The sequence below is a fragment of the Lithobates pipiens genome, unplaced genomic scaffold, assembly GCF_037356315.1.
Source record: "Lithobates pipiens isolate NorthernLeopardFrog02 unplaced genomic scaffold, aLitPip1_a1.2 Scaffold_23, whole genome shotgun sequence".
In the NCBI taxonomy this organism is placed as follows: domain Eukaryota; kingdom Metazoa; phylum Chordata; class Amphibia; order Anura; family Ranidae; genus Lithobates; species Lithobates pipiens.
Window position 1 is genome coordinate 5222033 of NW_027507785.1, and position 72089 is coordinate 5294121.

Below are 72089 nucleotides of genomic sequence, written 5' to 3' on the forward strand. Positions count from 1 at the left end.
TTTAATTTTTATTTTATTTTTTTATTGTTCATTTTACTTTATTTATTTTAGTTTGACATTTTTTTTCCCAAAAATATATTTTTGATCACTTTTATTCCTATTACAAGAAATGTAAACATCCCTTGTAATAAGAATATGGGGTGACAGGTCCTCTTTACAGTGAAATCTGGGGGGTCAATATGACCCCACATCTCACCTCTAGGCTGGGAAGCCTGAAATAAAAAATAAAAAAAAGATTCTGGCTTTGATCGTACTGGCGAGTTGGTAGAAGCACCGGAGGGCGGTGAGGGGTGGGGGGCGTCTATGGCTGGGTATTTCAGGGTATCACCGAGTATGGCTGGGTATCTCTGAGTATGGCTGGGTATGGCAATTTATGGCAGGGTATTACAGAGTATTGGCGGGGTATTGGCGGGGTACTACAGAGTAATAGCAGGGTACTGCAGAGTATTGGGGGTACTGCAGAGTAATGGCGGGTACTGCAGAGTATTGGGGGGTACTGCAGAGTAATGGGGGTTACTGCAGAGTAATGGGGGGTACTGCAGAGTAATGGCAGGGTACTGCACTGCAGAGTAATGGCGGGGTACTGCACTGCAGAGTAATGGCGGGGTACTGCAGAGTAATGGCGGGGTACTGCAGAGTAATGGCAGGGTACTGCACTGCAGAGTAATGGCGGGGAACTGCACTGCAGAGTAATGGCGGGGTACTGCAGAGTAATGGCGGGGTACTGCAGAGTAATGGCAGGGTACTGCACTGCAGAGTAATGGCAGGGTACTGCACTGCAGAGTAATGGCGGGGTACTGCACTGCAGAGTAATGGCGGGGTACTGCAGAGTAATGGCGGGGTACTGCAGAGTAATGGCAGGCTACTGCACTGCAGAGTAATGGCAGGGTACTGCACTGCAGAGTAATGGCGGGGTACTGCACTGCAGAGTAATGGCGGGGTACTGCAGAGTAATGGCGGGGTACTGCAGTATAATGGCAGGGTACTGCACTGCAGAGTAATGGCAGGGTACTGCACTGCAGAGTAATGGCGGGGTACTGCACTGCAGAGTAATGGCGGGGTACTGCAGAGTAATGGCGGGGTACTGCAGAGTAATGGCAGGGTACTGCAGAGTATGCACTGGTATTGCAGAGTATTGGCAGGGAATTGAGGGGTTAAATTCGGTGAGCAGCGATGTGGGCACTGCAGATGCAGCCCACATCGCTGCTGACACCGATCTCTTTCCCCTCCGCTGTACCGATCGGTACAGAAAGGGGAGGGAGGAACAGGCGTCATAACATGACGCCGGTTTGTTTCCAAGTGATCACTCCGTCATTTGACGGAGCAATCACGTGGTAAACGGCCGCTGTGGATGCTCTCGAGTGCGCACACCTCGGGGCACGCGAGAGCAGAATTCTGGGAGGCCGTTAATTAACGGCCTCCCAGAGTTAAACAACCGCCCTGAAGCCGTTAATCGGCAATGGGCAGTTGTTAAGTGGTTAAAGCTAGATCACTAGCTATATAGGTGAGGTGAATATAGTGGTGTATACTGCGGTCAGGGCACAGACAACAACCACTACACAGCAGCAAGATAGGAAATCAGCCAAAAACGATTGGTGTGTACTGTGTTGAAGGTACACAGAACACCCACTGCTTCAGATGCAAAGTAACACACTACAGGAGGCCGCCTTAAAGGCGGCCTTATATAGTGTGGGGCGTGCACTACACAGCCTGAGCTATGATTGGCCACAGGCAGGATGCCTGTGGCCAATCATGGCTCTCCTCGCTGCCGGCGCTGCGATTGGCCAAGCATGCGGGGTCACAGTGCATGCTTGGCCAATCATCGGGCAGCAATGCACTGCGCCAACGCAGTGCATTGTGGTCCGCGCGCGCGTCACTCGAATTTTGACGCGAACGGCCAAAACGTTCGGAATTCGCCGAACGCACGAACAGCCAATGTTCGAGTCGAACGTACGTTCGACTCGAACACGAAGCTCATCCCTAGTTCCAGCACCCATCGCCAGTGTCTGATTTACATGGTGCAGGAATACCTAGGGGCAAGGTCAGACTTGGACACCTTTCCCACCGAAAATCCTCTGGCTTACTGGGTCTTGAGGATGGATCACTGGCCAGAGCTTGCACAGTATGCAATTGAGCTACTGGCCTGTCCTGCATCCAGCGTTCTTTCGGAACGCACCTTCAGTGCTGCTGGTGGCTTTGTTACCGATCACAGGGTGCGCCTGTCCACCGAATCAGTTGATCGACTGACCTTCATCAAGATGAATCAGTCTTGGATCACCCACAGCTACCAAGCACCTGAAACTGATGTAACCGAATATTTTTTTTTGAAATACCACATCCCTTCAAGACTGCCTATGCTGATGCTGAGTGACTGTTCTGTTATGTTGATTGTCTATCCTCTTCCTCCTCCGCTGATATGTTGGAAGAACATTTCTGGTTCTGGTTGATGCCAGCAGCCCAATTTTTCTGCCCCTGTTTAACAGGGGCGTTTAAGTACAATTTTTGATGCAATGCTTTGCAGCAGGGCTAATTCCTGCAATCAAACAAGAGTATATGGGAGAGGTTGCAGTGTGGTGGCACCAGCAACAGTGCCTAAGGCCCAATTTTTCTGCCCCTGTTTAACAGGGGCGTTTAATTACAATTTTTGATGCAATGCTTTGCAGCAGGGCTAATTCCTGCATTAAAACTAGAGTATATGGCAGAGGTTGCAGTGTGGTGGCACCAGCACCAGTGCCTAACGCCCAATTTTTCTGCCCCTGTTTAACAGGGGCGTTTAAAGAGGAGCTGCACAAAAAAAAAAAATATTAAAAGCCAGCAGCTACTAATATTGCAGCTGCTGACTTTTAATAATATCACACTTACCTGTCCCAGGTTCCAGCGATGTCGGCGGCAGATGACGAGCGATCGCTCGTCTCGCTGCAGCCACCGCCGCCATCCTCTGTCAGGGAATCGGGAAGTGAAGCAAGAGGGCTTCACTGCCCGGTTCCCTACTGCGCATGCGCGAGTCGCGCTGCGCTGGTTCCCCGCTGTGTCTCTGGGAACTGTGTGTTTCCCAGAACACAACGGGGGGGGGGGCGGAGCCATGCGGCGATGGGCGGAGCCATGCGGCGGTCTGGCCGGAAGTGGGTGCAGTTACCTGGATTATCCAGGTAACTGCACCCCCCTCCCCCCCGAAAGGTGCCGATTGTGGCACCGGAGGGGGGGAGGGATAATACTAGCGGAACTTCCCCTTTAGGGTGAAGAACCGCTTTAAGTACAATTTTTGATGCAATGCTTTGCAGCAGGGCTAATTCCTGCAATAAAACTAGAGTATATGGAAGAGGTTGCAGTGTGGTGGCAACAGCAGCAGTGCCTAAGGCCAATTTTTTCTGCCCCTGTTTAACAGGGACATGTAATTACAATTCTTGATATAATATTTCACAGGAGGGCCCCTTCCTGTGCCCACCCAGAGTAACGGTGAGGACTTATAGTGTTGTGGCACCAGCACCACAACCACCAAAGGTCAATTTTTCTACCACTGTTCAACAATGGCATGTAATTACAATTCTTGATATAATCGTTCACAGCAGGGCACTCCAGCGCCCACCAAGAGTCACTTTGAGGGCTTACAATGTTGTGGCAAAACCAACACCTTGTTCCGCCATTTCTGCAGAGCATATAGGGCAGGCCCCTACTTTCAAACATCCAACTTACAAACATCTCCTACTTGCAAACGGAAGGAGACAACAGCAAGTGAGATGAAAAAAGATGGACGACAAAACAAATTATACAGGGGTGATAACCCTTCCCTATGTTTTCCAAAAAGCTTAAAAATAGTTTTTTTGACTGGAGCTACACTTTAAAAATGTACCAGTTGAAAATTACAAACAGATTCAACTTAACACAACAAACCTACACAGTCCCTGTCTTGTTTGCACCGCCTGTATACTGCTGTTCTGAGTATATAGGGCCTGGGGGCCACACGCATTTCCTTTTTTTAATATGGGTACGGGGTTCCCCTTAATATGCGTACAAGACCCAAATAGGCTGGTAATGGGCAGGGAGGGCTACCCATGCCATTTTTCTCAATGATTTTCAACCATATTGCAGGAACCAGATATAACATTAAAACCGCAAGCAGTTTTAAATGGTGTTATTTCCGTTTAATGTCATTTTGTGCAGGGACTGTTCTAAACACGGGAAACACGTGGCACTTCACAGGCATACTACAGACACCCCCCAGGCACCATATTTAAAGGAATATTTCACTTTTTTTTTCACTTTAATCGTCATTAAAATCAGTGCTCCCGCCAAAACGGCCATTTTAAGAAACATTTTAGGCATTGACCCATGTCCCCTGGGGCAGGAGCCAGGTCCCCAAACCCTTTTTAGGACAGTATCTTGCATATTAGCCGTTAAAATTAGCACTTTTCATTTCGAACGTTCGAGTCCCATAGACTTCAATGGGGTTCTAACGTTCGTTCGAATTTGGTGTCCGTTCGAAAGTTCTGGTGCGAACCGAACCGGGGGGGTGTTCGGCTCATCCCTACTCCTTACAGTCGTGGTCATTGGAAAGAATTAACCCTTACAGAAAGTTAAAAAGATCAATAGTGTCAGTGGGATACATTTTTGAGAAGAATGCCCCTTACACACGAGTGGAAATTCCGCCAGCAAAAGTCCGATGAGAGCTTTTAGTCGGAAATTCCGACCATGTGTATGCTCCACCGGACTTTTGCTGGCGGAATTCCAGCCAGCAAAAGATTGAGAGCAGGTTCTCTATTTTTTGGTCGGAAAAATTTGATCGTCTGTAACAAATTCCGACACGCAAAATTCCTACGCATGCTCGGAAACAATTTGATGCGTGCTCGGAAGAATTGAACTTCATTTTCTCGGCTCGTTATTGTGTTGTACGTCACCGCGTTCTTGACGGTCAAAAGTTCAGAGAACTTTGTGTGACCATGTGTATGCAAGCCAAGCTTGAGCGGAATTCCGTCGGAAAAACCATCCAAGATTTTTCCGATGTACGGGGCGTGTACGGGGCAGAAGAAAATGCTCATTGTTCACCCTGAGCACCCTCTGGAGGAACCCTAAGGTTCCTTGGAACCTGGTTGAGAAACCCTGCTCTATAATAACATTTAAAAATAAAATATTTAGGTCATGTGTTAGGCCGCGTACACACGGGCGGACTGTTCGCCCAACTTTGTCCGTCAAACAGTTTCGGCAAACAGTCCGCTCAAAATTAGCATGGACGGACATGGCCACACACGACGAACGAACAGTTTGCTGAAACCGTGCGCGATGACGTGAACGGCACGTACGACGGGACGAAAAATACGACGTCCTATACACTGCATTATAACTTTCGGCGTGTTAAGCCTTTCTGAGCATGCGCGGAACTTAGTTTGTCGAACAAGCCTACACACGGGCGGACTGTTCGCTCAAACAAAGTTTCAGCGGACAGTTTTTCGGAATTTCCGAAAAACCTTGTTCGTCAAACTGTCCGCTGAAACTGTCCTCTGAACGCCCACACACGAGCGGACTGTCCGCTGAAACACTGTTCAGCGGACAAAGTTGGGCGAACAGTCCGCCCGTGTGTACGCGGCCTTATAGTTTCTTTAACGTTCCCACAATGTACTAATGGAAATCTGATGGCTAGCTGTGAGTCAAGCCAATTTGTTATTTGAGAAACTCTGACCCCGATGTTCATTGTGTTTCTTTTGTTCTTCCTGCAGACAGTGAAAACTGCATGAAATGTCCTGATGAAGAATGGCCAAATGAGAAGAAGGATCGGTGTGTTCCAAAGTTGGTGGATTTCCTCTTCTACACTGACACCATTGCTGTAGTATTTTCGGCTGTCTCCATCCTCTGTTGTCTTCTGACTGGTTTAATATTGGGGATATTTATACATTACCAGGACACCCCCATTGTTAAAGCTAATAACCGAAACCTGAGCTATCTTCTCCTGGTCTCCATCATGCTGAGCTTCCTCTGTGTCTTCTTGTTCCTCGGCCATCCAGTAGATGTGACCTGCATGCTCCGTGTCACCTCTTTTGGTGTCATCTTCTCAGTTGCCGTCTCTTCTCTTCTTGCCAAAAGTATCATGGTGTGTATTGCTTTTAAAGCCACCAAACCTGGGAGCCCCTGGAGGAAATGGATGGGAGCCAAACTACCGACTTTTATCATTGGTGTCTTATCACTGGTTCAAGTCTTAATCTGTGTCACTTGGTTGTCTATTTCTCCTCCCTTCCAGGATCGGGACACTCACTCTTATCAGGGGAAGGTCATCATTCAGTGTAATGAGGGTTCAGTTATCGGCTTCTACTCTGTCCTGGGATATATGGGGCTTCTGGCAGCTGTGAGTTTCATTATCGCTTTTTTAGCCAGGACATTACCGGACAGTTTTAATGAAGCCAAGTACATCACCTTCAGCATGCTGGTGTTCTGCAGTGTCTGGATCGCCATGATCCCGGCCTATCTGAGCACCAGAGGGAAATACACGGTGGCTGTGGAGGTTTTTGCTATATTGGCCTCAAGTTCTGGACTTCTTGGTTGTATATTTTTCCCAAAATGTTACATAATTCTGTTCAGACCTGACCTGAACACAAAAACTGTTTTGCTTGAAAATAAAAGATACCATGTATCTCTGTAAAGAAAAACATAATCTATATGCATTAGAATTATTTTATATATATATATTGAGGTGTAATTTTTTTTTTTAAAAGGTCTCCGTTAAATATATTTTATGTAGAGGATTCTGGTTATGTTAATAAATACGTTTTGTTTGGTGTATTCTAAAATCATTTTTAGTAGTTAAAGTTGATGAGAGCATGTTCTCGGTAGGCTCACATTATTAGTGATGAATTTACTTCAGTGGTACGGAACACCTTCCACCTGGCCAAGTCATTAAGCCTTCTGTCGCTTGCATTCCTCCTTCCGCTATAAGCACTTATCACTTTAATGGCCTTGAACCTACAGCAGAATAATTCAGCAGCAGACAAGCTTCTTGTAGGCAGGTGCAGTCTGTACTCCCCACTCCAGGTGGCGCTCGACCAAAGCGGGGAAGGGGAAAGGAGTTTTGAGGAACTTGGTTCCTCTATGACTTCTTGCGGTCAAAGGAGACAGCTGTCCAAATGGACGCTGGTGTACTATTTACATAGTGGCACGAAAGTTTCTGGCAGAGTCTTTTACAAGGTCCAGGTAAGAGGTTTCTCTGAGAAGGTACCCAAAAAATCCTGAAGGTTGGCACAACTCTGCCCGCCGTGATAGGTGAAAGCTGGAATCTGTCTGTTTTCAGAAATTCCTGCAGCGGGGACAGGTAAGAGAAGTTAAAGGGGTTGTAAAGGTTCGTTTTTTTATTTTCTAAATAGGTTCCTTTATGCTAGTGCATTGTTGGTTCACTTATCTTTTCCTTCGATTTCCCTTCTAAATGTTTTTTTTCTTTGTTTCTTTGTCCGAATTTCTCACTTCCTGTTCCTCCTCAGTAAGCTGTTCAGTAAGCTGTTCTGGCTGACTAACCACCGCTCGGATGATGGTGTGAAGTTTACTGAGGAGAAACAGGAAGTGAGATATTCAGACAAAGAAAAAAAACATTTAGAAGGGAAATCGAAGGAAAAGGCAAGTGAACCAACAATGGACTAGCTTAAAGGAACCTATGTAGAAAAGAAAAAATGAACCTTTACAACCCCTTTAATCCTATATAAATCATATATTGTGGATTCTTCATGTGAGTAGTTGTATGTCTTACCTGGTTTCCACCACTAGAGGGAGTAAGACCTGCCTGATGTATACTATGCCTTTCAAATACACACGCTCAGTGAAGCCTGTTTTCAGATGGCTCACATATTTCGTTGCAGACTCTGCCACAATAGAGATAAGAGAGAGGTCCCACATAGTCTAGGGGTCCCACGCGGCTCCGTAGGTGATTCTCTCCCCCCCTTGGATGACCGTCAGTCCTCGTGTGTGCGCGTGTGCACGCGCGGCTAGCGTGCTCCCATACTAATGGAAGGAGGGGGGTGTGGTTGCGGGCCGTGCACGCTGACTGCGCAGGCGCCAAAGCGGCAGTTTTAAAAAGCCCAGAATGCCAGGGGGCTGTAAGTGGAGGACACAGAGCTGTGGGCAGTAAGCATCCTAAGGAGTTGGATCCAGGCAAACCTAAGACACCTACTCAGCATCAGGTTGTGCAGTTTAAGCATATATGTTTATTGTGAGACTTGTAGCACAACAGTGATTGCACTTTTGTACTAGTACCTCTGCTTTGTAGCTTAGGACTATGTCTCCTCGTAAGAGGGTCTCAGGTGGAGATAACAAGGGCACTGGTAAATCACCGCCTAGGTCTAGGGGTCCTAAAGATGCCTGTAGATTACCATCCCCCCTGCAAGACTGGAGCCAGCCTCACAGGATGAGTCAGTGCCCCTGTCAGGTTTTTCAGCCTCGCCTAATGTTTCAGCCCCAGTGTATGTCACTGAAGACAAGGCTACATTGGAGGATTTTGAAGGGAGAATTATGAATTGTATTTCAGCTTCCCTGAAAAGATAGCAGGAAAAGGGGTAGATACCCTCCCTCTGCTGAGATTCCTCTTTCAGATGACACCTCTGACAATGAGGAGAGATCCCTATCATGGGATAGGGATCAAGAGCAGTCGGATGAATCAGAGGAAGAGGAGAGAGTCCACTCCTCCCAGGCTCTTAGAAAGCAGGTTCAATATTATACTGAGTTGGTGCGTACCACATTCAGAATCCCCGCTGCTGAAGTCGCTACGTCCTCTGTTTCTTCCCTGGGGGTCAGGAGAATCCCACAGACTGCCTATTCCTTCCCAATTCATCCCTTAATGGATAAATTGTTGTATGAGGATTGGGGACATCCCGATAAACTGTTTGCTCCTCCTTAAAGGTTTTCTATGCTTTATCCTCTGGAGGAAAGTTTCACCAAGAAATGGGGGGTCCCATCTGTCGATGCGGCTGTTTCTTGTGTGAATAGAAACCTGACCCGTCCTTTGGATAATGCTCAGGTATTTAAGGATCCAACTGATAAGAAGCTGGAAATGTTATTGAAAGCCTCCTTTTCCATGGCTGGCGCTGTGGTGCAACCTACAGTCGCAACTGTGGGGTTGTGTCAGTTCCTCAAGGAACAGGTTAAGCAGATGCTTGGCCTCCTTCCCAGTGAGGAAGTGGAGAATTATGCAGAAATTCCTCAAATTCTGTGTTTTATGATTGATGCGATTTTGGATTCTGTCCAACAAGCATCTTGTTTATCTCTCCTGTTGGTACACAGGCGAAGGGCCCTATGGCTAAAAAATTGGGCAGCTGAGCTGTTGTGTAAGAAGTATTTGACTGGGTTCCCGTTTAAGGGGGAGCGCTTATTTGGGGAGGAATTAGATAAATTCGTCCAAAAGATTACAGGGGTAAATCTACTCTCCTTCCAATCAAAAAGAGAAAACGTTCATCATTTAGGCGTTCTCTTTCTCCCGGAGCATCAAGCTCTAAGCAGTGGCGACGGCCTTCCCAACCTCCCTCTAGAGGAAAGGCCCAAGGTCAAGCCCAGGGGAAGAAAAAGACATGGGGGCGAAAGCCTGCCAAGCAGAGCCCAAAAGCTTCCTTGTGAAGGGGTGCCCCCACTCGGCCGAGTGGGGGGAAGGTTCCCGCAGTTTGCAGAAGCCTGACGGGAAGAGATTCGGGACAAGTGGGTAACCTCTTTGATATCTCTGGGCTACAAGCCAGAGTTTCAGGAGATTCCACTTTCTCGCTTCCTAAGGTCAAGGATCCAATAAAGCAAAAACCGCTACTTCTGGCCTTAGATCACTTGCTATCCCAGGGGGTGATAGTGGAAGTGGACCCAAAAGAACAGGGTTCAGGGTTTTACTCAAATCTCTTCACTGTTCCAAAGCAAAATGGAGGTGTCAGACCTATCCTGGATCTGAAGGATCTAAACCAGTTTTTGCACATCCAGTCTTTCCGAATGCAGTCAATACGCTCTGTGGTCTGTTCCCTGCAAGGGGGAGAATTCATGGCATCGATAGATATAAAAGATGCATATCTCCATGTGCCAATTTTTTCCACACACCAAAAGTATCTAAGGTTCGCGGTAGATCAGCGCCATTTTCAATTTGTGGCCCTGCCGTTCGGTCTCGATACAGCTCCTCGAGTCTTCACAAAGATTCTAGACCCTCTCTTGGCAAACCTAAGAGCACAGGGTATAACCGTGATGGCTTATCTAGACAATTTGCTACTCATAGAGCAAACAGTAGCGCTCTTGAACCACAGTGTTACCAAAACATTAGAACACCTGAAACACCTAGGTTGGATTATAAACCTAGAAAAGTCGTCCCTACAGCCTGCTACCAGGTTGGAGTATCTGGGCATGGTCATCGACACTGCTCAGGGCGGGGTGTTTCTACCAAGGCCAAAGGCCATGGCTATAGGGGCTCTGGTGCGCCTAATTCTGGGCAGAAGAACTTCCCCCATTGGGTTGTGTATGAGACTGTTAGGGAAAATGGTCGCCTCCTTCGAGGCCGTTCCATTCGCCCAGTTCCACTCAAGGCCTTTGCAAAGATGCATCCTTGCAGCTTGGAACAGGAAGCTCCAGGCCTTGGACCTTCCTATGTGTCTATCCCCAGGGACACGCAAGAGTTTTGTTTGGTGGTTACAGACCAAGAATCTGCTGAAAGGCAAAACTATTCTTCCTCTTCCATGGAAGATTATAACTACAGAGGCCAGCCTGACGGGCTGGGGAGCAGTGTTGGAGGAGGTATGCACGCAGGGGAAATGGTCTGCGACCGAGAATTTATTGCCCATAAATATTCTGGAAATTTGGGCAGTTTATATGGCTCTCATAAACTGGTCTTACAGACTACAGGGTCTCCCTGTTCGAGTTCAGTCCGACAATGCTACAGCTGTGGCCTATATCAATCACCAAGGTGGCACCAGGAGTCTGGTTGCACAAAGAGAGGTGAATTGCATACTTGCTTGGGCAGAAAGGCATGTTCCATGCCTTTCTGCAGTCTTCATTCCAGGAGTGGAAAATTGGCAAGCAGACTTTCTAAGCCGCCAACAGTTATGCCCAGGAGAATGGGCTCTACACCCCGACATATTTCAGAACATATGTCACAAGTGGGGCACTCCAGACGTTGATCTGTTTGCGTCCAGATTCAACAGAAAACTGGACAAATTCATGTCAAGGACAAGAGATACACTTGCTCAGGGGTCAGATTCTCTGACAGTTTCCTGGGATCGGTACAATCTAATTTATGCCTTCCCACCATACCCGCTTCTGTCACGCTTCCTGGGAAGAGTCAAGAGGGAAACAAAGTCGGTTCTTTTGGTAGCCCCGGCTTGGCCCAGGCGATCGTGGTACGCAGAGATCATGAAGTTGGCAGTAGGCAGGCCGTGGATCCTTCCTCTCCGGCCAGATCTGCTCTCACAGGGTCCAATTTACCATCCTGCTTTACACAGTCTGAATTTAACGGTTTGGCTGCTGAGACCCACATTCTGAGAGATCGTGGACTTTCGGAGCCAGTCCTTTCTACTCTGGTCAATGCCAGAAAGCCAGCCTCCAGGCTTATTTACTACAAAATCTGGAGGGCATATGTTTCCTGGTGTGAACTCAGGGAATGGCATCCTAGAAAGTATGTCATTAGCAGGATCTTGGCTTTCATTCAGTCAGGCCTAGAAATGAATTTGGCCATAAGCACTATCAAGGAGCAGATTTCGGCCTTGTCAGTGTTTTTCCAGAAGCCACTTGCATCACATTCCCTTGTGTGGGCTTTCATCCAGGGGACTATGCGGTTAAGGCCGCAAGTCAAACCTCCGGTATGCCCATCTGAAATTCTCTCGGCATTGCAGGGACAACAATTTGAACATTTGCATCTGGCTTCATTAGTTCTTTTGACTAAAAAATTGGTTTTCTTGATAGCCATATCCTCGGCTAGAAGAGTGTCAGAGCTGGCAGCTCTCTCCAGCAAGGAGCCGTATCTAATTATTCATAAGGATCGGGTAGTAATGCGTCCCAACAGGTCCTTTCTACTTAAGGTGGTTTCAGGATTCCATTTGAATCAAGACATAATCCTACCATCCTTTTTTCCAGATCCACAGTCCGCAGAAGAAGAATCTTTGCACACTTTAGATGTGGTAAGGGCAATCAGTATCTATCTCCAGGCAACTGCTCAGATAAGAAAGACTGATTGCTTATTTATTTTGCCGGAAGGCACTAGGAAGGGCCAGGCGGCATCAAAATCCACTCTATCAAGGTGGATTAGACAAGTTATTTCTCAGGCCTATAGTGTAAAGGGGAAGAGTCCTCCTTTTCAAGTGAAAGCGCACTCAACTAGGGCTGTAAGTACTTCTTGGGCAGTGCATCACCAGGCCTCCCTGGCTCAGATCTGTAAGGCTGCAACTTGGTCATCAGTCCACATATTCACCAGATTCTATCAGGTGGATGTCAGAGGGCAAGAGGATATCGCCTTTGGGCGCAGTGTACTGCAGGCTGCAGTTTAGATCCTCTGGTCCTTGGCGGTCTATAATTATGATCTGTGTCTCCCTCCCCTCAAACTGAGCATTGCTTTGGGACATTCCCATGTAATGAAGCTCCTGTGTCCCGTGATGTATGATCAAGAAAATAGGATTTTTATATACAGCTTACCTGTAAAATTATTTTCTTGAGAGTACAGCACGGGACACAGAGCTCCCGCCCCTCTTGGGTTTTACGTGGCTTCTTATTGCTTTGCTACAAAACTGAGGTGCCTCCCTTATGGGAGGGGTTATATAGGGGAGTAATTCTCCTTAATTGGGGGTTAGCCAGTGTCCAATCACCAGAGGTGCCTATATAACCCACTATGTAATGAAGCTCCTGTGTCCCGTGATGTACTCTCAAGAAAAGGATTTTACAGGTAAGCTGTATATAAAAATCCTATTTTATATATATATAGGCAATGTAAATAAGACAGGGACTGTGTAGGTTTGTTGTGTTAAAGAGGAAGTAAAGGCAAAAAAAATAAAAAATAAAAACACACCCTGTAAGGCAAAGGCATAATGAACTAGTATGCATAGCATACTAGCTCATTATGAATAACTTACCTGAGAACGAAGCCCCCGAAGCGGTTCTCCGTCTTCCTCTTCGCCGCTGCCATGTATCCCAGAGCGACTTCCGGGTCTCGCTGCGACGGCGCTGTGATTCGCCGGAGCCGTGATGACATCACTCTCACGCATGCGCACGGGAGCTGACACTCACGGCATATCGCCGTGATCTGTGGTCTGCCCAGTGCGCCTGCGCGCCGCTGTCTATGGTGCATGCGCCATAGACAGCAGTGGCTGTCTTCGGGTAAATATCTCCTAAACCGTATAGGTTTAGGAGATATTTCTTGAACCTACAGGTAAGCCTTAATCTAGGTTTACCTGTAGGTCAAAGTTGGTTGTAAGGGTTTACAACGACTTTAAGTAGAATCTGTTTGTAATTTTGAACTTTTTAAACTTTTTTGAAATTTTTAAAGTGTAGCCCCAGTCAAAAAAATCAATTTTTAAGCTTTTTGGAAACCATAGGGAAGGGTTATCACCCCTGTATAATTTTTTTTGCCGTCCGTCTTTTTTCATCTCCCTTCCTGTTGTCTCCTTCCGTTTGCAAGTAGGAGACATTTGTAAGTTGGATGTTTGAAAGTAGGGGCCTGCCCTATATGCTCTGCAGAAATGGCGGAACAAGGTGTTGGTGTTGCCACAACACTGTAAGCCCTCAAAGTGACTCTTGGTGGGCGCTGGAGCACCCTGCTGTGAACGATTATATCAAGAATTGTAATTTCATGCCATTGTTAAACAGTGGTAGAAAAATTGGGCCTTTGGTGGTTGTGGTGCTGGTGCCACAACACTATAAGTCCTCACAGTTACTCTTGGTGGGCACAGGAACGGGCCCTGCTGTGAAATATTATATCAAGAATTGTAATTAGGCACTGCTTGCTGGTGCCACAACACTGCAACCTCTCCCAGATACTCTAGTTGAAGTGCAGGAATTAGCCCTGCTGCAAAGCATTGCATCAAAAATTGTATTACATGCCCCTGTTAAACAGGGGCTGAAAAATTGGGCTGGTGGCATCACCCAGAACCAAAAATGTTCTTCCAACATATCAGCAGGATCATTGAGGAGGAAGAGGATAGTTAGTCAACATAACAGGACAGTCACTCAGCATCAGCATAGGCAGTCTTGAAGGGATGTGACATTTCAAAAAAAATTATTCGGTTACATCAGCTTCAGGTGCTTGGTAGCTGGTGGTGATCCAAGACTGATTCATATTTATGAAGGTCAGTCGATCAACCGAGTCAGTGGACAGGCGCACCCTGTGATAGGTTACAAAGCCACCAGCAGCACTGAAGGTGCTTTCCAAAAGAACACTGGATACAGGACATGCCAGTAGCTCAATTGCGTACTGTGCAAGCTCTGGCCAGTGATCCATCCTCAAGACCCAGTAAGCCAGAGGATTTTCGGTGGGAAAGGTATCCAAGTCTGAATTTGCCCCTAGGTATTCTTGCACCATGTAAATCAGAGGCTTGCGATGGTTGTTGGAACCGATCATACCTTGGGGCTGCGGACTAAAAAATTGTCTGAACACATCGGTCAGACGGCCACCTTCTCTACCGCTCCTTCTGTGACTGACCGAAGCCTCAGAAAAACGTTGTCCAGGACCAGGAGTTTGTAACCTCCCGGTCTCTGGGAACGCGTTACACAGACCTTTCTGCAAGGCCACCTGGAGATGTCTCATCCTCTGCTCCCTCTGTGATGGCAAGATAAGGTCTGCAACCTTACCCTTGTACCGTGGATCAAGGAGAGTGGCCAGCCAGTAATGGTCCCTTTCCTTGATCCGAAGAAAACGAGGATCCTTCCGCAGGCTTTGCAGGATCAGGAAGGCCATGCAGCGTAGGTTAGCTGAGGCATTCGGTCCAGAGTCCTCTGGGTCACTAAGGGTGACATGAATCGCAGCCACCTCCTCCCAGCCATGTACAAGTCCACGGGTTTCCTCGGGACTGTAAATCATCCCTAAAAGACTGCTGTGGCTGATGCTGAGTGCCAGGCTCCACCTCCATGCTGACACAACCCTCCTCCTCGTCCTCTTCCTGTGTGATGGGTGGGACAGCAGGAACACTGTCTGGATAAGGGGGTCTTGAGAGGCAAGGAAGTCCTCCTATTCCTGCCTCTGTTCTGCCTTGTGGCCTCTTTAAATGGTGACAGGACAGTGCATGCATCCCTGATCATGCCCCACTGACGTGGTGAAAAAAAACCGAGGTCCACTGACCCTGTCCTGGTGCCGTAGTCGCACAGGTACTCATTGATGGCCCTCTGCTGTGTGTGCAGCCGCTGCAGCATGGCCAACGTTGAGTTCCACCTGGTGGGCATGTCACATATAAGGCGGTTCTTGGGCAGGTTCAACTCCTCTTGGAGCTCAGCCAGCCGAGCCCTGGCATTATATGATCGGCGGAAATGCACACAGACTTTCCTGGCCTGCCTCAGGACATCCTGTAAGCTTGGGTACCTACCCAAGAACCGCTGTACCACCAGGTTAAGGACGTGAGCCACACAGGGCACATGGGTCAGTTGTCCCTGTCGGAGGGCGGAGAAGAGGTTGGTGCCATTGTCGCAAACCACCATTCCTGGCTTAAGCTGGCATGGTGTCAACCACCCCTCGGCCTGCCCCTGCAGAGCTGACAAAATATCTGCCCCAGTGTGGCTCCTGTCCTCCAAACACACCAGTGCAAGCACAGCATGGCATCTTTTTGCATGCGTACTTGCGTAGCCCCTTGAACGCCTACGGAGCACTGCTGGTTCCGAGGACAACACACAGGAAGACGCCATGGAGGAAGAAGAAGAGGAGTGGGTGAAGGAGAGAGGTGTGTCACAACCAGTATTAGCATTTTGGAGGCGTGGTGGCGGAACAACCTCCAGCACTACTGCACCTTGTCCTGCATCCTTCCCAGCTGCCAGAAGAGTGACCCATTGGGCCGTAAGAGATAAGTAACGTCCCTGTCCATGCCTGCTGAACCATGAGTCAGCGGTAATATGCACAGGCGGAGCTCTGCAGTGTGATTCAGTCAGTGTGTTGCCCTTAAGCTGGCCCCAGGAGGGCATCCTGCCTCATTGGAGATTTTCCACCTCCTCTCTCCTATAAGGCACCCACATGGAGTCAGTGACCTCATCATCCCCTCCCTCTTCATCACTGGAGCAAACCTGGCAGTATGCTGCAGCTGGTGGAACATGAATGCCAGATTGCTGAAGAACAATAGCAATTGGGGTAGCTTCAGGTGTATACTGTGCAGGAGGCACACTACACCCACTCTAACTGCTGTAAATGCCTGTGTTACAGAAACAGAACACCAGCAATAAGGGGTAGCTTCAGGTGTATACTGTGCAGGAGGCACACTACACCCACTGTAACTGCTGCAGATGCCTGTGTTAGAGGAACAGAACAACACCAGCAATAAGGGGTATCTTCAGATGTATACTGTGCAGGAGGCACACAACACCCACTGTAACTGCTGCAGATGCCTGTGTTAGAGAAACAGAACGACACCAGCAATAAGGGGTATCTTCAGGTGTATAGTGCGCAGGAGGCACACTACACCCACTCTAACTGCTGCAGATGCCTGTGTTACAGAAACAGAACAACACCAGCAATAAGGGGTAGCTTCAGGTGTATGCTGTGCAGGAGGCACACAACACCCATTGTAGCTGCTGCAGATACATGTGTTAGAGAAACAGAACAGCACCAGCAATAAGGGGTAGCTTCAGGTGTATACTGTGCAGGAGGCACACAACACCCACTGTAAGTGCTGCAGATGGCGTATTACAGAAACAGAACACCAGCAGTAAGGGGTAGCTTCCGGTGTATACTGTGCAGGACGCACACAACACCCACTGTAACTGCTGCAGATGCCTGTGTTAGAGAAACAGAACAGCACCAGCAATAAGGGGTAGCTTCAGGTGTATACTGTGCAGGAGGCACACAAAACCCACTGTAAGTTCTGCAGATGCCTGTGTTAGAGAACCAGAATGACACCAGCAATAAGGGGTATCTTCAGGTGTATACTGTGCAGGAGGCACACAACACCCACTGTAACTGCGCTAGGTTAACAAGCAAAAAGACACTGTCCCTGCTTATCCTGCTCTTTCCCTACACGCCAACACACTACACAAGGCTGCCTCGCTTGCGGCCTTATATAGTGTGGGGCGTGTACTAAACTCCCTGAGCTATAATTGGCTCTCCTCGCTGCCGGCGCTGTGTTTGGCCAAGAATGCAGGGTCACAGTGCATGCTTGGCCAATCATGAGCCAGCAATGCACTGCGATGGTGCAGTGCATTGTGGGCCGTGAGTGCCACACGAATATGACGCGAATGACCCACAAAGTTCTGGATTCGCCAAACAGGCGAACAGCCGGTGTTCGAGTCGAACATGCGCTCCGACTTGAACACCAAGCTCATCCCTATTCCAGAGAGATGCGTTTATTGAAACTTCAGACAGAACAAAGTCCATATGATACTTGCAACATATGACAAAATCCAACAGAGTAAATATAAACCAACAGAGTTAAGAGAGGTATATACTCCAGATTGAGAGACGGCAAATCATTAGTGAGACCTCATCTGGAATATGTAGTTCAGTTTTGGACTCCAGTTCTCAAAACAAACATACAACCATAAAACCAAACTCATAAGAGGCCTGGGTATGACCACCATGCATAAATATATAAGGGGTCCATATAGTGAACTTGGTGTTGAGTTATTCACTTTAACATCATCACAAAGGACAGGGGGACACTGTTTACATCTGGATGAAAAGAGATTTAGGCCCCTTTCACACATGCGGATGATATGTCCGTATTTCATCCATCCGTTTGCGGATGAAATACGGGCATACATTCATCCCTATGGGATAGCGGGTGTCTGCGGATGAACATCCACAGACACCCGATTTCCTCCGCCTCCGCAACAGTCCGATTCTGCAGACGGAGGAAAATCCTATTTTTCTATCCGTCTGCAGAGCGGATCGGATGAACACGGACACACGGTCCATGCTCATCCGATCCCCATAGAGGAGAGCGGAGAGCTGACAGGGCGGTCCCCGCACAGTGTGAGGAGAGACCGCCCTGTCCGCAGCCGGCTCAGCGGGGACAACAGAGCGATCCCCGCTGAGCGAGCGGATCATCACGGGGCGGATCATTACTGATCGGTCCCGTGTGAAAGGGGCCTTAATCTCCAAATACGGAAATGTTTCTTCACAGTTCAGTATGGCACAGCAGTTTAGGGGGTAGCACTCTTGCCTATCAGTAAAAAGGGTCACTAGTTCGAATCCCAGCCACGATGCTACCTGCCTGGAGTTTGCATGTTCTACCTGTGTGGGTTTCCTCCCACACTCCAAAAGACATGCTGGTAGTTAATTGGCTTCTGTCCAAGATTGGCTCTAGCATATGAATGTGAGTTGGGGACCTTGGATTGTGGGCTCCTTGAAGGTAGGGGCCGATGTGTGTGTGTGGATCTCTGCGTAATTTGACGATGCTATATGGGTACCTTAAATAAATAGTAATATAATAGATGAGCATCTCAATGAGACATAATATACAGGGATAGGGAGAATTGTAGACATGCACCCACACTCAGGTTGGACTGGGGTTTTTATTCAACCTTACTAACTATGTAACAGTAAGAGTTGTGAAAATGTGGAATAGACTCCCTCCAGAGGTGGCTCTGGCCAGCTCAGTAGATTGCTTTAAGAAAGGCCTGGATTCTTTCCTAAATGTACATAATTTAACTGGGTACTGACATTTATAATTAAAGTTGACCCAGGGAATATCCCATTGCCTCTCGGGGGATCAGGAAAGATTTTGTCCACCTACAGTCTGCAAGAGGTCTATTTTACTGCTTTTCTATTATCATTAACAAATTGCACCCAAAGTGCTTAGCACCACAAAATGAACCTTGGTTCTGTGCAGTGCTTTTTTCAGTGGGAACGCAGGGGACTGCAGTTCCGCCACCTCCAGCACTGGAGGTATGTAATGGCAAGGGGGGCTGGGGTGTGCAGCAGGGTCTATTGAGGCTGTACAGCCCAGGCCAGACAACTCAATAGCCAGGGGAGGAGGTGGGCTTGGGCATCCCCCAATGCATCTCTATTTTCTAGTCCAATCAGCTGTGGACAGGGTCATTCCTCACCCCGCAGCACACTTAAATAAAGGGGTGGAATTCTGGTGACATCAACGCCCTTATATGGACACATAACCCAAATTTAATCAATAGAAAGAGTTGATAATTCAGCTCTAATGAGAAATATATGCTTTGTTGTGCCCCTTCCAGACAAGAATGATGATGATAGTATCTCTTGTTGGCCAGTAGGGATGAGCTTCATGTTCGAGTCGAACATACATTCGACTCGAACATTGGCTGTTCGCACTGAACGTTATGGGCCGTTCGCGCCAAATTCGTGTGGCGTTCACGGCCCACAATGCACTGCACCATCGATTGGCGAAGCATGCTTGGCCAATCACAGCGCCGACAGCGAGGAGAGCCATGATTGGCCACAGGCAGGATGCCTGTGGCCAATCATAGCTCAGGTTGTGTAGTACACGCCCCACACTATATAAGGCCGCCAGCACGGCGGCCTTGTGTAGTGTGTTGGCATCTGTAGGAGTTAGTGGGTGTTCTCTGTGTATATATATATATGTATGTATATATATACACCGTTTGTTATCGGCCGATTTTTCATTCTTGCTCTTCTGTAATTGAGCTTTTAGCAATCTGCAAGAGTTCGTGGGTGTTGTCTGTGTGCCCTGACCGCAGTATACACCATTATATCCACCTATATAGCTAGCTATATTGCTCTTCGGTAATAGAGCTTGCAGTCAGTTGTAGGAGATTGTGCGTGTTGTCTGTGTGTCCTGACCGCACTATACACCATTATATCCACCTATATAGCTAGCTATATTGCTCTTCTGTAATAGAGCTTGCAGTCAGTTGTAGGAGATTGTGCGTGTTGTTTGCGTGCCCTGACCGCACTATACACCATTATATCCACCTATATAGCTAGCTATATTCCTCTTCTGTAATAGAGCTTGCAGTCAGTTGTAGGAGATTGTGCGTGTTGTCTGCGTGCCCTGACCACACTATACATCATTATATCCACTTATATAGCTAGCTATATTGATCTTCTGTAATAGAGCTTGCAGTCAGTTGTAGGAGATTGTGTGTGTTGTCTGCGTGCCCTGACCACACTATACACCATTATATCCCCCTATATAGCTATCTATTTTGCTCTTCTCTAATAGAGCTTGCAGTCAGTTGTAGGAGATTGTGCGTGTTGTCTGCGTGCCCTGACCGCACTATACACCATTATATCCACCTATATAGCTCTTCTTTAATTGAGCTATCTGCCATCTGCAGGAGTTAGTGGGTGTTATGTGCCTCTAGCACAATATACACTACCCAATTGCTGGTTTTCCCATCTCCCTTCGGGCCATTACCATGTCTGGAAGGCCAACAAGGAGAGGCAGACAGGCACGAGCCGATAAAAGCAGGCTCTGTGTCTAGAGACAACAGTGCTGGTCGTGGACGCGGTGCATCGTCATCATCAGCACGTGGCCATGGGACACGCTTGTCCTTTTCGGCAGCTGGATGTGTTGAGCCGCATCATGCCGAAGACTTGGTAGAGTGGATGACGAAGTCCTCTTCATCCTCCTCATCCTCTCTCACCCAGGCTCAGGGTACTAGCAAAGCAGCTGCCAACGCATCGTCTTCCCTCGTCTCAATGTCATCATCAGTGACTCCTTCCCTAGACCCACCACATCCTCCTGAGGAGTCTCCTGAACTCTTTGAGCACAGTGTTGGGTACATGCTCCAGGAGGATGCCCAGTGTTTTGTAGGCTTTGATGATGATACTCAGCTAGAGGAAGGCAGTAGCGTGAATGCAGAGAGAGGGGATGCTCAAGAAGGACAGCAATCTGGCAGTCATGTTCCACAAGCTGCAGCATACTGCCAGGTTTGCTCCAGCGATGAAGAGGGAGGGGATGATGAGGGCACTGACTCCACGTGGGTGCCTGGTAGGAGAGAGGAGGAGGAGGAGGCACATGTCCAATGAGGCAGGATGCCCTCCGGGGGCCAGCTTAGGGACAGCACACCGACTGAAACACACCACAGAGCTCCGCCTGTGCAGGGTGCTGCCTCTGCGCGTTATTCTAAAAGTTCTTCGGTGTGGGCCTTTTTTGAGACGAGTGCATCAGATCGCACCACTGCTATTTGCAACATATGTCTCAAGCGTATCTCACATGGCCAAAACATCAGCCACTTGGGCACCACATGCTTGACCAGACATATGTTGACCTGCCATGCAGCTCGTTGACAAGTGTACCTCAAAGACCCACACCAGAGAACAAAGCGGACCTCTCCTTGCTCCTCATCAGCTGGGAACTCCAACTCCACTTTTTCTCACGGAAGGTGATTCCGACTCTCTACCGGCATGTGGAAGGCAATGTCCTTGCCTCGCTGGACAGGGTGGTCAGCGGTAAGGTGCATATTACCGCTGACTCATGGTCCAGCAGGCATGGACAGGGACGTTACCTGTCTTTCACGGCCCATTGGGTCACTCTTCTGGCAGCTGGGAAGGATGCAGGACAAGGTGCAGTAGTGTTGGAGGTTGTTCCACCACAACGCCTCCAAAATGCTACTACTGGTTGTGACACACCTCTCTCCTCCACCCCCTCCTCTTATTCTTCCTCCATGGCCTCTTCCAGTGCTCAGAACCAGTGGCGCTCCATAGGAGTTCAAGGGACTACACAAGTACACAGGCAGAACGATGCCATGCTGTGCTTGCGCTGGTTTGTTTGGGGGACAGGAGCCACACTGGGGTGGATGTTTTTATCAGCTCTGCAGGGGCAGGCCGAGAGATGGTTGACGCCACGCCAGCTTAAGCCAGCTTGGCCCATGTGCCCTGTGTGGCTCACGTCCTTAACCTGGTGGTGCAGTGATTCTTGGGCAGGTACCCGGGCTTACAGGATGTCCTGAAGCAGGCCAGGAAAGTCTGTGTGCATTTCAGCCGATCATTTAATGCCTGTACTCGGCTGGCTGAGCTCCAAGAGGAGTTGAACCTGCCCAAGAACCGCCTTATATGTGACATGCCCACCAGGTGGAACTCAACGTTGGCCATGCTGCAGTGGCTGCACACGCAGCAGAGGGCCAACAATGAGTACCTGTGCGACTACGGCACCAGGACAGGGTCAGGGGAGCTTGGTTTTTTTCTCCCCACGCCAGTGGGGCATGATCAGGGATGCATGCACTGTCCTGTCACCATTTGAGGAGGCCACAAGGATGGTGAGCAGTGACAGTGCATGCATCAGTGATACTGTACCTCTTGTCCACCTGTTGGAGCATACGCTGCGTGGAATAATGGACAGGGCACTTGAGGCAGAACAGAGGCAAGAAGAGGAGGACTTCCTTGCCTCTCAAGGCCCCCTTTATCCAGACAGTGTTCCTGCTGTCCCACGCATCACACAGGAAGAGGACGAGGAGGAGGAGGAGGAGGAGGAGGATGATTGTGTCAGCATGGAGGTGGAGGCTGGCACTCAGCATCAGCCACAGCAGTCTTGTGGGGATGATTTACAGTCCCAAGAAACCCGTGGACTTGTACGTGGCTGGGAGGAGGTAGCTGCGGATAATGTTGTCCTTAGTGACCCAGAAGACTCCGGACCAAATGCCTCGGCTAACCTACGCTGCATGGCCTCCCTGATCCTGCAAAGCCTGCAGAAGGATCCACGTATACTTCAGATCAAGGAGAGGGACCATTACTGGCTGGCCACTCTCCTTGATCCACGGTACAAGGGTAAGGTTGCCAACCTTATCTTGCCGTCGCAGAGGGAGCAGAGGATGAGACATCTCCGGGAGGCCTTGCAAAAAGGTCTGTGCAATGCGTTCCCAGAGACTGGGAGGTTACAAACTCCTGGTCCTGGACAACGTGTTGCTGAGGCATCGGTCAGAAGGAACGGTGGAGAAGGTGGCCGTCTGACCGATGCGTTCAGACAATTTTTTAGTCCGCAGCCCCAAGGTATGATCGGTTCCAGCAACCATCGCCAGCGCCTGATTTACATGGTGCAGGAATACCTAGGGGCAAGGTCAGACTTGGACACCTTTCCCACCGAAAATCCTCTGGCTTACTGGGTCTTGAGGATGGATCACTGGCCAGAGTGTGCACAATATGCAATTGAGCTACTGGCCTGTCCTGCATCCAGCGTTCTTTCGGAATGCACCTTCAGTGCTGCTGGTGGCTTTGTTACCGATCACAGGGTGCGCCTGTCCACCGACTTGGTTGATCGACTGACCTTCATAAAGATGAATCAGTCTTGGATCACCCACAGCTACAAAGCACCTGAAGCTGATGTAACCGAATAATTTTTTTTTGGAAATATCACATCCCTTCAAGACTGCCTATGCTGATGCTGAGTAACTGCCCTGTTATGTTCATTGTCTATCCTCTTCCTCCTCCACTGATAGGTTGGAAGAACATTTTTGGTTCTGGGTGATGCCACCAGCCCAATTTTTCAGCCCCTGTTTAATAGGGGCATTTAATTACAATTTTTTATGCAATGCTTTGCAGCAGGGCTCATTCCTGCACCACAACTAGAGTATATGGGAGAGGTTGCAGTGTCGTGGCACCAGTACCAGTGCCAGCAGCCCAATTTTTTAACCCCTGTTTAACAGGGGCGTTTAATTACAATTTTTGATGCAATGCTTTGCAGCAGGGCTCATTCCTGCACTACAACTAGAGTATATGGGAGAGGTTGCAGTGTCGTAGCACCAGTGCCACTAGCCCAATTGTTCAGCCCCTGTTTAACTGTTTAACAGGGGCATTTAATTACAATTTTTGATGCAATGCTTCGCAGCAGGGCTCATTCCTGCACTACAGCTAGAGTATATGGGAGAGGTTGCAGTGTCGTGGCACCAGCATCAGTGCCAGCAGCCCAATTTTTCAGCCCCTGTTTAACAGGGGCGTTTAATTACAATTTTTGATGCAATGCTTTGCAGCCGGGCTCATTCCTGCACTACAACTAGAGTATATGGGAGAGGTTGCAGTGTCATGGCACCAGCACCAGTGCCTAAGGCCCAATTTTTCAGCCCCTGTTTAACAGGGGCATGTAATTACAATTCTTGATATAATATTTCACAGCAGGGTCCGTTCCTGTGCCCACCCAGAGTAACTGTGAGGACTTATGTGTTGTGGCACGAGCACCAGCACCACAACCACCAAAGGCCCAATTTTTCTACCACTGTTCAACAATGGCATGTAATTACAATTCTTGATATAATCGTTCACAGCAGGGCGCTCCAGCGCCCACCAAGAGTCACTTTGAGGGCTTACAATGTTGTGGCAACACCAACACCTTGTTCCGCCATTTCTGCAGAGCATATAGGGCAGGCCCCTACTTTCAAACATCCAACTTACAAACGTCTCCTACTTGCAAAAGGAAGGAGACAACAGGAAGTGAGATGAAAAAAGAAGTACGGCAAAAATAAATATACAGGGGTGATAACCCTTCCCTATGTTTTCCAAAAAGCTAAAAAATAGATTTTTTGACTGGATCTACACTTTAAAAATGTACCAGTTGAAAATTACAAACAGATTCTACTTAACACAACAAACCTACACAGTCCCTGTCTTGTTTGCACCGCCTATATACTGCTGTTCTGAGTATATAAGGCCTGGGTACGGGGTTCCCCTTAATATCCGCACAAGATCCAAAGGGGCTGGTAATGGGCAGGGGAGCTACCCATGCCATTTTTCTCAATGATTTTCATCCATATTGCCGGTACCAGATATTACATTAAAAACGCAAGCAGTTTGAAATTAGTTTTTTTTCAGTTAAATGTAATTTTGTGCAGGGACTGTTCTAAACACGGGAAACACGTGGCACTTCACAGGCATACTATAGACACCCCCCAGGCACGATATTTAAAGGAATATTTCACTTTTTTTTTCACTTTAATCTTCATTAAAATCAGTGCTCCCGCCAAAACTGCCATTTTTAAAAACATTTTAGGCATTGACCCATGTCCCCTGGGGCAGGAGCCAGGTCCCCAAACCCTTTTTAATACAGTATCTTGCATATTAGCCATTAAAATTAGCACTTTTTATTTTGAACGTTCGAGTCCCATAGACTTCAATGGGGTTCTAAAATTCGTACGAATGTTCGGTCCTTTCGAAAGTTCTGGTGCGAACCGAACCGGGGGGGTGTTCAGCTCATCCCTATTGGCCAGTTTGTGATATGAGTATAAGGCTGACCACATACCAGCAGACTTTCATGGTTACATAGCTGGTAAACATGAATAAAGGTCCATCCAGATCAACCTCTATATGTGTGTGTTTATACTTTTTTTTTTTATAGTTTTTGGAACTTTTGTTCCATTTTCTAATAGTAGGGTGAAATCAACTATGGTTTATGACTATTGTGAAATTAAAAAAATTAAAGCAGAAGGATAGAGGGGTTTTTTTTGGGACGAAATAAATTTTAACAGTGATTTTGGTTTTTGTTTAGGAAAAATTATACTCCAGAAATAAAAAAAAGATGTGTAATCCACATATCCCCGCCCATTTTCCAAATATTCCTCCCACGAGGAGACACAACTCTGAACCCCCGCACCCAAGCTGCCATCGTGACGTGATGCTCTGCTTATCTTTTTCATTATTCCCTACTGTACTGACACAAACTACAAAACAGAGAAACCCATTAATTGTGTTTATTGATACAATATACATATATAAATATTTACATGCATTGATTTATTGATAAATATATTGTTCTTGAGTTTACAAAAAAAAAAAATTTAAAAAAATTGTCAAGCCATTGATGCAATCAAGAAGTGCTACCTAAAAGGCAAAACTAGCTACACTCATTGGGGTGTCCCCCTTTTACCCTCAAAGTGGTAGTTTCACTTGTCTTTCATCCACCAAGATCTTGGCTGTGTGTCAAAGCCCCCCTTGCAACAGAGTGCCCAAAAAAAAGCACCCCTTTACATTAGGGTCCCCATCAGATCCCTAATGCATTGGGATCCACAAAAGAGCACCTCCCTTATATCTGGGTCCCCATCAGAGCCCCCCTTACATTAGAGTCAATCTTAGGAATCCATCCTTCATCATGGTCCACATCAGAACCCCCTTAGGAGTGCCCCCTTACATCAGACTCCCTATCAGAGTTCCCCTTACATCAGGGTCCCCATCAGGGTCCATCATTTCCTTGCATACAGCATGGTTGTGCCCATTATAGCAGCAGGGCTGGAGTCAGGAGGTGGACCAGGTTTGGGTGGAGCAAGCATTGGTTGCTAGGATGCCCACTGCCCTGGCAACCAAATGATAGGATGATCACAGCACAGTGGGGAATCCTGACCCAAGCAGTTTTGTGGTGGGCCAGATTTCAGTTCCTGATTTTTTAATTTATTAATGAGAAAATCTGCTTGATAGGTTGAATCACCCTTTGCTTTAAACCCTATACCAGTTCACTTCAATGTCCTGCATTTCGTTGAACTTTGACCTAATAAAGTCCAAGCAAGGGAGTCCATGTCATATTAAAACAGCAAAGAAAAGCCTGAAGGCCATGTCAGTACTATATCAGATAAGCTTCCTACTGGACCATTTACCTTATGACCGGAGGTTGGCGGCCTGGTTAGTGAATCGGCATGGGGCCCAAAGATTTACATGAATGGGGTGGGACCAAAAAACGGTTTGCCCAATGGAGCCCAATCAACAATCTTTGGTAAGCATCTAACTGTTGCAAATTGTCCAGTTCTTCTGCAAATTTGGTTTCAGACCAAACTTCATCCATTTGCCCCCATTCCAGTCGTTACCTATTTATTTTGTGAAGTTAACATATAATAAATCTATAATAAATAATAAATCTATAATTTAAAATGTGACCAGTGTTAACCAAAGGAACGTGAGCTTAAAGGATACGTCCTTCAAAAAAGGTGACCTTTTAGTAATAGGTGGAGTCTAGTGGTCTGAGCCAGCCTCTGGTTTCTTCATATATTGGATAGATGGAGCACAATTACCGACCCTGTCCCCGTAATTGGAGTTTTGGGTATTGTCGCCCCAACTTTGTGTGTTCCAACCCGTCCCTCTTTCCCCACCCATTTCTGTGTCCCCGCCCACCTTTGTGCTCCTCCTGATATAAAATAAATCACATAAAAATGCATCAGGAAGAGTTTTCAGTGGACAGGCCCTCTGAAGACTTTCTCTGCCTGGTGCATTAGAACACACACCATGGATGGAATATATTAACCCCCATACCATGGATAAATTATATAAACCTCCATACAATGGATAAACTATATTAACCCCCCCTACCCCACAGATTTTGTTCATGTACATTGCCATTATGCTTTTCATATTATCATTGTTTATTGAACTGCCAAATAAGAGAGTTTACATTGCAGTTAGAGAATAGAATATCAATATATAGTAATTAATTAATGGCGCATTGCAGAAATGACAAACCGAGTAAGCATTACTTGGAATCTGATAGGATTTCATAGAGGATCCCATGTCTTCATTTATGTTCTACAAGCACATGAATCATTTTACCCTTCGGCTGTTTCCGGAAACCATAAACTGACAGAATAGAATAAAATATGTATTTATTGAAAGTTGGATGATAACAAATTGTGTACAGCTGGTATCAGCTCACTGGAGAAGTTATTGAGAGCAGCATTAACGGTAGCGGGATCCAGCTCATTTATTTGCTGAGATATCTGGGACACCTTGTTATTAATCCATTTACGATCGGATTCGGAAAGTGTGTTAGACATACTGTTAACCAAGGCTTTAAGGTGTCCAAGAGCCTCAAGCAACTCGTGAGCGGGGGTGCTCAGAGTTGTCGAAGGGGTGCTGGAGGTTGTTGTGGAGGTTGTTGTGGAGGTTGTTGTGGAGGTTGTTGTGGTTGACTTTGAAGGGGAGGGGGTTGTTGTGGTTGACCTTGCATACAAAGCACGACGTACTCTTGGGTGAGTAACGATCTCAATTATCCAGCCATCTGATCCTGAACCTTCAAAGGCATCAGTCGTAGTTGTAGTCGTAGTAGTTGTGGTTGTAGTGGGAGCAGTTGTAGTTGGAGTTGTAGTGGGAGCAGTTGTAGTTGGGGTTGTAGTGGGAGCAGTTGTAGTTGGGGTTGTAGTGGGAGTAGTTGTAGTTGGGGTTGTAGTGGGAGTAGTTGTAGTTGGGGTTGTAGTGGGAGCAGTTGTAGTTGGGGTTGTAGTGGGAGTAGTTGTAGTTGGGGTTGTAGTGGGAGCAGTTGTAGTTTGGGTTGTAGTTGGAGTTGTTGTAGTTGGGGTTGTAGTCGGAGTAGTTGTAGTAGTTGTAGTTGGGGTTGTGGTTGGGGTTGTAGTAGTAGTAGTGGTTGTTGTTGTGGTTGTAGTTGTAGCTGGGGCAAGGTCTACCGTATCTGAAATAAAACACAGATACAACTTTCAGTCATTTGCACAGTCACAAAAATTCATCATAAATATTGTTTTATTCTGAAAGTTCCATTACGAGAAAGTTGAATATATTTTTGTCTCACTTTCTGAGATTTAAGGGTCCTACAGACAAGTACAATATGAGTGTGACTATCATACGGAATTTTCAACGATATGTTATATTTCTGAGAACACATAGCACAAGCCTCTATCTCGGTTCCCAATGTTCCTAGTTTCAGCTGAATAAGATGTTTCTGTGACCACGGCAGAGTCCTTCCCAGCTCATGGCAGAGGTCTGAGACCAATGAAATGGTGAATAAATACCCCCCCTCCCCGTGTTAGAGACTACTTGGCTGGATGTCAATGGAGGAGTTAGGCAGATATTATTTTTTAGCACCCATTGGCTCCTATTTGTAGAGCCATGTCCCAAAGTATCTGGCTGCATGCTACTTCGCCTGCACCCCGTGGGGGAAGCTGACAAGCAGAAGAGCCTATAAGAATTTAGTGTTGGCAGCATTAAATTGTGGTAGATGTTGTTTGAGAAAGGAAGCATGCTATGAAAGTTAATGGACCGTTGCTCTACAATTCCCAATGAGAGACTGTTATGAGAAAAAGAAAGAGATGTATTTTCCCGGGCCAAACACTTACCCTTGCTGTGGGGATAACGGAGCTTACACATCACTATTCCCAAGTGCACACTAACCAGCTACAAACCTGTGACATGAGATACAGACTAAAGCACTGATAACCTATGTGCTGAGTCACTAAAGGCAGATCTGGGAGTGAGCTGACATCTGAACAGCCGGACCAGTTGCCATGAGAGGACATTGCTGCCATTGATCTACCCCTGCTAGCAAAGACTGATTATATAGGGACCAGCCATCTAACTAGCAAGCCTTATTCCCTGCATGCAAACTTTATTGGGACTGTAGTTACAGTATGTGCACCACCATAAAGACCAGGCCCCTTTATATAGCCGGCTATAGAACTAGAGCTAAGCACTGCTCACCAAACAGCTGCTTCGCGAGAACTTTTCCTATTGTCCATAGTAAGAGGTACCTCTTTAGGGAGCCTCATCTTTAATTGTAGCCATTCATATAGAATGCACTCTAATGCCGCGTACACACAATCGGAATTCTCGTTGGAAAAAGCTCTGATGGTTTTCCCGTAGGAATTCCGACGGAATTCCGCTCAAATTGTCTTGCCTAGACACGGTCACACCAAATTCCGACCGCCAAGAACGCGGTGACGTACAACACGTACAACGGGACTAGAAAAAGGAAGTTCAATACCTAGTAGCCAATAGCTCCCATTTCGTAGTTGAATCTGAAGCATGCGTGAGTTTTTGCGCGTCGGAATGGCATACACACGATCGGAATTTCCGATAGAAAGTTTTTCCATTGGGAAAATTGAGAACATGCTATCAATTTTTTGCTGGAGGGAATTCGGCCAGCTGAATTCCGATGGAGCATAAACACGGTCGCATTTTCCGATGAAAAGCTCTCATCAGTCTTTTGCTGGCCGAAATTCTGATCGTGTGTACGCGGCATAAAGCGATTATAGCCTACTGTCTACAGAGAAGTTATTGTAGTATTGATCATCATTGCTGTTGCTGTTTATTAATACTAGTGCTTATGGCTGATTTTGATTGGTAGGTTTACTTTAATCTAGTGGTAGAGAGTACTTCCATAAGCTGCTACATTGTGATTATACTGTCTAGGGGGATTTTATTGAACTAATTCTCTTGTTGCTTATTTATACACATGCTGCCATTTACTTCAACCTGTGACAACATACTGAGTTTTGTTACAATCCCAAGCAGCCATGTCAATCCTGCCTGCTGGACTAAAGAACCATGCCTCTCCTACCTCCTCCTTTCCCTCTCTGTTCTGCTCCCCATACATGCACTCATTTTTTTTCCAGGAAAACAATGCTGTTGCCCTGTCTCTTAGAAGCCTGGCCACACGCCGTATATACGGAAATGGCTAATGGTGATGTAGTTCTGAAGGTGTGCCTTCATCAATTGTAACCGAAACCTTCCAGCTGCCTCTAAAAACAATTTCTAAGCTGACTTCACCGACCAAAAATACTCACTGCCTGACTGCTAAGCACAAAAAAAGTCAGATTTTCTCATCTAATTCCCAGCCCAAAGGGCATTAAAGCCAATGAGTTAGCATGGCAGCCATACTACTAGGAACAGGTATGAGAAGGTCGCAGCTGTTACTGGGCTCCTCTCTCAAGTCACCCATTGTGTTGACTAGGTGTAGTGGTCATCATAGGTAGGGAAGGCTGTTCCTTCAGACCTGCCTAGCAGCACATTGCTCAGTCCAGGGACATGTCAAATAGCTTGTCCAATGCTCTACATGTCAATAAGTCCCACCAGGGGAGGTTTTCTGTCAACACCCCCCCCCCCCCAATAGGAGGCTCTCTGTCAATACGTCCCCTCATAGGAAGCTGTCTATCAATACATGTCCTAATAGGAAGTTCTCTGTGAATAATAGCTTGTCCAATGCTCTACATATTGTCTACCATGTACAACCTATATAACTATAAATTTGTAGCATTAGAAATTAGTTGGATATTTTAGGTATGGAAAAGATTTAACTGGGGCTTTGGAGTGCCAAGCATCAACATGTGCAGTTCATATTATGAAAGAGAAGTCAATAAGTCTATGATGTCACATTCCAGGCTTGGTTGACTACATCCCCTCATAGGAACTTCTTTGTCATTGCATCCTCTTATAGAAGGTTCCCTGTCAACACACTTGCTTATAGGAGGTTCTCTGTCAAAAAATCTTCCCATGGGAGGGAATCAGTCAATAAGTCCCACCATAGGAGGTTTTCTTTCAATACGTCCCCTCATAGGAAGCTGTCTATCAATACATGTCCTAATAGGAAGTTCTCCGTCAATATATCTCCACATAGGAGTTTCTCTGTCAATATTTCCCCTCATAGGAGGTTCTCTGTTAACACACTCTGCTATCAGAGGTTCTCTGTCAATACATCCCCTCATGGGAGGTTCACTGTCATACATTCTGTCATAAGAATTTCTCTGATGAGAATTCCCCTCATGGGACGTTTTCTAGCAATAATTCCATATTTCCCTTCATAGGAGGATTTTATATCAATACATCCCCTCAAAGGAGGTTCTTTGTCAATAATTCCACTCATAGGAGGCTCCCGTTCAATACATCCCCTCATAGGAGGTTCCCTGTCAATAATTATCCTCATAGGAGGTTCCCTGTAAATACACCCACTCATAGGTGGTTTCTAGACAAACATAACCCCATATGAGGTTTTATGTCAATACATAGGTGGTTCTTTGTGAATATTTCCCTTCTTGTGAGGTTTTCTGTGAATACGTCCCCTCCATAGGAGGTTATCTGTCTATACTTCACCTCATAGGAGGTTCTCTGTCAATATTTGCCCAAAAAAATGTAGTGACATTTGGGGGCATATTAACTGTATAAAGCAGTGAAGGTAACTTTCACCAACTGTTCGCTGGTAATTACATAGTAATTACATAGTAATTTGGGGGCATATTAACTGTATAAAGCAGTGAAGGTAACTTTCACCAATTATTTACTGGTGATGAATCAAATACTGTCATTTAAAACCCATGCTCCTGAAAGATTCACCTACAGTAGACTAAGTGCTTCATTATTATGCACCTTGATGTCTCTAACTTGAATAGGTTGTCTATGAAGAATGGACTTTGTAGAACACTCTGTGATGTAAGTCATGTCATCACCATGCCCTATCAACCTGCCACCAAAGGTAGCAGCCTCACCTGTGCAGTAGACATCAAATCGCAGAGATCCTGAGTACTTGTACACCCAATATCCCCCCGGGCAGGCTTTCACTGGAATACTCGGCCCTGGGACACATCCAAGCGAAATGCTGTTACTGAGCAGAGGCGCCATGACTATCCCATCACCGATGCTTGGGTGCTTTCCTGCAAGAGAGAATGGCTGCATGGAGCCACACTTCAGGGCACCCACACACCCTTCTCGCAAGCTGACCCCCTTGCCAACATAGCGGAACCATCCAAAGTTGTTGCGGTCGGACTCAAATCTTCCAGGGGAGGCGAGGGTGTACAGTCGGGATGTTCCATTTATGGTCTTATAGTTGTAGCAAGGATCAGCACATTGAGCATCCCCATTAATGTCCAGACAGTCCAGGTCATCACTACACTTTCCCGATCTTCCACAGGCAGCGTTCCTGTTCATAGAACATAGGTAGATGCCATTCCTGTTGTTGCAGATATCTGTTGGAGAACACTGGTTCAGAGTATCGTCAAGACACTCGTTGATGTCCGCGCATTGCTTCTTTTTCAGATCCCAGGTGTAGCCTTTGGGACAACACTTTGCAGTATTACAGAACACCATTGCTGTACAGTTTAGACCGTCCCCGATATATCCAGATTTGCAGGAGCAAATCACAACACCTTGACTGAGTTCACAGGTGGCCCTTGATGTCGTGTTACATTCACTGCATGTCCTGGCATCTGTATAAAAGAGACAATTATGAATTGATGGATGACATGGAGGAGACCACTGACCACAACAACAACCCCAACTGAATACCTTCCTAATTGTAGCAGAAAAACATTCACTCAAGACATAATTGTTCACTTTCATAGTGTTTGTCCAGGCAAAACCTATCGTTTAGTTTTGGGTAGGGTGGCCAAAGATTACGACTTCTGTTGGGTTTTTACTGCTATTCAGGGTTTGGCAAGGTGACTTACTCTCAATTCTTGTCCTGCTAATAAAGATGTTACCAGACAGGAAGTGATAGGGAACTCACCAATAGCAAGACAAACAGAAAATCGTATCATACTTACCCAAGTTGTTTCTTTTCCTAGTGCCAACATGACAGCATACTACTGTTGTAGCCACCTATAGGACCAATGCATAACTATAAAGTCTTGATGCCCACACAACATCCCATTTGTTTTAAAATGCTAAAAAGCAACTGAGTGGGTATTGGTGCCAGGAAAGGAAAATTATGGGTAAGCATGATACCATTTTCTATTTTCCTGGTTCCAACATGGCAGCATACATATGGTTCAACACTACTAATGGTCTCACGAGAAAAAAAAAAAAAAAGGTATTTTACTCACCCGCAAATTTTATTTTCTTGCCATCAATCCATGGCAGCATACGTGTGATTGTAGCCTGGCCTACTTCAACCCATTGGACCGGTTCATAGCTATAAAGTGTTGAAGTCCACAAAACAGCCCAATTGCTTGTAAAACTCAAGGGGTGAACTGGGTGGGCTCAGTATGCTGCCGTGGATTGGAACCCGGAAAGAAAAATTAGGTTAGGTATGATACATGATATAAGGGTTTCTCATCCAGGGTTCGATGGGCTAGGCAGAGGTTGCTAGGGGTTCCTGGAGCAACGAGCAATATCTGTGTGATGGATCCATAGTTTCATAGTTAGTATGGTTGAATAAAGACACCAGTCCATCCAGTTCAACCTGAGTGTCTACCCCTATCCCTGTACATTGCACACTCACATTGGTCCCTACCCTCAAGGAGCCTACAATCCAAGGTCCCCATTCATATACTAGGGCCAATTTTGGACAGAAGCCAATTAACCTACCTGTAGGTCTTTGGAGTGTGGGAGAAAACCGGAGTACCCGGAGGAAACCCACGCAGGCACAGGGAGAACATGCAAGCTCCAGGCAGGTAGTGTTGTGGTTGGGATTCAAACCAGCGACCCTTTTTACTGCTAGGTGAGAGTGCTAACCACTACACCAGTGTGCCGCCCTAATCCCACTCTGATTGAATGCTTCCATCAGTATAGATATATATAAGTCTGAATATAGATATCAGATATTCCAACCGCTCACAAGCACAAAACAAGACCACACTTGCTTAGCTGCTCAACGTGGACTCCTTTATTAGAACCGAAATGACAAGTATTTATAATACAGTAGAAGACTAAAACCTAACCTAATTAGCATGAGCTAATTATCTAATCATTGACCCAGACTAGTTGTCTGAGAGATAGGACTTTTCAGGGTAAGACTTTGTCTCCTAGCTGACTGATTGACTATTCAATACACATTACCATAAACATAAACACAGGGTTAATTAGCACAAACAACAATGTGTGAAATACTCCTACAAGCCAGACTAGACTCATTTACACAACAGACAGGTGGCTAAATCTGCCTCTCGGTTAAGTTCCCACTGTCACCATTGATCTTTTTAGCTACCTTTAAGGAGGAAATTCTTCCCAATGACCACAAGTGTTCCCACCAACCATCACTCTAATGTATCATGAGTTGTAGATATAGTAATTTTTTGGCAGAGGTTCCCTGAGACCAAAAAATTATTTCAAGGTTTCCTCTGTGTTGAAAAGATCGAGAAACTCTTTATGACATGTTTGAGTATGATTTTCTATTTTTCTGGCACCAGCATGGTAGCATACCATCATAAATACAAGTAAAAGGCGCAGCATACTAGTACATCGGAGGTGACCACTTAAAATCCATAAAAGTCCGTCCAACAATAGGTATGTGATGGGCAGTGGGTCTGTGAGTCATGGGTTGCCGCCGTTATAGACCAGAAGCCAAAATCCAGTAGAGCTGACAAAGACAAGGAGAGGGGCTCCTCTGAATAAATAGTAAACACTTTAATAAAAAAAAAGCAATATCAGCTTACATAGGAGAAGGTACTGTTGCACATGGGTGAGCTGGATAAAGTCCAGGAGCAGGGTCAGGATGGACGATCGAGTCACGGTGAGGTCCACTTCTCACTAGTTGCAGTGGAAATCCTGTTAGGACATCAGATATCCAGGGGGATAGACGTGGTGAACTGTCAGAGCCAGGGCGCTCAGCGCTGCTAGTCCTCACTGGTAACTGATGAAGGGCGGAAGACGGGCGTGCGGTGTGTCTGACCGGTTCAGCGGTTACCAGTGAGGACAAAAAGGACTAGCAGGATTTACACCACAACTAGTGAGAAGTGGACTTCACCATGACTCGATCGTCCATCCTGACCCTGCTCCTGGACGGTATCCAGCTCACCCATGTGCAACATTACCATTCTCTTATGTGAGTTGATATTGCTTTTTTTTTTATTAAAGTGTTTACTATTTATTCAATGGCGCCCCTCTCCTTGTCTTAGTTCTGGTAGTAGCCTAGTCTATATCTGCCCACATGACCAGCTCATGGCTGTAAAGTGTCGGCGCCCATACAACGCCCCATTCCCTCTAAAATGTTAAGAATGAACTGGGTGGGCTGAGTATACTGCAATGGATTGGTGCATGGAAAATTATGGGTGAGTACAATACAATTTTCCATTTTCCTGGTGCTAACGTTGCAGCATACATGTAGTTTAATACTACTTATAGGCTCAGTAGTCCTCACCATGGCATAGCTGATTATGGCTGGTAGGCTGGAGCCAGGGGCAGATTGACCATTGGGGCCCTCGGGCACTGCCCGAGGGCCCCATGCCACTAGGGGGCCCCATCAGGGTTGCCAGCCTCAATAAAACCAGGGACAGTATGTAAAAATCTGTGTTTTTTTAAAAATCCTAAGATTATAGCTGCCCCGCCTCTCCAGTACCTTTTCAGTGTGTGTATGTGTATTCTATGTTTATACTGTATGTCTGTTTGTGTATACTGTATGTGTGTGTATACTGTGTGGCCCCATAATCTCCTATTGCCTGGAGGCCCCATAATCTTCTATTGCCCGGGGACCCCATAATCTCCTATTGCCTGGGGGCCCCATAATCTCCTATTGCCCGGGGGCCCCATAATCTCCTATTGCCCGGGGGGCCCCATGAGTTGTCAGTCCGCCCCTGGCTGGAGCTTTCAAAATCCTTAATTTGCTCGAGTTTCCTCTCTCTGGTAGCTAGTTATTGGTCTACTGCATATGCGTTGCCACGTTGGAGCCAGAAAAACAGAACATCGCAATGCATCAAGCTTACTCGTATTTTCATTTCCTGCCGCCATTCCATGGGAGCATCCCGAGCACACCCAATACACTGCTATCATTTTAAAGGAAATTGGTTGCTATGTGGGCATCAATGGTTTATAACTATGCACCGGTGTCCTGTGGGTGGAAATAGGTGGTGCTACTAGTACTACATGTATGCTGCCATGTTGGCACCAGGAGTAGTAGTAGTAGTAGTAGTAGTAGTAGTAATAGTAGTAGAGTAGTAGAGTATTTAGTAGAGTAGGGGCACGGGGCATCAACGGTTTATAACTATGCACCGGTGTCCTGTGGGTGGAAATAGGTGGTGCTACTACTACTACATGTATGCTGCCATGTTGGCACCAGGAGTAGTAGTAATAGTAGTAGTAGTAGTAGTAGTAGTAGTAGTAGAGTAGTAGAATATTTAGTAGAGTAGGGGCACGGGACCTGGAAGGTATTGGAGATGACTGTAGTAGTAGTGACTTCTACACTGATTTCCAGCTTCCACAGGTATAGCATATAAATGTAACTATATAAAAATTGCCATAACTAAAGTTCAGCTTTAATGCCATTTAGTATAAAAATTGGTAGTGGTCAGATGCTGGTGGTAATATGACCCAATTTTTGCCCTAATAGCTGGTTCCGTAAATATTTCTTTATGGCACGGTATACTGTACAACCATCTTTAGAGGAAGACACCACAAGCAGTTGGGTCCGTCTGGAGGACTCAAACGTTACAACAAAGATTCGTAGAAGATACTTACATGTTGAAAGAGCTGTAAAGAAAAAAAGAAAGAAAGAATAGATTAGTTTGGCAAAAAAATACTTTATCTATCTTCATTCTACTACTACTTCTATCTTCCCTCCATGTCTAAAGATGACTACATGTGATGACTTCTGTAGGCCAATTTCATTATGGATCGTGGCAGACACCCCTGGTCATATTTTTGTTGGGATCATTCTACTACTACTTCTATCTTCCCTCCATGTCTAAAGATGACTATTTGATGACTTTTGTAGGCCAATTTCATTGGGATGGATAATCTATTGGCCAGGCTGGCTCTTTGCAGTCACTGCTGTACATACTGAATATGGCCATACGTGAAAATGCACTGACTGCTCCATTATATACTGTAGGCATTGTATAGCATTACCAGGGCTGGACTTACCATTGGGCTTCACTGGGCTCAAGCCCATGGGCCCTGCCCGATAGGGGGCCCGGCCGAGATACATAGCCGAGTATACTCGGCTTGGCTCGGCTCACAGTCCCGCCCAGTCCCGCCCTATGATGGACATAACACAGGGAGTAAGCGTGACTGTGAACTGAGCCGAGTACACTCGGCTACTCTTGGCTCCGCTCGGGACTGCAAGAGGACCCGAGAGCCGCCAAGAGGACCCGAGAGCCGCCAAGAGGACCCGAGAGCCACCAAGAGGACCTGAGAGCCGTCAAGAGGACCCGAGAGCCGCCAAGAGGACCTGAGAGCCGCCAAGAGGACCCGAGAGCCACCAAGAGGACCCGAGTGCCGCCAAGAGGACCCGAGAGCCACCAAGAGGACTCGAGAGCCGCCAAGAGGACCCAAGAGCCGCCAAGAGGACCCGAGAGCCACCAAGAGGACCTGAGAGCTGTCAAGAGGACCCAAGAGCCGCCAAGAGGACCTGAGAGCTGCCAAGAGGACCCGAGAGCCACCAAGAGGACCCGAGTGCCGCCAAGAGGACCCGAGAGCCACCAAAAGGACCTGAGAGCCGTCAAGATACACAGGACTCTGTATCTCAGCGGCACCATTTTTAAATTTCCCTCCTAAAAGTTTTTTTCCTTAAAATCCCTCCTAAACGTGGGGTACGCGTTATACGCCGATAAATACGGTAATGTATAGAAGGTAGGGCTCAAAAGTGACTAAAGCCCAGGGGCCCCCACCACCCTAAGTCCTGCCCTGAGCATTACCCACTATGAAGGTGGTCATGTCTGTCTGGGTTATGGGGGACATGAAGGTGCGTTACTTACTTTGTGCCTGGGTGGAATGAAAACAAAATGTCAAGCACGCAAGGCCCAGCAGACAATACATCATCATCTTGTCCATGTTCTCTGCAGAAAAAAAGCAATCAAAAGTTAGACAATGAGAAGTTCCCCCAGCGTTCAACAAAAGATATAGGCACCAATCACACGGGGTTCTGTCAGACAGCAAAACCAGGCAGTTGAGGAGCACTTTTAATTTGCCTTGGCCTACTGTCAAAACCAGGCAATAGCCACCAGATAGCCCCATACACAGAGCCACAGCCAGTCGTTGGTCGGGAGGCGGCACCACCGGCCACCGAGCTCCATAAAGGTGAATGGGGCTATGGCGCAACTGTGACGCAACAGCATATAATGAGGCGGATTGTCCCCTTTCTGGTCGCCTGCTAACTCTAGGCCAGCTGTTGCTGACAGAGAAATCCACTGTGAATTGTGAGTCAACAGCTAGGCCCCGTGTGAAAAAGGCCAAGGATGGATCTACAGTATGTAGCAGAGCGTAGAGGGCTTGGATGATTGTAAGCTGGTGAGATGGACAACTGCTTAAGTTTAATCAAATTTATTGTGCTTTGGGTTATGGAAGATCTGGAGGGGGTAGAGGGGATCTGGGTTTTCACAGGTCGTCTTAATATTATGAGTCACTGTTCATCCCACTGACACCAGTGATGAGGCAACATTTCTTCCACAAATACAACAGTGAGGCATAAAACCTCCAACTGACACCAATGATGGGGATCTATTCCCCCCACTTATGTATTAATGATAGGACACTATTCCCCCCACTGATGCCAATGACGGGGCACTATTCCCCCCACTGACACCAATGATGGGAAACTATTCCTCCCACTTATGTATTAATGATAGGACACTATTCCTCCCACTGATGCCAATGACGGGGCACTATTCCTCCCACTGACACCAATGATGGGGCACTATTCCTCCCACTGACACCAATGATGGGGCACTATTCCTCCCACTGACACCAATGATGGGGCACTATTCCCCCCACGGATACCAATGATGGGACACTATTCCTCCCACCGACACCAATGATGGGGCACTATTCATCCCACCGACACCAATGATGGGGCACTATTCCTCCCACGGATACCAATGATGGGACACTATTCCTCCCACTGACACCAATGATGGGGCACTATTCCCCCCACTGATACCAATGTTGGGGCACTATTCCTCCCACTGACACCAATGATGGGGCACTATTCCCCCCACTGATACCAATGTTGGGACACTATTCCTCCCACTGACACCAATGACGGGGCACTATTCCCCCCACTGATACCAATGTTGGGACACTATTCCCCCCACTGATACCAATGATTGGACAATATTCCTTCCATTGATGTCGAAAAGCATATTGAAAACTTTACATTAACCGCTTTAGCCCCAGAAGAATTTACCCCTGCCTGACCAGAGCAGTTTTTGCGATTCTGGACTGAGTCGCTTTAACTGACAATTGCGCGGTCGTGCGATAACAAACTTGATTTCCTTTCGTTCTCCACAAATAGAGCTTTCTTTTGGTGGTATTTGATCGCCTCTGCGGTTTTATTTTTTGCACTAGGATAATGGAAGCTCTACGGTGCGCTAACCAATGGCATCCAATCAGCAATGACCTGTCCGGCATCAGGAATTCTGAGTGTTCGTGAGTCATCCGTGACTGCAGTGGAAGATTACCTGTCGCACGAAACTTGCAATGCAGCAAAAATGTAAAATTTGTAGATGCAACCGATTGCCAAGCTGATTCTAATCTTTATTCAGTTGTAGCGATTTTTTTTATTTTAGCATGTTTGAGTATTTGATTGGCAGCGTTTGCAATATTAGTGGCTGAGCCTGCGGGTAATATTGTACCTGCTCAACTGACGCCTGTCCTGGCCTGTCACTCTGCCATGCACCCATCCCTGAGCCGGTATGTAGCCCCAGAGCAAGGAACATGACGAGGGTGTTCTGCTCATTCTCATGTGTGACGCACACCAGATTACATTTAATTATCTGCAGATGACCCCCCCCCCCCCCCCCCCCCGGGTTTCTATGCAGAATATGAGAATAGCCCCCAGAAGGGAAAATGTTCTTCTATAGTAGTGACAATGATATAAAAATATAGTGGAGATCAAGGGGGAGAACCTTACAGAACTTGAGGCCAAATTTCAAACAACCTGTTGGATGTCATATGTCATCCCCAACAATGTCATTCATTTTACTGCAGCCTTTGTCAATCAGAGTTCTATGGAACCCAACGGTTCATCTAGACATTGTTAGGGGATCTTTGGTCTGTGGTTGATCGACCTTCCACCTGATGGTGCCTGCATAATTCCAGGTATATCACCTCTTGGTAGCTCTTTGACCAATACTGTTGGGGGTCTGGGGGGGGGGGGGGGGTTACTTTTTTTTAAAACCACCGATTACCAATATAAAGAGTGTTCTTCCCACTGACCACCAATATAAAGAGCTATCTTCCCACTGACCAGTGACCACCAATTTACGGAACATTCTTCCTACTGATCACCAATGTAAGGAACATTCTTCCTACTGATCACCAATGTAAGGAACATTCTTCCCACTGACCAGTGACCACCAATTTAAGGAACATTCTTCCTACTGATCACCAATGTAAGGAACATTCTTCCTACTGATCACCAATGTAAGGAACATTCTTCCTACTGATCACCAATGTAAGGAACATTCTTCCTACTGATCACCAATGTAAGGAACATTCTTCCCACTGATCACCAATGTAAGGAACATTCTTCTCACTGATCACCAATGTAAGGAACATTCTTCTCACTGATCACCAATGTAAGGAACATTCTTCTCACTGATCACCAATGTAAGGAACATTCTTCCCACTGATCACCAATGTAAGGAACATTCTTCTCACTGATCACCAATGTAAGGAACATTCTTCCCACTGATCACCAATGTAAGGAACATTCTTCCCACTGATCACCAATGTAAGGGACATTCTTCTCACTGATCACCAATGTAAGGGACATTCTTCCCACTGATCACCAATGTAAGGAACATTCTTCTCACTGATCACCAATGTAAGGAACATTCTTCTCACTGATCACCAATGTAAGGGACATTCTTCTCACTGATCACCAATGTAAGGGACATTCTTCTCACTGATCACCAATGTAAGGAACATTCTTCTCACTGATCACCAATGTAAGGGACATTCTTCTCACTGATCACCAATGTAAGGAACATTCTTCCCACTGATCACCAATGTAAGGAACATTCTTCCCATTGATCACCAATGTAAGGGACATTCTTCCCACTGATCACCAATGTAAGGAACATTCTTCTCACTGATCACCAATGTAAGGAACATTCTTCTCACTGATCACCAATGTAAGGAACATTCTTCCCACTGATCACCAATGTAAGGAACATTCTTCTCACTGATCACCAATGTAAGGAACATTCTTCTCACTGATCACCAATGTAAGGAACATTCTTCCCACTGATCACCAATGTAAGGAACATTCTTCTCACTGATCACCAATGTAAGGGACATTCTTCTCACTGATCACCAATGTAAGGGACATTCTTCTCACTGATCACCAATGTAAGGAACATTCTTCTCACTGATCACCAATGTAAGGAACATTCTTCTCACTGACCACCAATGTAAGGAACATTCTTCTCACTGATCACCAATGTAAGGGACATTCTTCTCACTGATCACCAATGTAAGGGACATTCTTCTCACTGATCACCAATGTAAGGAACATTCTTCTCACTGATCACCAATGTAAGGGACATTCTTCTCACTGATCACCAATGTAAGGAACATTCTTCCCACTGATCACCAATGTAAGGAACATTCTTCCCATTGATCACCAATGTAAGGAACATTCTTCCCACTGATCACCAATGTAAGGAACATTCTTCCCACTGATCACCAATGTAAGGAACGTTCTTCTCACTGATCACCAATGTAAGGAACGTTCTTCTCACTGATCACCAATGTAAGGAACATTCTTGTCACTGATCACCAATGTAAGGAACATTCTTCCCAATTTTTCTTTATTAAAAGTCTTGCAATCATTAAGCGTAAAATCACAATATATAAATATACATAAATATATACATATTTACATAAATTAAAATGAATATAGCAAAACTGCTCTCAAACCAAAAAAAAAAAAAAAAAAAAATACTTTACAGCAATAACATAAATCCTATTACGACTCACACCATTACACCAGACATCAAACTTGTGAGGTTAAGAAACAATCCCGTACCCATTATGCATGCAGCCCTTCTTCAAAAAGAAGATACTAACCAAAAAAAGCTAAGGGAGTGAAAGAACCAGAAAAAGAAAAGAGCTCCTCACCCAGAGATGGGCAGTTCACCAAAGGCAGGTCTGATATTCCTCCACGCCCTTATCCAGACTGCCCGAGGCTCCCTGCCCTTCTCAAGACCCCGAATTTTCCCAACCTCACCCAGAATATCGTGCACCACCACCTCAACAGAGAGGACTTTCTTCCGCAGGGTAATCTGGCACCGTGCATTCCATGTGAAGTAACGGACAACTATACTAACTAAAAACAGTGTATCCAAATCAAAATCCCAGTGAGTCGGGAATGCCCCATACACCCACTCCGCATAACTCATGCGATAGAAAAAGGGGATGCCTAGAGCCCTCCCCACCCTTTTATACACCTCTATGTTAAAGGGACACTGGAGCAAAAAGTGGTCCATAGACTCCACTTTACCAACACACTCCGCTCTAGGACAATCCCGATCATCCACAGGGCGATGCTTCAAGTTCCCTCTCACATAGAGCCTTCCATGGAAGGCAAGCCAGGCTTGATCCCTAAACTTCAAGGGGATTCTTTCTAAATTGATTAAACGCAACCCTTCCCTCATTACAGAGCCTGGGCAATCCCTTAAGGCCAGTGACACACTGAAAGCAGAGCCCAAAATCCTCTTCTCCAGAAGCTTCCTGGGGAGGGACTTGATATCCTCCACTGTCACCTGCCACTGCCGAAGTATTTTCAGACACGGGGCAACATAAGCCGGGAGCTTGCCATGTCGGACTCTCAGACTTTTCACTGGCCCGCCATCTTCCCAGGATCGCAGAAAAGGCCTAAAACAAGATTGAAAAATACCCACCCATCCCGGCGGGTTCTCTGCTAGCATGTTACCAAGATTGTACTTTAAAAACAGCAGAGAAAAGAAAACTATTGGGTTGACCATTCCTAGGCCACCCTCCCGCCTAGACAGGTAAGTTACATTGCGTTTGATCAGGTTCAGCCTACTTCCCCATAACAGTTGGAAAAAGCAGCTGTACACCCTTGCATAGAGAGATACTGGCAAGATACAGACGAAGCTGACATATAAAAAAATTGGGACCAGGTACGTTTTGATCAAGTCAACCCTCTCCCTCAATGAAAGCTTCCATTTCTTCCAACTTGCTACTTTGGCATTGGCACACACCAACCTGCTTTCCCAATTTCGATGACCATAGTCACCAGGACCAAATTTGATGCCCAACACTTTAATTTCCTGCTGGGGCTCTGGGAAGGCATCCGGAAGTTCGAAGCTTTCACCTTCCTCACCCATCCAGAAAACTTCACTCTTTTCATGGTTGACTTTAGAACCAGAAGCCTCCGTGTACTGCTCTATCATAGAGACCACCTCCTGCGCCTCCTCCGTTCCAGAGACAATAACAGACACATCATCGGCATAGGCCACGACCTTCAAAGGTGGCACACCAGCAATGCCCAAAGGCACCCCGCACAAAGATCCACTCTCTAGCCTTCTTATGAAGGGGTCGATTGCGAATACATATAACAGGGGGCTCAGAGGACATCCCTGGCGCACACCAGAGCCAACCTCAAAAGGCCGTCCAACCCAACCATTAACCAGTGGGAAGCTCTCAGCCCCTTTATATAATGTCTTCAGCCAATCTATAAACCTCCCCTGCAGGCCGTATCTACCAAGTAGCAAATACAGGTACTCGTGATTGACTCTATCAAAAGCCTTCGCCTGATCCAATGCCAGCAAGTACTTTCTCCATCCAGCAGCCCTGCATCGTTCCAAAGCCTCCCGGACAGCTAAAACCGCTGAAAAGGTACTTCTACCTTGGACCGAGCAGTGCTGATGACTGGACAACAAATCGCCTGCCACTGACGACAAGCGCCAAAAAAGAATCTTCGCCAAGATCTTTCTATCAACATTGAGAAGACTGATGGGGCGCCAGTTCTCAATCATTGAGGGGTCTTTACCTTTTGACAGAAGAATCACAGCGGATTGCCTCATGGAGGGAGGGAGCGAACCCTCTTCTAGACAGCTGTTATAAACCTCCGCTAAAAAGGGAGCCAGAATGGACTTAAAACACTTGTAGAATTCAGCTGTCAACCCATCTGGCCCAGGTGATTTTTTGGTAGCCAGCTTCTCTATAGCATGGACTACCTCATCCACTGAAATTGGTTCTGTCAAATCCATCAAAGGCAATGTACCATTTCCCAATCCTGGAGTAGAATCCAGAAAGCTTTCCATCTTGTCCCGACAAAGGTCCTTTCTTCCCAGAAGGTCTGCATAATATGATCTGAAGATCTCCAGGATCCCTGATCTGGACTTCACCAGAGAACCCGTACTATCCCTCAGGCCTATGACCGTCTTAACTGCTATGCCTTGCTTACAGTTCTGGTAAGGATCAGGCGAGTGATATTTTCCATAATCCCTCTCCAGAACCAAGGAGGCATGCCGGTCGTATTGACACTTTCTAAGAAGAAACTTCACCTCAGAGATCTCCCCTGGATCTCCTCTATACGAGACAAGACGATCAAGCTTCCTCCGCAAATGCTGGTAGGCAATGTACATACCAAGCTGCTTCTTCTTACTTATGGCCTTGAAAAGTCCAATCGCCCTTTGTTTCACAAGCTCCCACCACTCTGACTTAGTGCTGCAAAAGTCCAGAATAGAAACCTGTGCCTGGAAAAAATCCTCAAAGGATTGTCTTACCTCTACGTCTTCCAGGAGAGCCGAATTCAGTTTCCAGGTACCCCTTCCCCTGGGTGGAGTGTCCGAGGCATTCAGAGTCACAGACAGCATACAGTGGTCAGAGAACTCCACCGCCCTCAACTCAGGAGCCGAGAAAGCAGAGTTCTCCTTTAAAAAAAACCTATCTATCCTACTCTGACTATTCCCTCTCTGAAATGTGAATCCCGTGCTGCCAGGGCAGTGCTTAATATGCACATCTACCAGGCCTGCTTGTCTCACCATATCTCTAAGAAAAACGCTATCGTACGCCAGCCTGTCTATGGAGCCTCTCCTGTCTTCAGGCCTAATTATGGTGTTAAAATCACCTCCAAAGACAACCTGCTGGGACGTAAAAAGGAAGGGCTTGATCTCTGTGAGGAGGCATTTCCTGCCCCATCTTGACTGCGGTCCATAGATATTAATCAGACGCAAGTCCTGCCCCCTAACAGAGACGTCCAAGACCATGCATCTCCCAATCTCTACCTCAATTACCCGCCGGCACGTTACCATATCGGTTTTAAAAAGGACCGCAACTCCGCTGCAGGGCTCAGCCGCAAGAGACCAAAAGGAGGGACCGCATCTCCACTCCCTTTTTGCTAGATGGACATCGGCCAAAGTATTGAGCCAGGTCTCTTGCAAAAATAAAATCTCGGCATCAAACTCGCTGAGCAAAAATAAGGCAATATCACGAGCTCTTGCAGATTTCATGCTGGCGACATTAATGGTCGCCACCTTTATCGGAGTGGGAACTGCCATCAGGATGATTGGGGTAGTCGTTTCTTAACCTTTGCCACACTCTCATCACCAGAAACAGCTCTCTTCAAACTATGTGACTCCCCCTCATCCATGGATGATAAAGAAAAAGATAAATCAGACATCCCATCACCTGACAAAACTGAAAAAGGGTTACCAGGAGGAACCCCTCCTGGGTCCGACTCTGAGGAAGAAATAACTACTTTATTTGTCTTCCTCTTCTTCTTTTTCTTCCTCCTAAACGTCTCCCACCCCTCATCATCTGAATCCCCCTCAACAGAGGGTGAGACATGGGATATGGACACCCTTCCATCCGCCCCACCCCCATCCAGCACCCCCACATTCCCCTGACCACGTTTGCGCTGCCGAGGGACAGGGACCGGAGGCTGAGAAGGAAGATCCGCTAAACCTGCCCCCCCAGCAGCCTCCGCTAGTCTGGAGGACCTACGTACAGCAGGAATAGGGACAACCACATGGGGGACAGACTTAGGGACCACATCACTAGAGGGAACAGAATCTGAAACAGAAGGAACTGACACAGGAGGGACAGACTCAGGGACCACATTACCAGGGGAAACAGAACCTGAAACAGATGGAACAGACACAGGAGGGACAGACTCAGGGACCACATTACCAGGGGAAACAGATGGAACTGACACAGGAGGAACAACAACAGTTACAGCGGCCTGATCCTCCTTATCCAGCCTCTGCAGCTCAGCCTCCAATCCTTGCAGGTTATGTAAAGCCTCTGGACACTTACTGTAAGGATGGCCAAGCTGTTGGCACAGATTGCACCGAATTTGGGTACAATCTTTCGCCAAGTGGTCCAGACCCTGGCATAGCGAACACTTTTTACGGGTGCAGGTAGAGGCAAAATGGCCCTTTTCACCACATTTATTGCAGACTTTGGGCTGTCCCTGGTAGAAAATAGTCAGCCGATCTCTTCCCAGAAAAGCTGAGCAGGGCAGATGTTGGACTACATTGCCCAGCACCCCCAGTTTTAGTGACACCGTCCAGGCCCCTGTCCATATCCCATGCTCATCCAGGACCTTCCGCAGTGGAGTGAGGACCTCACCATATCGGCGTAGCCATACTATCAAATCAGCCTCTGGTATGGATTCGTTACGCACCAGGATGGTCACCGATTTTATCAGAGGCTGCCTGGAAATCACCTTTGGCACCAAACCACTCCACTGCGAAAGGCCCTGGCACCTCCTATGTCGCTCCCAAAATAAATCCAACCCCTCAGGTTTTACAAAAGATAAATCAAATTCATAACTCCCCACTGGGCAAATCAAAGCAAAAATATCCACAGCTTTAAACCCCATTTCCAAAATCAACTCTGCCACCCTCCCCCTCACTGGTGGGGTCCCCTCCCCCTCCCACTTGAACTGAACCACATTCCTCCTCCTATACCCACCACCAAACCCCCCTATATTGTGACCACCAATATTTACAGCATTCCCCCCACCCTCCTTGGTGCGACTCCCCACAACAGATGCATAACTCCCCATATTCCTCCCAGCAGAAGAGATATTTGTGTGTTTTGAACTGTCTGAGACATCTTTAGCAGATATCGATTGTACAGATTTGGTCTGTACAATCGATGAGTCTTTCCTCTGAGCAGAGAGAGAAATGTCATTTTTGTTTTTCCCAGCAGTATTAACCCCTTCACCATCACCACCACCACCCACCACATTCATTGTTTTATCATGACTGTCATTGTTAATACTTGCTGGTATATTCACATGTCCTGCAGTCTTCCCAGCAGTGTCAGTTCCCACTGCTGTGCTGGTGGAATCTTCAGCTGGCCTGTTCTCTTCCATCAGGACAGGACTTTCTGCAGAGGACAGTGCAGGCTGGACTGACACATCCATGGCTTCCACTGCACATGGTGCAGTATTCTGACCCCCTCCCCCATCAGCATCAATCAGCTCTGCTGGAACACAGAGAGGCTCAGGTGAAGCAATCACATTGCAGGTGTCAGCCACAGTGTGTGAAACACATGCAGCAAATGTGGTAGTGGAACTACAGGTCTCAGCACATGCGGGTGCAGCAACATCCATGTTCAGGGGATTTGGTGCAGGTTCATCCTCATTCCCTGGCTGATTCTTCTGAACATCCTCCGGGACCTCTGATGGATTATCAGACATTACAAGCTTGTCTCCTCTCAGGGGGGATTCCATCCTCTGGATGAAGGTCAGGGTGCCATTCTCACTCTCAACCCCCTGGCTGGTTGCCGCCGGCGACTCCAAGGCCTTACATGGGGGGAGAGGAGCAGAGGCAGATGGACCCGGGTCATCCATATGCTGAGGCTGATCCACTGAACACGATGAGGACTGGCTGACAAACCTTCTCTCGTTTTCAAACTTTTCTTTAAATGCTCCACTTTTTTCTTTTAGTTTTCCCAACAATAAAGTTTGCTGCTTTACTTTTTCCTCTAATTCCTGTAGCTCAGGCTTCATGGCGGTGCGATTCTTACTCCAGGCCTGGAAGTATTTGGCTTTGAAGTTTTTAAGCTCCACTCTCAAAACTTTAAGTTTCTCCTCCGCTCTCCCAATCGCCCTAAAGCGATTAACAACCTTAAGGCTGAAAACGCTGGCATCCATACCAGGGCCCGGACCCACAGACAGATCCTCCACCTCCTCCTCACTGGGCCCCGTGTCATCAGGGGGATCCATCTCAGGGCCTCCCCCAGGATCAGGCATTATTCCTGGGCCGAGCTAGCAGGCAAGGCCCAGGCTTGAAAAATGGGTGGTTCTCACAGAGAGCTCTTTGGGTGTGTCCTCCTCCTCCTTCCCACTGATCACCAATGTAAAGAAACATTCTTCCCACTGATCACCAATGTAAGGAGCATTCTTCCCACTGATCACCAATGTAAGGAACATTCTTCCCACTGACCACCAATGTAAGGAACATTCTTCCCACTGATCACCAATGTAAGGAACATTCTTCCCACTGATCACCAATGTAAGGAGCATTCTTCCCACTGATCACCAATGTAAGGAGCAATCTTCCCACAGACCATCAAAGTCAGAAGCATTATTCTAGAAGGCCTTCAATGCTTGAGGATTCCCATTGTATCCCTTTGTGGGAACAGTTTGGGGAAGGCCCCTTCCTGTTTCAACATGACTACACACAAGTGCACAAAGCAAGCACCCTGAAGACATGGATGAGCGAGTTTGGGGCAGGATTCCCATTACTTTTGGTAATATATTATATATATATATATATATATATATATATATATATATATATACAGTGGTTTCTGACCACTGTACAGGAAAAAACAACAACTCTGAACACTTACAACATGCGTTTGCAAGTGTTTACACGTATTTAAGTGAGCATTTAGGTATTTTTTAACTCAAAAACTACTCTTTAGAAGATGACTTTGGAGGGTTTTTCTTCCTAAAAAGGCCATGATATAAAAAGAACCATCCAAAATTACACAAAACCACTCAGGTGTTAATCCAGGCTCAGACAGCTTTCACCAGAACTAGTGTCCCCTTTGGAACTTTGGAAGATGTATCCTTATCTCCTGTTCCTATGACAACTCCAATTTTGAATATCCCATCACTTTGTGTCTAGTTGACAATGGCCACCAAGACATAAAAAGAGGGTGAATCTACTCTTTGGTCCCATAGACAGTAATAAGAACCTGGCAGGAGTCCTAAACTCTCCACATTCTATACACCCCCCCCCCCCAAACATTGGGGTTTACTAAATCTTTAATAAGACTGGCCCGTGTATCTCTCCATATGTTGATTAGCCACAGGAATGTAAAAACTCACCCACACGCCAAAAAAAATCACGCAAGAATGCGCATTTCCCCAACATGTGACAATTCACTGGCTCTATGTGTGGTATGGTGCCATTCATTGTGAATTGTACCCCATTGTATCATACAGTACAGTAGAGTGAAACACAAGATGCACCGTAGCACACCATGACACACAATCCATGGGTGGTGGGTGCTCTACATGAGTGGTCATCAACCCTGTCCTCAGGGCCCACTAACAGGCCAGGTTTTAGGTATTACCTTGGCGGAGACGCAGACTAAAATACTCCAATCACTGAGTAGCAAATTATATCACCTGTGATGTATTTCAGTTATCTTGCAAACCTGGCCTGTTAGTGGGCCCTGAGGACAGGGTTGATGACCACTGCTCTACATTACCAAAAAAGGTTCCTTTGTGCATTTTCATCCCCTCTGGTGTGTTGCCCCCCCCCCCCCCCCCCCCCCATTCATATTGAATGGGTAACCTTGATTCAACACAAGCCGAAACGCAAGGCAATGGACGGCTTATGCGTGAATGGGCCCTGAAATAAATGGGAGGTTTTGGTAACTCAACTAAGATAACTTGCTTAAATCCTGATCTACTGCAAACCTGATCTCATCTCATTTGTTGTAGAAGGTCAATGACCCTTGAAAATGTCCTTGGCCCAATCTCAATCTGGCAGCTTAGGCTGACCCATCTATAGTGCCAGGGAAGTTCCCATGAAGACCAAAAAACATCAATCATCTGCAAAATGTTCAGTAAGCATCAGTAAATATGAGGCGCATCCTCCTCCTACCTTGCTATCCAGTACTGTCACTTGTTGTAATGGTCCCCTAACGTCCCCATCCCCTGCAGTTTTAAGATTTTCTCCTGGGAGGGGCGCAGTGAAGTTGGCCAATCTGGAGCAACGTTACTTTTATCAGTTATGTGGTTGGGCTGGTTTTAGGACTGCAGCGCGTATAGCAAAAATGCCCATTGTAGCCTGCAGGCACAACATCGGTCCACCCAGATTTATGCAGGTTAAGTCTTACGTTCAAGTTGACATAAAAGGTCTCTACGCAAGAAACACCAGAAGTCCAAATATGAATCTGAGAGCGTCATTCAATCGTTCACATTATTCGTCACACGTGACTGTGAAGGAAAATTCTAAAGTAAAATTTTTTAAATTTTTTTATAACACCTACTCATGTGACATACGTACATTTTACTGTTCTTCCGTGTCTATAGTTCAGTTTGGATATTCTTCTTCTGCTGGTGGTCAGCTGTATATCAAGAAATTCATTCTTCAACCTTGCTGAGTTAAAGTGTATCTAAGCTCAAGTAGAAAATGTATGCATGATTAATGCCTAAGGGCCTCCAATAAGGCTGTCAAGGTGCGGTGAGTTGGACATCGCTGACCAATGAGGGTGGAGGCTGAGGAAAGGTCCGTCCAGACCCAGAGCATGCTGCAAAGGTAGAAAGAGGTAGCCCCACCCAGGGCCGTCTTTAATATTGATTGGACCCTGGGCAAAACTTTTCGTGGGGCCCCCCATGCTGTTTTACTCTCCACCTGGTCTGAGACATACAATAAATAGCAGCTAGACTCAAAATCAGTTTACTGAATCAGATCAGGCTGCTATTGCAATTGGTTGCCAGAGGTTACAGTGTATCATTACCGCTCACTGACTGGTTTCTAGAGGTTACAGCACAGAGGGCTCACTGATTAGTTACTAGAGGTTACAGCACATGATTTCTGCTTGTTTATTGGTTGCTAGAGATTACTGTGCATATGACCTCAGGGGGGCATGCTATACATATCAATGCCGCTGGCCGCCGCTATTTACATATGAATTCCGGTAATTTAGATGTAAACATAGGGTCTATAGGCGAGTCCTCTGTACACAACAATAGGGCAGAGCTGGGCAGCATTAGTAGCAGCACTTCACACTGAGATATTGGGACACAGTATGGGACTAAAGCCCACTCACGCGGAGGAAAGTCCGCTCATTTTGAGCGCGTCTCCAGGTAGGCGGGGCCCGCGAAGGATACGTCGCTGGCCCCGCCGCCTGGTATGGACTTAAAGGGGAACCCCAACGCCGAAAAAAATCGGCGTGGGGGTCCCCCCAGGTCCACATCAGACCCTTGTCCGAGCACGCTACCCGGCCGGCCAGGAAAGGGGGAGTGAGCGAGGACAGAAGAACGGAAGGCGGCGGCGGCGGCAGAAGACCGGGCCACTGCCTGTAAAAGAGCTAGAAGAAGGCGCGATGGCCCGGCAGAAGAACCGAAGAGGGGGACAAGACCCCCGAAGTCGGAAGAAGGGCGGCGGCGAGGAAGAAAGCCGGGCTCCTCCGCTAGTAAAAGAGCTACAAGAAGATAGCGGAGGAGTCCGGCGAGAAGACCCCCGAAGACGGAAGACCCCCGGAGCTGTGCAATAAACTATTTTAACCCTTGTGTGTTGTGTTTTTTTTGTACTTTATTTTACAGGTGAATGGGTAGGGATACATTGTACCCCATACTCATTCACATAGGGTGGGGGGCCGGTATCCGTGGGCCCCCTTATTAAAGGGGGTTCCCGGATTCCGATAAGCCCCCTGCCCGCAGACCCCGACAACCAACGGCCAGGGTTGTCGGGAAGACGCCCTTGTCCTCATCAACATGGGGACAAGGTGCTTTGGGGTGGGGGGGCCGCGCGGCCCCCCCTTCCCCAAAGCACCCCCCATGTTGAGAGCACGCGGCCTGGTACGGCTCAGGAGGGGGGGCGCTCGCTCGCCCCCTCTTTCCTGGCCGGCCGGGTAGCGTGCTCGGACAAGGGTCTGATGTGGACCTGGGGGGACCCCCACGCCGATTTTTTTCGGCGTTGGGGTTCCCCTTTAAGTCCATACCAGGCGGCGGGGCCAGAGAAGTATCCTTCGCGGGCCCCGCCTACCTGGAGACCCGCTCGAAATGAGCGGACTTTTCTCCGGGCGGGAAAAGTGCGCTCATTTTAAAAGTACGGCAGACTGGCATACACACGGGCGGACTGTCCGCCGAAATGCGAGTCCGGCGGTAAGATTGGAGTGTAAAACTACTTTCTAAGTCCGCCGTACTTTCGGGTCAAAAAAGTATGCCGGAGGCTACACACGGGGGGATTGTCCGGCGGACTTGAGTTTGCCGGACTTTTCCACCCGCTTGTTTGATCGTGTGTACGCGGCATAAAACCTCAAGAGAAGAGGGAATTTAAACCAGGATAGTTGGCAAGTATGAGGCAGCTGCTTTGGGCCCCACAACAATGACAGGGCCCAGGACAGCTACCCCTTTTGCCCTGCCTTAAAAACGTCCCTGGCCCCACTGCCACACACCTCACCCAGCTCGATTCATCCAGAGCACTAAAAAATGGAGACTGCCCAGAGGTGGGGCGAAACATGTTGGAGACCTGATCTGGATGAATCGAGCTGAGGCTGTGTCAGAGAGGTTACATGGTTGGACAATGTGCTGGCCGTTCTGGTGGGCGGCGGTGCGTTGGCGCATGCGTTCCAGTGCGCGCTGGCGTGTGCATTTTAGTGGGCACTGGTGTGGGTCTCTCATACCACTCCATACTCCCATGCCCCCTGTCCTCTCTACCAGGAGGACACATAAGGGAAATCACCCAAACGGACTCGTCGGTCAGGTACATAGAAGTTTGACAGGCTGCTTTTACTTGTTTCTACCTGCTTACCACTTAGGCCGTGTGGGGTATGCAGTGGCCGGGCTACCTCTTTTTATTTTTGCAGAAAATGTATCCGCCGACCCACTCTACCATTCCCTCCACTGGCTTCAACTCAACACACTCCCAACAAAAAGACTAGCAACCTATCATAAAAAAGGCCTTCTGCCCCGAACTACATCACCAATCTCATCTCCAACCGTCCTGTCCGCTCCTCCCAAGACCTCATGTCACCAACTCCCATGTTCACTTCTAAGCCCCCGTACACACGGTCGGACATTCCGACCACAAAATCCGTCAGATTTTTTCAGACGGATTTTGTCTGAAACTGGTGTTGTATACACACGGTCGGACAAAGTTGTCGGATAATCCGATCGTTCGTTACGTTGAGGCTACTAGCCAATAGCTTTGGTCTCGTAATTTGATCTGAGCATGCGTGGCACTTTGTTCTCTACCAATGTTCTACAAACGATCGGACAAAGTCCGATTGGATTTAGTTGCCGGAAAATTTGGCATCCTGCTCTCAAATTTTTTTCAGACGGAAAAAGTCCGATAGAGCCCACACACGATCGGATTGTCCGACAATATAATCCGATCGGGCCTTTTTCCGTCGGAATTTCCGACCGTGTGTACAGGGGGCTTAAGATTTCTCCAGAGCCCCTCCCATCCTCTGGAACTTCCTACTTCCTCCAAAAAAGTTCTTTTCAATTTTTTTTTTTTCTGACATGTTGAAAAAAGTTGCAGTAAATACAGCTGGATGAAACAAAAACTTGTTTCTGTCTTTTCTTCAGGTTGCAGGGCAACAAAATGGAACTATTTTTAACTACTTCAACACCGGGCCCCTTTACCCCCTTCCTGCCCAGGCCAATTTTCAGCTTTCAGCGATCTCACACTTTGAATGACAATTGCGCGGTCGTGCAACACTGTACCCACATGACATTTTTATAATTTTATTCACACAAATGGAGCTCTCTTTTGGTGGTTTTTATTTACCAATTCGTTTTTCATGGTTTGCTGAATAAACGGGAAAAAGATGACAATTTTGAAAAAAAAATTGTTTTTCTTAGTTTGTGTTATAAAATTTTGCAAATAAATAATCTTTCTTCATACATTTCCACAAGACTTTGGGATATATATCTGAAAAAATCAATCAATCCTGATGTGCTGAGAGCCGATCTAATTTCTTGAGGCCCTAAAATGCCTGGACAGTACAAACAGGGCGAGGACAAGGGGTGGGCAGGTGTAGGTACCGTATTTATCGGTGTATAACACGCACCCCAAGTTTAGGAGGGAATTTTAAGGGAAAAAACTTTTAGGTTGGGAAGTTTAAGGAAAAAAAATGTACATTTAAATGCCCATCAATGCAGCCTTATCAGCGTCATATGCAGCTTTGTCATGCAGCCTGTCCATCATTGCAGCCTTGGTCATCATCGTAGCCTTGTCATGCAGCCATGTCCAGCGTCGTCCCCTTGTCAGTGTCATTTTCAGCCTTGTCAGTTTTATTTTCAGGTTTTATTTTTAAAAATGACGCCGCCGAGATGTCCTGTGTATCGCGCTTTCGATGGCCCTTCTCGTCGGCTTTCGGCCGCCCTCGGCCGTTTTCGCCGGCTTTCGGCCGCCTTCGGCTCTTCTCGTCGGCTTTTGGATATCTTCGGCGCTTCTCGTTGGCTTTCAGCCCTTCTCGCTGGCTTTTGGCTGCCTTTGGCCCTTCTCGTCGGCTTTCAGATACCTTTGGCGCTTCTCGTCGGCTTTCGGCTGCCTTCGGCCCTTCTCGTTAAAAGCCGCCGAGAAGGGCCGAGAAGGGCCAAGAAGGGCCGAAGGAGGCCAAAAGCCGCCGAAAGCTGCTGGGATGGCCGAAGGCGGCTGAAAGCAGCCCAGAGGCTCTAAAATAGTGGAGGATTGGTGTATAACACGCGCCCACCATTTTCCCCTGATTTTAAGGAAAAAAAGTGCGTGTTATACGCCGATAACTGTGGTATACATGTCAAAATTATATACGCACAATTGAAGAACAATAAATGCCATACAGTGCAGACATGTAATATAGTTACCAGGGGTGGGCTGACTCATGGGGCCCCCGGGCAATAGGAGATTATGGGGCCCCCAGGCAATCCGAGATTATGGGGCCACACAGTATACACACACACAGTATACAATCACACAGTATACACATACATGTACACACAATATACACAGACATGTTTCTATTGGCTGAGAAGGTACTGGAGAGGCGGGGCAGCTATAATCTCAAAGTTTTTAGACCAAAAGGATGTCGGTAAGGGATTTAAAAAAAACCCACAGATTTTGACATACTGTCCCTGGTTTTACTGAGGCTGGCAACCCTGATGGGGCCCCCTAGTGGCCCAGGGCCCTCGGACAGTGCCCGAGTGGCCCAATGGTCAGTCCGTGGCCTGATAGTTACCCAATAGTGTGTGTTCAACAAGGAGAAGACTTCCTACATGGAGACACTTTAAAAACTTTTTTTCCTCGTAGATATATTAAAATGTTGCACATCAAAAACATCAATCCCATAATTCATACATCTAAAGAATTAAATTCATATATAAACATATTACACATTGTGTAATAGTGCTCTTTTTTCCCCCTTTTCCTCATTTAATATATCAACTTGACTAATTTTTGGGCACACCATTTCTCGCCCCACAGATATCCATCATATATCATCTCCTGATGTGTGGCAAAAGAGCCAACGAAACGCGTAGAGATTTAAATACTATAAATTACATCCAATCATGCAGTTTTACTAGACTCTGTAATGTTTTTTTACTCAATTCTATTGATTTTCACTATGTATAATATGTTTATATATGAATTTAATTCTTTTGATGTATGAATTATGGAATTGATGTTTTTGATGTGCAACATTTTAATATATCTACGAGGAAAAAAAGTTTTTATCTGATTTCTATTGCCCTCCTGCTTTTTGCTTCCAAAATCGCATGCTTCGCCAAAGTCCCAACCCTTTTTTCTATTTATAATGCAGGAAGTTTAACCACTTAAAGTCTAAATCTTTTTTCTGATATTTCTTTCTTAGGTTAAAAATCAATATTTTTTGCTAGAAAATTACTTGGAACCCCCACACATTATATATATATATATATATATATATATATATATAAATATAAAATCAGAGACCCTAGGGAATAAAATGGCAATTGTTGCAATATTTTATGTCACACTGTATTTGCCCAGTGGTCTTTCAAATGGATTTTTTTTGGGAAAAAATACACCTCAATAAATAAAAATAAAAAAATATAAGTCCCAACCCTTTTTTCTATTTATAATGCAGGAAATTTAACCACTTAAAGTCTAAATCTTTTTTCTGACATTTCTTTCTTAGGTTAAAAATCAATATTTTTTGCTAGAAAATTACTTGGAACCCCCACACATTATATATATATAAAATCAGAGACCCTAGGGAATAAAATGGCAATTGTTGTAATATTTTATGTCACACTGTATTTGCCCAGCGGTCTTTCAAATGGACTTTTTTGGGGAAAAAATACACCTCAATAAATAAAAAATAAAAAATATTTTTATATTTAAAAAAAAAATATATATATATATAAAATAAATAAAAAGGAAACAGTAAAGTTAGCACAATTTTTTTTGTTTTAATGTGAAAGATGTTACGCCGCGAGAATCGTGAGAGAATCGTGATCTATCTTCTAAGCAAAAAAAATAAAAATTGCGATTCTCATTTTAGCCAGAATCGTGCAGCTCTAAGCCCTTGTACACACGGTCGGAGATTCCGACGGAATGTGTCCAATTGGACCGTTTTGTCGGATAATCCGACTGTGTGTGTTCTCCATCGGACTGTTTCTGTCAGACCAAGTTTTCCAACTTGTCCGTAAAATTTTCCGACAAAATGCATCCGATCGGACATACTCCGATCATGTGTAGCCTACTCCGACAGACAAATTGCCACGCATGCTCAGATCCAATTCTTAGACCAAACCTATTGGCTACTAGCGTGAACATAGTCCCGTCGTAACGAAATAACGTCATCACGTTATGTACAATCGGATTTTCCGACAACTTTGTCCGACCGTGTGTATGCAACAGTTTCGGACAAAATCCGTCGGACAAAATCCAACGGATTTGGTTGTCAGAATGTCCGACCGTGTGTACAAGGGCTAATATATACATATATATAATATAATACACATGCGTATATGGGCCCCTGGTCATTCAGACAAAATGTGCATAAAAATAAGCAAAATAAATAAACGGAGGGCCAGAGTGACACTAAACATCAGCTCTATAAGTGAAAATAGTATGCCATAAAGAAGTGTATTCTGCACAGTGAAAACAATAAAGAATACAGAGAGAAAAAAAAGAAGAAAAAAAAAAGGAAAAAAATTAAAAAAACAACGAAAAGTATGTGTATGTAATAATATGATTGTGAAAACAAGTGCAGACTAGAAGAAGGAAGATGACAACAAGAGATGTGAAGGTGGAGAGGGATGAAAGTGACAAACACAGGAAAAAATGACTAGAAAAGAAAAAGACGGTGAAAAAATATATATATTGTGCGCGAAAATGCACGTCAATGCAAAATAAAATAGCAAACACGGCAATGCTAACCAAAACCATAGCAAAAGAAACAACCAAAGCAGTGCGAGAAAAAAAAAAAAGGAGATACAGTGAAATGAATAGAGAATACCAAAAAAAAAAAGATTGTCATATCAAAGAGAAAAGAGTGTGTGAGAGTGATGGACGGCATGAAAAATGTATGAAAATGGGGCAAGTGAGGTAAACGAAAAAAAAATGTGTACATAACGGTGTGGTTGTGAAAACAAATGCAGACAGAAGAAAGGAAGATGAAGAGCAAGGGATATATAGGGAAGGAGGAGGAATGAGTGAAAAGGAAAGGAAAAAGAAATAAGTGAAAGTGACAAACTAAAAAAGGTGTGAGGCAGTGAAAACATATATATTGTGTGCAAAAACGCACACCAATACAAAATAAAATAACAGACGTTGACAATTCTGAAAAAAAAAAAAAAAGGCATAAATTACCTTAGTGCCGTGTACACACGATCGGACTATCCGGCGGACTCAGTCTGGCGGACCAGAGTCCGGCGGACAATCCGCCCGTGTGTGGGCTCCGGCAGACTTTTTCTTTCCAAAAGTCCGGCAGACTTAGAAAGTTTTGACTCAAAATTGTCCGCCGGACTCGGCAGTCCGGCGGACAATCCTCCCCGTCTGTTGTGCGCTAGTCCGCCGGAATTTTTGAAATGAACGGACTTGCCCGCACAGAGAAAAGTCCTTTCATTTTGAACGCGGCTCCAGGTAGATGGGACCAGCGAAGGAAGTCAATGTCGCCGCCTCCATCGGTGAGATTGACACCTCGCTGGCCCCATCGCCTGGTATGGATTTAAAGGGGAAGCCCAACGCCAAAAAAAACGGCGTGGGGGTCCCCCCCAAAGTCCATATCAGACCCTTATCTGAGCATGCAGTCCAGCTGGTCAGGAAAGGGGGTGGGGACAAGCGAGTGCCCCCCCTCCTGAGCTGTACCAGGCCGCGTGCCCTCAACATGGGGTGGTGCTTTGGGGAAGGGGGCACCCTGCGGCCCCCCCCCCACTCCAAAGCACCTTGTCCCCATGTTGATGAGGACAAGGACCTCTTCCCGACAACACTGGCCGTTAGTTGTCGGGGTCTGCGGGTGGGGGGCTTATCGGAATCCGGGACCCCCCTTTAATAAGGGGGCCCCCAGATCCCGGCCCCCCACCCCATATGATGTACCCCTACCCATTTACCTGGTGAAAAAAGTGTAAATAAAAAAAAACACAACACAAGTTTTTAAATTAATTTATTAGACTGCTCCAGATGTCTTCTTCCATCTTGGGGGGTCTTCTCGCCGGCCTCCTCCGATATCTTCTGCTCTTTTGCTAGCTCTTTTACTAGCGGAGGAGCCCGGATTTCTTCTTTGTTGTCACCGCTGTCCAGGGGTCTTCTTCCGACTTTGGGGGTCTTGTCCCACTCTTCGGTTCTTCTTGCCGGGTCTTCGCTATCTTCTTATAGCTCTTTTACTAGCGGTGGCCCGGTCTTCTGCCGCCGCCGCCTTCTTCTCTTCTTCTATTCTTCTCTTCTTCCTTGTGATGTTGACACAAGTGAACCCCACCACCTGGCCGATCCATCATGGAGGGCATGGCCGCCGTGAAACTTGCCTCGTATGGCTTCCATGGCGTTCGAGGAGGCCAAACGGTCCTGCAATAGAGTCACTCTCGTCGTAACAGCGTGACATCCCCACGTCATGCGCATGCACGGGGCCCCTCGCATCCACAGAGTGATCAGGAACACCGACGGAAAGGAGGAGAAATCCTCAGCACTATGGCTGGTACCAGCCCAGGTGCCCGGCGAGGAAAACCTAGAGAAGCCATTAGATGGAGACTGGCTCCTTCACAGGAAACCCCCAATCCAGAGACAGCAGCCGCAGGGATGTATGGCACTCCTGGGGAGACAAAAACAGAAGGAAAAGAAAAAGAAAACGACTTTAATATTGAAAGGAATAGAAAACAAAATATATAGGAAGAATTATACAAGCATGATTATACAATGCATAACATACATGAGTACAATTGCCCCAAATTACATAGGCAGTAAATACTGATAATGATCACTACATATCAAATGACAATATTATTGAAACATGGGAGCCCTTCATCCTTTTCTCTCTCTGCGAATGCAGGATGAGTTCTGAAACCTTACCCTTGTAACGTGGCTCAAGAAGGGTTGCCAGCCAGTAATGATCCTTCTCCTTGATTCCACGAATCCTAGGGTCCTTTTGCAGGCTTTACAGAATAAGAGAGGCCATGCAGCATAAGTTTGTAGAAGGATTAGATTCTGAGTCCTCAGGGTCACTAAGGATCACATGATCCGTAACAACCTCCCTCCAGCGACCTACAACTCCTCGGGTTTCTGGGGACTGAAAACCATCCCTTGAAGACTGCTGTTGAGTGTTATCCTTCATGTGCATGCTGACACATTCCTCCTCCTCTTCTTCCTGTGTGTTTGGCGGGTCCACAGGAATATTATCTGGATAAAGGGGGCCTTGAGAGATAAGGAAGTCCTCCTCTTCCTCCCGCTGCCTCAAGTGCCCTGTCCATTATTCCATGAAGTGTGTGCTCCAACAGGAAGACACGAGGGACAGTGTCACTGATGCATGCATTGTCTCTGCTCACCATCCTTGTGGCCTCCTCAAATGGTGGCAGGACAGTGCATGCATCCTTGATCATTAGCCACTGGCATGGCGAACAAAAAGGCCAAGCTACCCTGACCCTGTCCTGGTACCATACTCACACAGGTACTCATTGATGACCCTCTGCAGCAAGTGCAGCTGTTGCAGCATTGCCAACATTGAGTTCCACCTGGTGGGCATGTCACAAATGAGGCAGTTGGTGGGCAGGTTGCATTCCCTTTGATTGTCAGCCAGCCAAGCACTGGCATTGTATGACCAGTGGAAATGACCACAGACTTTTCTGACCTACCTCAGGAGATCCTGTAAACCTGGGTACCTGCACCACCAAATTCAGGACGTAAATTCACGAAAGGGGGCAGAGCCTACCAGCTGAAAAGGCAGCAGTTGCAGTGCTAGCAATTTGGCCAAGCTAGCATTCAGACGCTGAGCATGTGGGGGCTGGGACCGAATTTGTTTTTATGGTTAAGCAACTGGGGTAGGGAATTTTGCCTGCTAAAATCTGAAGTAGGTGTACTGATAGCAGACTCCATGCAAGTACTTGGGACACCTATTGCTATACCTTCATTCCTATCAGTGCAGGTTTTTGAGAGGACTGGAGGTATAGTAGGGTTGGAGATCCCAGATGAGGAACAAGGAGAAGTCCGCCTTTTTCTTTGATGTGGGTCTTTCAAGTGCTGTTGCCAATGGACTGCATGGGAGGTCGTCATATGTCTGGTCAAGTATGTGGTGCCCAATCAGCTGCTGTTCTGGCCACGCTTGATCCGCATCAGACATAGGTTGCAAACAGCAATGGTGCGATCTGCTGCATGTGTGTCCAAAAAGTCCCACACCAAGGAACTTTTCAAAATCAGCGGGAAGTCAGCAGCGCCCTGCACCTGCGGAGCTCTGTGGTGTGATACAATAGGGTGGCTGCCCTTAAGCTGCCCCCTAGAGGACATCCTGCCTCGTTGGAGTTGTGCCTCCTCCTCCTCCTCTCTTCTATTAGGTATCCAAGTAGAGTCAGTGACCTCATCATCCCTTCCCTCCTTGTCACTGGAGCAAACTTGGCAGTATGCTGCTGCTGGGGGAACACGACTGCCAGTTTCTTGTCCTTCTTGGGCACCCCTGCTTTCTAGGCTCGCATCACTCCCTTCCTCAACCTAGGAACCAACATCAGAGCCTTCTAACCGCATCCTCCAACAGCATGTACCTGACTCTGTGGTCAAATAGTTTGGAGGACTCCTCCGTGCATGATGAGAAAAAGAATTCCTGGAAGGCCGCACATCAAAAAAGGCATCTTTATTGGCAAACTACTAAAATCCAAGTAAAGTCACCTCATAAAAATAGGGAAAACAGGTCAAATAGCTAACGCGTTTCACGCCCCATCATGGCGCTTATTCATATTCATGGAAGCTAAGAATAAGCACCATGCGAGTTCCATCAGGGTGAGCACTTTATTGTGGATCTGGGAGGTTGGAGTGGTAATCTCGGTGTCTATGATCTTCACCTGGATTTTGCCTTCTCCTCCATGCATGATGGTGTGGCTATGGCAGGAGTGACTGTGGACAAGAAGCCAGTAGAATAGGCCACTTTGGCAGCTGCATTGGAACGCAAACTACTCTGAGCCTGGGTGACGGACAATGAGGAGGATGAGGATGCCTTTGTTATCCACTCCACCAACTCTTCTGCATTATCTGGCTCAATAACATGGCCAGCATCAGAAAAAAAGGGCAAGCGTGCCCCACGGCCACCTGCAGAGGATGCACCATGTCCACGACCAGCACTGTTGACTGTAGACACAGAGCCTGCTTGCCCTCTTTTAGTGGCCTGTGAGCGTCTGCCTCTCCTTGGTGGCCTTCCGGACATGATGTATATTTTGTTTTGCAACACCACACTGCACTGTATTGTGTACTGTGTACACCACCAGAAAAGTAGTAGCAACTGCACTACGGCTGCACTGTATTGTGTACTGTGTATACCACTAGAAGTGTAGTAGCAACTGCACTATGGCTGCACCGTATTGTGTACTGTGTACACCACTGTACATCACCACCACACATTTGTATTTTCTTTTCTATCGCTAAAAGAGTGAAGGCAGCATTCCATCTGGTTGTTTCGGTTTTTTAAAAAATTTTGTTTTGGGAACTATGAAATATCTCCACATTTGTATCTAAATGTTTGTCTCATGTTTGTATGTGGTAACAAGAATATGTTTGAACCCACCGTGACAGCTCTCTTAACCCTTGTTCACACGGTCGGAGAATCCGTCGGGAATGTGTCCTATCGGACCGTGTCGTCGGATAATCCGACTGTGTGTGGTATGCATCGGACTGATTCCATTGGAATATCCGTCGGACCCAATTTTCCAACTTGTTGGAAATATTTTCCGACCAACTGGGCCGGTTGGACATACTCCGATCATGTGTAGAGAATTTTGATCGGACTAAGTGCCACGCATGCTCAGATCAAATTCCTACATCAAAGCTATTGGCTACTAGCCTGAATGTAGTCCCATTGTAACGAAATTACGTCATCACGTTCTGAATGATCAGATTTTTCGACAACTTTGTCCGACCGTGTGTATGCAACAGTTTCGGACAAGATCCGACGGACAAAATCTGACGGATTTGGTTGTCGAAATCTCCGACCGTGTGTACAGGGGCTTACATGTCGCGTGTGTTGTATTTTAGTAAGAACGTGAAAGTAAGGGTTACAGAGGGTTTCGTTATTATCGGTTTTGAGGAATGTCAATGAAAATTTACCAATGTACACGAATGTTGTATTGTTTACCATTCTTTGCAGGTTAAATATGAAGGATGGAGTAATAACTTTTGTTTATAAGTATCTTTTCAGGTCCAACTGTTTCATTGTTTTTTGTTTTTTTTTGCACTATTCTAAACCCTGCGTCTCTTCCTCCAGTTTGTAATGAGGAGGAAAAGGAGGGGGGATGAGAGGGGTGAGAATGACAAATTTTCAAACCAATAATACTAACCGCTCTAATTCTAGCCAAGTTTGTGACCTAGTAGGAACGACAGGTTCCATGACTTTCTTCCTTCGATGGAATTTGAATCAGCCGTCTGGTGAAGGACGCTCCCAAAGGAACATTTTTTTTTGCAATGGTTCCAGATATTACACCCCAGATGGTAAGATGCAGTGACCACAGTCATTAAGTTCCCACATGTCTGGGTTATTGCCATATGAGGTTTGTTTGAAGGCCAACCAAAACCAGCGTTGTACTTTCCTCAGAAGCTGTCGACATTCTCAGCTGATGGGGTAGGTGCAATCACTGTAACATGAACTCCAAAAAGGTCCACTACAGGGTTCATAAGTCCCTCCTGGACCCCGACACAATAACCAGTTTACATTCTTTTTAACCAGGTGATTGAGTAATTGAAAAGAAGCTTGAGGGACCAGACCAGGCCAGCCACTGCAAGAAGCTGCTCAACTACACCAAAGAATGAGGAGTATCTTTGTTTATTTATATTTTTAAAGTGTATTTTGCAACTAGCTAAGAGCAGGACACATGGTTGGGTCTACTTACATTCAAAATACTAACAACTTAGCAACCAAAACGTTCTCTTTGTTCCTCCAAAGACCTCCTGCTCTCTAGCTCCCTCGTTACCTCCTCCCATGATCGCATCCAAGACTTCTCCAGAGCCTCTCCCTTCCTCTGTAACTCCCTACCCCAATCTGTCCAACTATCTCTGACTCTCTTTATTTTTTTTAGACGATTCCTGAAAAACCATCTCTTCAGAAAGGCCTATCCTGCCTCCACCTAACAGCTGTACATTTATTTTCTCCATCAGCCCATCCCCATACATTTATTACCTCTTGTATCTCTTGACCCTCCCTCTTAGATTGGAAGGTCTAACAAACAGGACCCTCTGATTCCTCCTGTATTAAATTGTATTGTAATTGTATTGTCTGCCCTTATGTTGTAAAGCGCTGTGTAAACTGTTGGTGATATAAAAACCTTTATAACAATAATAGTAAAGGCAAAGTGATACCAAAGCTTCATTAAAAAAAAAAGAAATAAAAAAAAAAACAAACATGTCTATACTTAAATGCTCTGTGTAACGGTTTTGCACAGAGCAGCCCCTCTTTTCTCCTGGGGTCCCCCGCTAGTGCTCCAGGCCCCTCCTCTTCATCGGGTGCCCCCAGGGAAAGCAGCCTTTCCCTGGGGGGACCTGTGCAGGCTCGCTCCGGAGTCCCACTGCTGCGTCCATTGACACAGACAATGGGACTCAGCCCCACCCCCCGCACTCGTGTCACCGAAATTTAAATAATTAACGCAGACAGCGGGACTCAGCCCTGCCCTTCACTTCCATGTCACTGGACTTGACAACAGCTGGAGCCAATCGCTCCTGCAGATATCAATCTGTCCAATGAGGAGAGAGACAGCAGGGGCAGCTGCTGCGCTCATGCACAGCGCTGGATTGGATTGGCTCAGGTAAAGAAAGGGGTGGGGGTCTGGGGGGAAGCTTCAGCACAGAAGGAAGCATAGAATGCATTAAGGAGAAAAACCTTAAGGCTTTAGAACCACTTTAATATGTTGTCATCCAATTTGGTTGATAACTAGGCAAGTTTAACTCCTGACTAGTGTAGCCTGAATGTTCCCCTTCTATTTTACCTTTCCCCAACACCTTACCCTTTATAAACAAGACCACACCATTAGTTGGAGTAAACTGGCCACAACAGCCTTTATTAAACACAAAATAAAACTCACTCCAATAAACTTGTATATATGAAAATATATAAATATATATATAAATATATATAAATAACTTTATTCACATCAACAACATTAAATGCCCATTCTGGTGATCTCTGACGGTGACCCCACTTAAACCAACACCAACTCACTGTGGTACACCTGACCAACTTTTCCAAAGGCCTCCACCTGTGACCGGTTGGAGACAACTTCCGCCAGTGAACATAGCCGTATTCCATCCACCGTTCAGGAATACCCAGAGGGGCCGATCTTTCGATGAGCCCCCCACACCCTCAGATCCCTTCTGAGTAACCGTCTACCGTCAGAAACCACCAGAACACACCGCCACAGCCCAAAAGGGTGACTACCTCAACCTTGAGGGCAACCTCACACCCGAAGAGCCTTCTGTATGCCCTCCTGCAGGCCCAAAGACCAGAGGTCTATACCCACGTCAGATAGATGAACGCCATCCTTCCGCAGATAAAGCCCCATATTGACCTCCAATTCCCGATGCCTCACCACAATCCCACCGTTCTGTACTACGAACCTCCCTACCACCTTGTTCACCCTGATCCTGGTTTTGTTGATGCTTTCCACGGACCTAGCCCACCTCCACACCGTTCTGGCCACAATGTTCGACCAAACCAAGATGGTATCCGGGAAGCGGACTCGTAAGCACAAAACATCCGCCTTAATATCTGCCAAAATGTCCTTCACCTTCTGTATTCCCAGGTCGTTACCCCCTGCGTGAATGACTAACACATCCGGGGGCCTGTCCCTCATAGCAAAGCGCTCAACTTCCTTCATCACATGCTCCCACTGCATGCCCGGGAATCCCAACCACATCAAATTAGCCTCCCGCCTGGAAATCCCCAATTGCCTGCCTGCCAGCCGTGCATCACCTCTCCTGGCCCCCCAGCACACGTATGAGTGCCCTAGGATCCAAACGAGGTGTGAGGAACCTCCATCTGGAACGAAAAAACACAACACAGAACATATAACAACCAACCAACTTAATACACCATAATTACCTGTAACTCCCAATGTCTTTTGCAAACACTCCCAGCCGTGCCCCAGTTACCCCAGGATCAACTGCGGCCGGACATAAGAATGGAATCTCTTAGATTTCCCACGCCCGATCCAGCGAACAATCGCCTCATCCAGCCCACATCTGGCAGCCTCAGTGGCCGCCCCGATACGGAAGGAGTGTGACGCGTACTCCCGTCCATCCAAACCCACTGCCCACAGGCACCGACGAAAAACCGACACAAATTGAAACCTGGAGAGAAAAGAGCCCTCCTCATGCAGTAAGAAAGGCCCCGCCCCCTCTGGCCGCACCACCCGAAATGCCCGTACCACCTTCACAGGGCACACTGCCGAGCCCGGCAAGGCAAACAGTGTAACCACCACTCCCCTGCCCAGCTGATCAGTCTTGGACCTCCGCAACCGTATACTCACCCGATCATCAGCCACCTGTACATCCTGATCCAACAACCCCCCAGCAACCCGCTTTGACCGGCACACCAACTCCCCAGTCCTAAACGCCCCATAAAACGCCAAAGAAAAGGCCGCTGTGAACAGTAGTGCCTCGTAAGCGGAAGAACAAACTTCCCCAAGCCGAGAACAAATTGCCACCAAGTTATCAAACGTCACCGGCCTGCGCGCATCCCGACATTTTCGTTGTCTCCTATACCCCTTCAAAGTTTGCCGCACCCAAAAATCCTTAGTCCCGTCCGATTCTCCCCATAGCTTAAATAAAAATGCCAACCCTGCCAACTTCCGGTCAATCGACACAGGCGCTAAGCCAAGTTCAATGTTCCGAGCCACCCAATACAGCACCAACCAGCGTTGGTCGGAGCCCCGACCAACCGCCCCAACCTCCTGGACCAATTCCAACCATTCCGACCACACCCTAGACCTCTGAATCCAACCTGCGGCAACTCCAAGGGCAGCTCCCACATCCACCCGGGGCAAGGAGCCCCCGACTCCTCCGCTCTCGGCGCCAGCTCCCGGAACTTGTCCCACTGAAAACGAGAGAGCGAGTCAGCCAAAGAATTCTACACCCCAGGTATGTGCACTGCATAAACGTAAACATTGAGCCGTAAGCACTGAAACACCAGCTGCCGCAGTAGCCGAATGACCGGGGGCGATGAAGCCGTCATATGGTTGATAACCTGAACCACCCCCATGTTGTCGCAATTAATGCGCAACTTCATATTACGAAAATCCTCCCCCTACAGCTCCAATGCCAACACCACCGGGAATAGTTCGAGCAAAACCAGGTTGCTCAACAACCCCGCCACCTCCCAGGATCTCGGCCAAGGTTCCGCACTCCACCATCTCCGAAAATATGCCCCATAACCCGCAGACCCTGCCACGTCAGTGACCAATTCCACATCGAAATTGCTCACCGGCCCCGACATCCACATGGCCCGCCAGTTATAAGAGGCTAAAAATTCGTGCCACGCCCGCAAGTCTTCCTTGTGTTCCTTCCGCAGACTAACAAAATGGGTAGGTACATTCACCCCGGCCGTGGTCGCCGACAGCCGTCGGCAGAACACCCGCCCCATGGGGATGATCCGACAAGCCAAATTCAGCTTGTCCAGCAAGGACTGCAAGGCCCTCAGCTGGACCTTCTGCCGTCCCTGAATCTCTGCCAATTCCTTTTGCAGATCAAGTAATTTATTCTCAGGCAATTGACACTCCATTGCCCGGGAATCGATCACTATCCCCAAAAAACTCAATTCTGTAACTGGTCCCTCCGTCTTGTCCCCTGCCAACGGTACCCCGAACCTGCCTGCGATGTGCTGCAACGTGGACAGAAGAATCGCACACACACTGGAGGCAGGAGGGCCCACGCACAGAAAGTCGTCCAAATAGTGGATGACCGACTCCAGGCCCGAAACGTCTCTCACCACCCACTCCAAAAATGAGCTTAACGCCTCAAAGTAGGCGCAGGAAATGGGCAGGCACTTATCCACATAGAACTTGCCCCGCCAATGGCACCCCAACAGCCTAAAGCTGTCCGGGTGGACTGGGAGCAGCCGAAACGCCGATTCCACATCCGCCTTGGCCATGAGAGCCCCCCGCCCATAATGCCTGACCCACCTCACTGCCGCATCAAACGACGTGTTCGAGACCGTACACGCATCTGGGTTGATGAAGTAGTTGACCGACCCCCCTTTGGGAAAGGACAAGTGATGAATCAAACAATATATTCCCGGCTCCTTCTTAGGTACTACACCCAGCGGGGACACCACCAGGTCACCCCACGGTCGCACCTTGAAAGGCCCACCCATCCGACCCAACTCCACCCCCTTGCCCAATTTGTCGTCTACCACCCCCAGGTGTTCCAAAGCCGATCGCAAGTTCCGAGCCACTGGCGGCACCTCCGCCAAAGAACAAGGAATCCTGAAACCACCCTGAAAACCCGAAATCAACCCCCGCGCCGCCCCACCATCCGGATACTTACTTAGGAAAGGAAGCATCCTTTCCAGGATCACCGGTGTCATCCCTTTTGTGAGCAACATCGCCGGCACGCTTTCCCTTCTTAAAACAGCGGGACAGTGCGTGGGCGCCGCCGCACCCTGAGCACTCGTGCTTGAACCTGCACGCTCCCCCGAATTTACAAGCCCCCTCGTTAAAGGGCCAGCACACCCCCCACTTTTTTCCAGCCGGCAGCCCTGAGGACGGCGCACTCCCCCCCCCTGAAGAAACAGAGGCGGAGTCCGAGCCGCAGACATAAGCCTTATCCAGAAGCTGATGTCCTTGTGGTCCCAGTGCAGCTCTGACCGCACCGCCTTCCGCTGCCTGAACTGCTCGTCGTAACGCAGCCAAGCCACCCCCCCATACACCCGATAAGCCTCTCCAATCACGTCCATATAGCAGAACAACGCCGAGCAATGCTCGGGGTTCTTCTCCCCTATCACGCTAGCCAAAATAGTGAACGCCTGAAGCCTATTGGAGAAAGTGCGCGGAATCAGCCGATACCTACGCTTCTCCTCGTCGTCCTTCTTTGAACTGTCCGGCTTAACCCTATCCAAGTTGAACTTTTCAAGGGGAAGCAAAGAGAAAATCTCCACATACTCACCCTTACCAATCTTATCCCGCACCTCCTGCTTCAGGTGCGCCCCCATCAGGCCCTCGAAGCAAACATACACTTTGCACCGGGCAGCAATCACAATCCTGACCACGTCGGTCCGTGCCCTGGCCTCCGCGACCACCGGGGAGACCCCCGCGCCCCCATGCCCAGTGTCCACTGTCCCTCCCGATGCCGCGGCGGCCGGGGGGTCCACCACCGGCATGGTCCCGGACCCCCCGCACATGGACCCTGGGCCTGCAGCAGTCCAGGGACCCACCTGTGGCGCCCCCGCACCCCCGTCAAACTTACCCACCAGGGCCCGCAGCCCCTCCAAAAGGTCCTGCAGCTGTCCCGTGGGCACCACCGGGGCAACACGCCCCACCCCCGATGACTGGCCCTCCGCCCCCATCTCCTTGTTGCTCTGCGATACCGGGGCCCCTGAACCCCCTTTCGCCACCCCTAGCAAATCCCACAAAGCTTCTGTCAGAATCAAAGTGTCATGTGACTTACCCGGCCGAACTGGGGCCTTGCCGACGGTCTTGGTTTTCTGCGCTGTGGGTGGAAGATCATCCTCCTGCGACAGCTCACCCTCTGACCTGTCCTCCGCGATGCGCGCCGGGGACGCCGCCATCCCCCTGGGCGAATCGCAGACCTCCTGTTCAGTGCGTTCTGGCGTAGCCCGCAGTGCATGCGTCTCCCGACCGCCCCTGGCAAGCTGGTGTCCGGAACCAGCCCTGCCAGGCATCTTGGCGGTTCTCCTCGTCCCACCCGCACCATCCCGGGAGCTGGAACCCCCATGCCAAACCCCGCCCCCCCACCGTGTGCTTCCCCAGTCTGGAACCCCCAGGCCGTTGATCCCCCCCGCCGCTGCTCCCCCTCGTTGACTAGACCCAGAGCCTCCCGTCCGTCCCCCCCTCTCATGCTGCTGGCCCGGCCCGGCGCCATGTTGGTACGAGGCCCCGCCCCCTCCGGTCGGCGGCGCAGCGACCGCCCGGACCAGGGAGAGCCTGTGACCTTCCTCTTCAGCGGGGGGACCGAGCGGTCCTACCCCGGGCTCCGACATTCACGAGGTGGCCAAGGTGTAGGCCCTGAAGAAAAACGCACCGGAGGCCGAGACCTGTGGCGCCTCACCTGCCTCTCCGACATCCTCCGCGGCGTCCTCCAGGTCCCCGACTTGGTCCCGCAACCAATTCGCTCCCTGCACCTCCGCCGCCCGCCTCAGCTGCGCGAAAATCCCCTCCAGGTCGGCCATTGCTGAGGAGCAGAGAAAAACTGCCTCCTCTGTGTCCCACTAGGCAACGAATGATCCCTTCGGCTCCTCCCCTCCCTTTTATTTGGCTCCTCCCCTTTTCCAAAGAACTTCCTCGCTCTAACTTTTCCTCAGCTCCACCTACAAATGTCAACCCTGTGAGTCCCTCAGTCACCCTGTCATGCCCAGCACTCCCTAGTACCTTTGGTCCTTGTTTCGTGCTTCTCTTTAGCGCCGACCATACGCACATATGCGGCATCGGCTTAAAGGGGTTATACCAGGATGATATGCAGCTGCAGGCATCACCCGGGATTGTTTTTTAGAGCAGCTAAAAGCCTCTCGGCTGTTATCCTTCCGAGCCACCCGAGCCACGATCCGGCACTTCTGCTGGCTAGGCTGAGACTGGAACAAACCTGGAACCGGCCTTGTTCCAGTCTCCTATGTAAAAACATGGAAGCATCCGGTTTACTCGGCTGCCAATGACGCCGATTTAAAAACAATTACAGTATTCAGAGCTGACATTTTTAGCGATCTGAATACTTTGAAGCGCAAAGGAGGGACTGGGGGTCTTTTAGACTCCAGATTCCTCCCTAAAGAGGACCTGTCACCACCTATTACTTTCACAAGGGATGTTTACATTCCTTGCGACAGCAATAAAAGTTTTCAGAATTTTTTTTTTTTAAGTGACCATGTAAATGTAGTGCCAGCTCCTGAAGAGCACATACTATGTGTTTTTCAAATTTAAGGTTACACCTGAACTGCAGTTTGGTTTGGGTACAATTGTATAAATTTGGACTTCAGCATTAGTCTGACTGGACTGTGAGATGTTCAGCCTGGCCACAGGGGGCACTGTCTCTTCTGGCAGGCATGGAACTATGGTCTGGTCGGGTGCTTAAGTTACTCTCTCTCGGAGCCTGCCCAATGGGAATGGCTCTCTTGCTGTGTTTTCTGGGAGAGGGTATTTAAGATGCCGATGTCACGTGGTTCGGGGGTTCCGGTCCAGAAGGATGTACTGACTTCATAGTCCTGGTCCTCCTGACCAGCCCCCAGGAAGGCTATGGCCTGGGGTGCAGATCCACCCGATCTTGTTATCTTGGGGCTGGCTAGCCCGAGGCTAGGAAGCTAAAGGAGGATTCTGAGGTGGTTGGGTGCCATCTCCGGTTTGGGAGAGACCCAGTAGCTTCATAGTATTCCAGGGGAGGACTCTTCAGAAGAATACCACGTACAGGTTGGTTTCTTAGTAAGAGCCTGGAAGGGCTGAAGTACCCAAGAGAATCCG

General features: G+C 47.4%; 2 protein-coding genes across 3 annotated transcripts; one reads left to right on the forward strand and one right to left on the reverse strand.

Annotated features, from left to right (window-relative positions):
• Positions 1-5632: 5632 nt before the first annotated feature.
• On the forward strand, positions 5633-6628 carry LOC143927167 (vomeronasal type-2 receptor 26-like). The gene has a single exon (XM_077451116.1). It carries the CDS (start codon positions 5726-5728, stop codon positions 6626-6628), a length of 903 nt encoding a protein of 300 aa, XP_077307242.1. The 5' UTR covers positions 5633-5725.
• Positions 6629-27348: 20720 nt separating this feature from the next.
• On the reverse strand, positions 27349-50852 carry LOC143927168 (uncharacterized). 2 transcript variants are annotated; one of them, XM_077451118.1, is made up of 5 exons: positions 50704-50852; positions 38353-38433; positions 37115-37126; positions 32215-32931; positions 27349-28412 (listed from the first exon to the last, which is right to left on the reverse strand). In XM_077451118.1, exons 2-5 carry the CDS (start codon positions 38426-38428, stop codon positions 27610-27612), a joined length of 1608 nt encoding a protein of 535 aa, XP_077307244.1. In that variant the 5' UTR covers positions 38429-38433; positions 50704-50852; the 3' UTR covers positions 27349-27609. The 2 variants fall into 2 exon arrangements, with proteins under 2 accessions (XP_077307244.1, XP_077307243.1); XM_077451117.1 differs by lacking the exons at positions 37115-37126; positions 38353-38433; positions 50704-50852 and having other exon boundaries at positions 32215-33079.
• Between the last annotated feature and the right edge of the window lie 21237 nt (positions 50853-72089).

What these genes read in the sequence shown, in the direction of transcription:
- LOC143927167 (XM_077451116.1), top strand. Translation starts at nt 5,726, where the DNA reads ATGAAATGTCCTGATGAAGAATGGCCAAATGAGAAGAAGGATCGGTGT.
- LOC143927168 (XM_077451117.1), bottom strand. Translation starts at nt 33,064, where the DNA reads ATGAAAGTGAACAATTATGTCTTGAGTGAATGTTTTTCTGCTACAATT. An exon ending in ATTTGATGTCTACTGCACAG is followed by an intron (nt 28,413 to 32,214) that starts GTGAGGCTGCTA and finishes GTTTTATTTCAG; the next exon opens with ATACGGTAGACCTTGCCCCA.